This window comes from Coregonus lavaretus (assembly GCF_964263955.1).
Source record: "Coregonus lavaretus genome assembly, chromosome: 9".
NCBI lineage: Eukaryota > Metazoa > Chordata > Actinopteri > Salmoniformes > Salmonidae > Coregonus > Coregonus lavaretus.
The window spans coordinates 26,844,591-26,916,679 of record NC_139996.1 but is presented as its reverse complement, the minus strand read 5'-3'; the positions used below and the strand labels follow the sequence as shown (position 1 = coordinate 26,916,679).

The following is a 72,089-nucleotide window of genomic DNA, read 5'->3' as shown; positions in this document are numbered from 1 at the left end:
TTCAAGTAAATTAGACTAACTTTTATGCCTACAAATTAATATTTCACTCAGCTCTTCACGTGCGCACAGCCCCCAGCCAGGCAGTGTTGCAGTGCGAGGTGGAATAGGCTATAAAGTATTTGTAGTTCTTTGACTTTGTGCGATTTTAATTTACCAGCTATGAAACGAAATGGCAGCAACACTTAAACAGCTACTGCAGCAATTATTTTACTATAAATGTGATCATACTTGACTTTTTATTCACAAATGCGATTAAAATGCTTGCACTGTGGAGCCCTGACCACCCATGAGGAAAGGAATCTAGGAAAGAAAAGTTCACATGTATGTGGTAGGGATAAACCACGGCCATTAGATGGTGATAGTATTGGTTTTAGTGACAGGCTAGTTTTAGTCACAGGCTGCTGTGGGGCTGCAGCTGGATGCATCTTCTGCAGCTAACTATCACATGTCTAGTCATCCCTATTCATTGTGAAGATTTAGCAGTGATCTAGCAGTGTCTTAGTTTTGGCTGGAAGGTTCTGGCCTGGGTATAAGCATTTCGTGGTTTCTTGTTTGTCAGCAAACGTATCTCGTTACCTGGACGTTTTCTAGAATGCCAAGAACATATGCTATTTACTTAGCTAGCAGTAGTAAGCTAGCAAGCCTGCCATATTCGGGATACACACAGCTGCTTGGAGGGGTGTGTGTGGAGATTCTCCTTCTGGTTTTGGTGACCTGACCCTGCCCTGCTGAATATCCTATTTCTGCAGACAGTGTGGCTGGTCACTGCTGATACTGAGAAGGGTGTGTGTGTGAGAGACTGTCAGTCAGTCTGTCCCATGGTGTATTTCCTACAGGCAGACTTGCAACACATGGTGTCTCATCAGACAGTTCCCACATTTCCACATCATCACACAAATACATCACCTCTTGAACAGTTTTAGAGCCCACAGCCCAAGACCTAAACACAACAGCAGCCCAAAGTACTAGAATGCATAGAGTAAACATGCACCTGTTAAGAAACGGACTGTTAGAACTGTTAAGGCTCCTGTATGGTTGAAAGAGACGGGGCAAAAGGAGTGGCTAATAAGTCTGCCTGCACATCTGACTGGCTGACTTACTGCAAATTGAGACATTATGTGACTAAACTCAACAAAAAGAAGAAACTGTATTATGAAGCCAAGATCAATGATATAAAGAATGATGGGGGAAAAAAAACTTTGGAGGACTTTTTAAATGAAATTATGGGCAGAAAGACAAATTCAACTCAATCTTTCATCGAATCAGATGGCTTATTCATCACAACCATTTGATCTTGCCAATTATTTTAATGATTACTTCATTGGCAAAGTGGGCAAACTTAGGCAGAAAATGCCAACAACGAAGAGTGAGCCATCATATTCATGCTTAAAAAAAAAATAATGAAAGAAAAGCATTGCAAGTTTGAATTTTGTAAAGTTAGTGTGGAAGAAAATGATCAATGACAAACCTCCTGGCATTGACAACTTAGATGGAAATCTACTGAGGATGGTAGCTGACTATAGCCACTCATATCTGTCATATATTTAATCTGAGCCTAGAGGAAAGTATTTGTCCTCAGGCCTGGAGGGAAGCCAAAGTAATTCCGCTACCCAAGAGTGGTAAAGCGGCCTTTACTAGTTCTAACAGCAGACCTATAAACTTGCTGCCAGCTCTTAGCAAACTGTTGGAAAGAATTGTGTTTAACCAAATACAATGCTATTTCTCTGTAAACAAATTAACAACAGACTTTCAGCGTGCTTATAGAGTAGGGCACTCAACATGTACTGCACTGGCACAAATGACTGATAATTGGTTGAAAGAAATTGATAATAAGATTGTGGGAGCTGTACTGTTAGATTTCAGTGCAGCCTTTGATATTGACCATAACCTGTTGTTGAAAACGTATGTGTTATGGCTTTTCAACCTCTGCCATATCGTGGATTCAGAGCTATATATCTAATAGAACTGAGGGTTTTCTTTAATGGAAGCTTCACTAATGTCAAACATGTAAAGTGTGGTGTACCGCAGGGCAGCTCTCTAGGCCCTCTACTCTTTTCTATTTTTACCAATGCCACTGGCATTAAACAAAGTGTGTGTGTCCATGTATGCTGATGATTCAACCATATATGCATCAGCAACCACAGCTAAAGTCACTGAAACCCTTAACAAAGAGTTTAGTCTGTTTTGGAATGGGTGGCCAGTAATAAACTGGTCCTGAACATCTCTAAAACTAAGAGCATTGTATTTGGTACAAATCATTCCCTAAGCTCTAGACCTCAGCTGAATCTGGTAATGAATGGTGTGGCTGTTGAGACAAAATTACTTGGCGTTACCTTAAATTGTAAACTGGCATGGTCAAAACATATAGATTCAATGGTTGTAAAGATGGGGGAGAGGTCTGTCTGTAATAAAGAGATGCTCTGCATTTTTGACACCACATTCCAAAAAGCAAGTCCTGCAGGCTCTACCTTTGTCTTATCTTGATTATTGTCCAGTCGTGTGGTCCAGTGCTGCAAGGAAATACCTAGTTAAGCTGCAGCTGGCCCAGAACAGAGTGGCACATCTTGCTCTTCATTGTAATCAGAGGACTGATATAAATACTATGCATGCCAGTCGCTCTTGGCTAAGAGCTGAGGAGTGACTGACTGCATCACTTCTTCTTTTTATAAGAAACATTCCAAATTGTTTGCGTAGTCAACTTACACACAGCTTTGACACACACACACTTACCCCACCAGATATGCCACCAGAGGTCTTTTCACAGTCCCCAAATCCAGAACAAATTCAAGAAAGCGTACAGTATTATATAGCGCCATTATTCCATATTGCTCAAATAAACAGCAAACCTGGTTTCAAAAAACAGATAAAGCAACACCTAACGGCACAACGCCTCCCCCCTATTTGACCTAGATAGTTTGTGTGTATGTATTGGTATTGATATGTAGGCTACGTGTAATTTTTTATTGATGTTGTTCTGTCCTTGAGCTGTTCTTGTCTATTAATGTTCTGTATTATGTCATGTTTTGTGTGGACCCCAGGAAGAGTAGCTGCTGCTGTTGCAACAGCTAATGGGGATCCTAATAAAATACCGAACACTACCACAGACATACTGTGCCATACCCTGCTACAGCACAACTAACCTTCAGTGTCTCTCTTTCCCTCTCTCCCTCCCCTCCATCTCTAGTTGGTGAAGCAGGAAGGCACGGGGACAGAGCTGCCTATGACGGGGGACAAGGTGTTTGTTCACTATGTTGGCACGCTGCTGGATGGAACCCCATTTGACTCCAGTCGCGAACGAGGAGAGAAGTTCTCCTTTGAGCTGGGCAAAGGTGTGTGTGTGTATCAAATGTGTGTCTGTGTGTAAGTATAAGCCAGGTGATCAAGGCATTTGACCTGGGTGTAGCTACTATAAGTGTTTGTGTGTGTGTAGGTCAGGTCATCAAGGCGTGGGACCTGGGAGTGGCTACTATGAAAGTAGGAGAGATCAGCCAGCTGATCTGTAAACCAGAGTACGCTTACGGCACCGCCGGCAGCCCCCCGAAGATACCCCCCAATGCTACTCTTGTCTTCCAGGTAACCTTCTGTCTGTCTGTGTGAACATTGACGTTTGACTTTGTGAGTGCTTAAATTTATGTTTAGTGTGTGTGTGTGTGTGTGTGTGTTAGGTGGAGCTGTTTGAGTTTCGAGGGGAGGACATCACTGAGGGAGAGGATGGAGGAATCATCCGTCGCATCATCACTAAGGGAGAGGGATACTCCAAACCTAACGAAGGAGCTGCCGTAGAAGGTACACACACAAACATATCGTCATCAATAAGGAACAGGGATATTCCAAACCAAACGAAGACCTACTGTACAGGATACAAGCTCTCACACCTTTCTCTGTCTCTTTCCCCTGCAGTGTGTGTGGAGGGCAGCTGTGAGGGCAAGGTCTTTGACCAGAGGGAGCTGAAGTTTGAGTTGGGAGATGGAAAGAGCCTGGGTCTGCCAAATGGAGTGGAGAAAGCCCTGACTGCCATGGAAAAGGGAGAGGAGTCACTCTTTATCATCAAACCCAAGTAATACACACACACCCACAATTACAAACCTAGTCTACATACTATGTTGTTATTTTGAGAAATGTGTAGTGGTGTGTTCTCTGGGTATATTGGCCGAGTTGTGTGACTGTGTATGTATGGATATCTAATTGTAGTGTGTGTAGATATGGATTTCTAAGTGTGTGTGTGTGTGTGTGTAGGTATGGCTATGGAAACACAGGAAGCAGCAAGTACAGTATTCCTGGTGGAGCCACTCTGCAGTACAAACTCAAACTGACCGCCTTCGAGAAGGTATGACCCCTCACCCTTTAGCCATATCAACCAGAGGGTCCTGTCCAGAAACATGCCTTAGGCATTTTATTCATGACATTTCCAAACCATTTGCCTACTAAGTGTGCCCCAGATAAGTCTGGTGTTCTGAGAGGTGATTTGCTGACTGACTGAAGCATTTCCTGTTCCCCAGGCCAAGGAATCCTGGGAGATGAACTCAGCAGAGAAACTGGAGCAGAGTATCATCATCAAGGAGAAGGGAACACAGTACTTCAAGGTCTAGATTTAGATTTTAGTCATTTAGCAGACCCTCTTATCCAGAGCGACTTACAGGAGCAATTAGGATTAAGTACCTTGCTCAAGGGCACATCGACAGGTTCTTAACCGCTAGGCTACCTGTGGGTGGGTGGGTGGGTGGGTTGGAGGGAGGAGAGAAGTAGCTTCAAGCAGCAGTGCAGTATAACCAGCCAGGTCGCCCGTGATACAAGTCAGTATTAGACGTCCAGCCATGTCTGAGGATGTCGGGAAATGATGTGGAAACTGGCCACTAGGAGCAACAGTAAGCGCTGTTACCTTCAAATAGGTTTCGATTTTGCTAGGGCAGTGGGGTTGGCGGATGGGCATCTGCTTCTGGTGCAAAAGGTTGCATGTTTGAATCCAGCGATAGAAAGTTATTTTTGAGATTTTTGTTTTAAGCTTATCCCAAACCTTAACCCTTACCTTAACCATTTGGAGTTAATGCCTAACCTTAACATTTCAGAGATAATGCCTAAACTTAACCATAAACGTAACCTTAAACACTTTGAAATTTGACATTTGAGAAACCTGGATGAACATCTAATTCTGACGTGAGACTGTGCGAGCTTGTTTAGTATAACAGGATTGTGTGTGTGTGTGTGTAGGAGGGGAAGCATCGCCAAGCGGCTGTCCAGTATAACAGGATTGTGTGTGTGTGTGTGTAGGAGGGGAAGCATCGCCAAGCGGCTGTCCAGTATAACAGGATTGTGTGTGTGTGTGTGTAGGAGGGGAAGCATCGCCAAGCGGCTGTCCAGTATAACAGGATTGTGTGTGTGTGTGTGTGTAGGAGGGGAAGCATCGCCAAGCGGCTGTCCAGTATAAGAGGATTGTGTGTGTGTGTGTGTGTAGGAGGGGAAGCATCGCCAAGCGGCTGTCCAGTATAACAGGATTGTGTGTGTGTGTGTGTGTGTAGGAGGGGAAGCATCGCCAAGCGGCTGTCCAGTATAACAGGATTGTGTGTGTGTGTGTGTAGGAGGGGAAGCATCGCCAAGCGGCTGTCCAGTATAAGAGGATTGTGTCATGGCTGGAGAATGAATCAAGTTTGCCCGAGGGGGAGGAGCAGAAAGCTAGAGCCCTGCGATTGGCTGCTCACCTCAACCTGGCCATGTGCTTCATCAAGCTACAGGAACCAAGCTCTGCCTTCGACAACTGTGACAAGGTACACATGCACACTCACTCAGGAGACACACACCTGACCTGACTGTATCTGAACCTATCTGACATCCCAAATATTCCACATCACACCTATTCCCCGACCTACTTTTGGTTTCTGCTCTCTCTCTCACGTGTATGCGAAGGCCCTGGAGCTGGACGAGGCCAATGAAAAGGCTCTATTCCGGAGGGGGGAGGCGCTGTTTGCCATGAAGGAGTTTGATAGGGCGAGAGCAGACTTCCAACGCGTCACACAACTTTATCCTAGCAACAAGGCCGCCAAGAGCCAGGTACTGTACTAGAATGGTCTTTGTGTACCCCCGTCTAAACTTCCCTCTCATCTGGATGTCCATCTCTCTGATCCGGGGCTCTCTGTCTTCCCTCCCAGGTGGCTCTGTGCCAGAAGCAGATTAAGGAGCAGCATGAGAAGGACAAGAGGCTCTACGCCAACATGTTCCAGAAGTTTGCAGAGAGAGACGCCAAGGTGAGTCAAACAGCCCTTAGTCCCTACACATTTCCTGTAGCCTCAAGGTGAGTTGAGATGGAATACTGAGGAGACATCAGAACAGGGCTGAAGTTTTCTAAATTAACCACTAGAGGGCAGACTAACCCACACTTAGCATCATATCTTTTAATTTTAATTTTACAATGACGGCCTACCCCGGCCAAACCTGGACAACGCTGGGCCAATTGTGCGCCGCCCTATAGGACTCATAATCACGACCGGATTGTGATACAGCCTGGAATCTAACCAGGGTCTGTAGTCACGCCTCTAGCACTGAGATGCAGTGCCTTAGACCACTGCGCCACTCGGGAGCCCATATAAGAAAGTGTTCCATAGGGATGCTGGCCATGTTGACTCCAATGCTTCCCACAGTTGTCAAGTTGGCTGGATGTCCTTTGGGTGGTGGACCATTCTTGATACACACAGGAAACTGTTGAGTGTGAAAAACCCAGCAGCATTGCAGTTCTTGACATACTCACACCGGTGCGCCTGGCACCTACTACCATACCCCGTTCAAAGGCACTTAAATATTTTGTCTTGCCCATTCACACTCTGAATGGCACACATACACAATCCATGTCTCATTGTCTCGAGGCTTAATCCTTCTTTAACCTGTCTCCTCCCCTTCATCTACACTGAAGTGGATTTAACAAGTGACATCAATAAGGGATCATAGCTTTCACCTGGTCAACCTATGTCATGGAAAGAGCATGTTCTTAATGTTTTGTATACTCAGTGTAAATGTACTGTTTTTTAATGTCTCTCTCTTTCTCTCTGCTGTGATGAACAGAAGGAGGCTGACAAGGGGACGGAGAACGTAGGAGGGATGGAAGTGGAGGAGAGTGGAGGACAGGAGTAATGGCTGCTGGAGAAAGATGTGGCAGTCTGTCTGTCATGAATACTTTTAAAACTTCATACATTTATGTTTATAAAGAGAGAACGTGTTTGTGTTTGTGAGAAGTGTGTGTGTCCATGGCTCAACTGTATCTCGTGTGTGTGTGTGTGTGTGTGTGTGTGTGTGTGTGTGTGTGTGTGTGTGTGTGTGTGTGTGTGTCTGCGTTCTATTGTCATGGCAGCTAGCTGGCTGGGTGGGCCTTCTGTAGCTGACTGCACTCGGGAGGTGTGGCTAAAAGGAGTGTCCCCCATCCCTCTGGTTAGCATGTAGCAGGCTGCCCCTCCCTCCACCACTCCGCCTCCCTCCACCACTCCCCCGCTCATAGAGCTCTTTGCTTAATGGAGTTGGAAGCCCAGTACTGGGTGTGTGCGTATTTGTGTGTGTGTAAACCCCCCTTCTTTCACCAAGCAAGGGCTAATCCCCAAACCCCCTTCTCTTCTCACCCCCTCCCCCTTCCAAGGCCAACTGATCAACTCCTGGGGACTGCTCCCTGTGTATGTGTGACTGCGTGTCTGCAGACAGTAGCAGCACCCTCTCTAGCAGCAGTCATGCTAACTAAGCGGTTGCTCTCTGCTTCTCAAACACACTGTATGTTCTTACCCTGGGTTTATGATTTCTCTTAACTGTTCTTCATGGGATGATGATTTACTTCACACCTAGAAGGGTGTGTGCGTGTGTGTGTGCGCAAGTGTGTGTGAAGCAGCTAACGCAGCTTCTCCTGGTCAGACTCAACCAGTATAAAGCTCAGTCACATTACATATATAGTCTTACTGTAGTCTGTCTGCATCCCAAATGATACTCTATACCTTGTAGATCAGGGATTCCCAAACTCCAGCTTGGGGCCCCCAATGGGTGCACGTTTTGGTTTTTGCTCTAGCACTACACAGCTGATTCAAATAATCAAAGCTTGATGATCAGTTGGTTAATTGAATTATCTGTGTAGTGCTAGGGCAAAAAACAAAACATGCACCCAGAGGGTGGGGCCCCAGGACCGAGTTTGGGAAACCCTGTTGTAGATGACACAATATGCCCTACTTTTTGACCAGTGGTCAGAGGTGGCTACTAAAGTAGTGCACTATATAGGTAATGGGTGTCATTTGAGATGCAGACTTACTGTAATCTTACTCTTACAGACAGCATCTCCAGCTCCAGCAGACCTGGCTCTAGGTTCAGCTAAACAAGGTCCTGTGGAGCAGGGCAGAGCAGCTAGGGAATGCGATTGGTCAGTGGGTGGGGTTTAGGGTGTCAACTGTGTGCTGGTTGGTTGGTTGGAGGGGGGGGGGGGGGGGTCTGTCTGATTGGAGCATCACGATTGGTTCTCAGACTGAAGGCTCTAACTCAGGGTTCTTCAATTCCGGTCCTGGAGGGCCGAAACACTTCTGTTTTTTATTTCTACCTGGTAGTTAATTGCACTCACCTGGTGTCCCAGGTCTGAATTAGCCCCTGATTAGAAGGAGAGGATGAAAAACAGAGGTGTTTCGGCCCTCCAGGACCGGAATTGAAGAACCCTGCTCTAACTGCTAATAAACAGAAATTACGCAAACTCTGGTCTCTGTGTCCTCATTTTTTGTACAAGGGTCAGTGTACCTTTTTATGGAGGACTAAAAGTGCCACAATTAAATAAATAAATACACCATTAAATAATTACTTAAATGTGTCATTAATTAATTCAAATTAGAATTAAATACATAAATGTGTAATTAAATGTATCATTAATTAATTCAAATACCGATTCATTTTATGTAAAATACATATATAATTATTTCACTATTTACATTTACATTTCATGATCCTGCATTGCAGTGATTCATGAATTACTTAAAACTGTCAAACTGACCCATCAAAGTCAGTGGGCGGGGCTAACGCGAATCTAGTCTGATCCATTGCTTTGGTCTGAAGTAGAGTAGGCCAACCTGGATAGAGACAATGGAGGATCTCCGTGAACTTTCCAGGGAGTTGGTTAGAGACATTTTAAACTTAGCAGAGGATGTAGAAGCAGGACCTGCTGACATTATCCGGAATTGATTTGTCTTGGCTTGATGCAGAGGGTAACCAATCAGGCGTTAGGTTCCGCCTACCAACTTTTGATGGGTCAGTTTGACAGTTTTAAGTAATTCAGGAAGCACTCCAACGCAGGACCATGAAATGTAAATGTAAATAGTGAAATTATTATATATGTATTTTACATAAAATGAATCGGTATTTGAATTAATTAATGACACATTTAATAACACATTTATGTATTTAATTCTAATTTTAATTAATTAATGACACATTTAAGTAATTATTTAATGGTGTATTTATTTATTTAATTGTGGCACTTTTAGTCCTCCATACCTTTTGGCCAATCGATTTTGTAGTATACAGTGGAAACGATAAAAGTAGTTTTTTCAAGACTGACAAAATTAAAATGCAAACTAATTGGGTAAACCAAAAGCAATCCTCCCAGTTGAGATATAATTTATTTGTCATGCATAATCGTTAGATGCTAAGCCGGTTCCTTGGGATGACCCTAAACCAACCCTTAACCGTTTCAAATGTAAACTTCAGTGGGGTGACATCAGATGTGGGTCCTCCCAAGCAAAAACCATGCATTACCCTGGCCATAACTAAAACCATATCTCAATCCCATTTTCACTCAACAGTTTGGCCTGTCAATCAATGTAGGTGGGGTTTTCAAAGAAGGGGGTGGGATGTTTGTGAGAGACAGTTGATAGAGCTCCAGACCTGTCTATCAATCACTGGGGGTGGTGTACCAGGAGGGGGTAGGGTGCTACTAGTGGCTAGGTGCTACTAGTGGCTAGGCCAAGGGTATTCAACTCTTACCCTACGAGGTCTGGAGCCTGCTGGTTTTCTGTTCTACCTGATCATTAATTGCACACACCTGGTGTCCCAGATCTAAATCTGTCCCTGATTAGAGGGGAACAATGAAAAAGCAGTGGCAATGGCTTCGAGGTCCAGAGTTGATTTTGAGGGGGCTAGGCTGTTCTGACAGGCACAACAGTTGGGTTTACTAAATCTGGTATGCACCATGGCAGTTTTAGCATGTTTGAAGGATCTGGCCTTTGAAGGGTCTGTGTGATGTATTATTTTTTTAAATCCTAAAGATAGTAATGATCTGATTATCTGGCAAAATTTTCTCTTTAATCCAGAGCAGTGCTCTCCAACCCTGTTCCTGGAGAACTACCGTCCTGTAGGTTTTCGCTCCAACCCTAATCTAGCACACCTAATAATTACCTGGTTTATAAGATGAATCAGGTCAGTTACAACTAGGGTTGGAGCAAAAACCTACAGGGTAGCTCTCCAGGAACAAGGTTGGAGAGCCCTGATCCAGAGCCATATAATCAGTATACGTGGCCCATGCAGAGCTCAAACCTACCACCCTCTTCTATAAACCAGCTATCTGAACCAGATCTGGATCGACATGATCCAGAGTTGTTGAAGTTATTGTTCACTCCTGAGTGGCGCAGTGGTCTAAGGCACTGCATCGCAGTGCTAACTGTGCCACTAGAGATCCTGGTTCGAATCCAGGCTCTGTCGCAGCCGGCCGCGACCGGGAGACTCATGGGCGGCGCACAATTGGCCCAGCGTCGTCCAGGGTAGGGGAGGGAATGGCCGGCAGGGATGTAGCTCAGTTGATAGAGCATGGCGTTTGCAACGCCAGGGTTGTGGGTTCGATTCCCACGGGGGGCCAGTATAAAAAAATATATATGTATTCACTAACTGTAAGTCGCTCTGGATAAGAGCGTCTGCTAAATGACTAAAATGTAAATGTAAATGTAATGTAAATGTTCTGTTAGCTGTGGATATGATCCCACCACAAACAGGAACTAGGCTAACTCAGATCACTAGACATATTTGTGTTCAGTTGGTGGTGGGTCAGTAGGGGTGTGTGTGGGTCAGTGGTACTGACCAGCAGCTAAACCTGTCTCTCCTTTCACCTGCATGGCTGCTTAGGTGGCCATGACATTATCAGGTGGCTCTACTTCCTGTTTCCTTCACACACAACTGTGTCCTGGTTTCCATCTCAATGAAAAAGTAAACATATGAAGGTCACATGCTGTGACTGGAGAGAAAGGAGGGAAAACAGGACTGGTGACAGCAACATGATGGATGTGTAGCCTATATCAGCTTTTTGCTTTCACCTGTAGTTCTTTGCTATCAATGTAAAAGAGGAGAGGTTCCTACTGAATTAATTAAATATTGTAGCTTATTGAGTTAGGGTTTTTCTTTTCTATATGTTCTTACAACCTTGCATACAAGGACTTCTGTATGAAGAAAGAAGACTTAAAGACACCCTTTAGGTGGCCCCTCCAAGGCTTGAACGCCGGATCTCTCTCCCCATTGCAGAGTCACTGCTGGGTAACACACACACGCTGGGTTACTGGGCGCCAAGCAGGGCCATCCGCAGTGTCATCTTACAGACGCTCTCTCTTCTGATGAACACAGGCTGCCACACACAAACACACTCTGACATAAGCTACTCAATCCCTATCGATAGAGCTGCCAGCCTGCCACATAGTTAGTTTGACTATGACAACAAAACACTGTATTACAAAAACACTGAACAGGACCAGGTGTGATGCTTCCGGATACATTAACTTGACCATACAATAACTCATCAACTGGCAGTGGTGGAAAAAGTACCCAATTGTCATACTTGAGTAAAAGTAAAGATACCTTAATAGAAAATGACTCAAGAAAAGTGAAAGTCACCCAGTAAAATACTACTTGAGTAAAAGTCTAAAAGTATTTGGTTTTAAATATACTTAAGTATCGAAAGTAAATGTAATTGCAAAAATATACTTAAGTATCAAAAGTAAAAGTATAAATCATTTCAAAGTGCTTATATTAAGCAAACCAGACAGCACAATTTTCTTGTTTTTTTTATTTTTTATTTACGGATAGCCAAGGGCACACAACAACACTCAGACATAATTTACAAATGAAGCATTTGTGTTTAATGAGTCCGCCAGATCAGAGGCAGTAGGGATGCCCAGGGATGCAGACCACCATAGTCCCTGTGCCCAAGAAAGCGAAGGTAACCTGCCTAAATGACTACCGCTCTGTAGCACTCACATCGGTAGCCTTGAAGTGCTTTGAAAGGCTGGTCATGGCTCACATCAACACCGTCATCCCGGAAACCCTAGACCCACTCCAATTCGCATACCGCCCCAACAGATCCACAGATGACGCAATCTCAAGTCGCACTCCACACTGCCCTTTCCCACCTTGACAACAGGAACACCTATGTGAGAATGCTGTTAATTGACTACAGCTCAGCGTTCAACACCATAGTGCCCACAAAGCTCATCACTAAGCTAAGGACCCTGGGACTAAACACCTCCCTCTGCAACTGGATCCTGGACTTCCTGACGGGCCGCCCCCAGGTGGTAAGGGTAGGCAACAACACATCTGCCACGCTGATCCTCAACATGGGAGCCCCTCAGGGGTGCGTGCTCAGTCCCCTCCTGTACTCCCTGTTCACCCACGACTGCGTGGCCAAGGACGACTCCAACACCATCATTAAGTTTGCTGACGACAACGGTGGTAGGCCTGGTCACCGACAACGATGGGAGAGACCTGGCAGTGTGTTGCCAGGACAACAACCTCTCCCTCAACATGAGCAAGACAAAGGAGATGATCGTGGACTACAGGAAAAGGAGGGCCGAGCACGCCCCCATTCACATCAACGGGGCTGTAGTGGAGCGGGTTGAGAGTTTCAAGTTCCTTGGGTCCACATCACCAACAAACTATCATGGTCCAAACACACCAAGAAAGTCGTGAAGAGGGCACGACAACGCCTTTTCCCCTCAGGAGACTGAAAAGATTTGGCATGGGTCCCCAGATCCTCAAAAAGTTATACAGCTGCACCATTGAGAGCATCCTGACCGGTTGCATCACCGCCTGGTATGGCAACTGCTCGGCATCCGACTGTAGGACGCTACAGAGGGTAGTGCGTACGGCCCAGTACATCACTGGGGCCAAGCTTCCTGCCATCCAGGACCTATATACTAGGCGGTGTCAGAGGAAGGCCCAAAAAATTGTCAAAGTCTCCAGTCACCCAAGTCATAGACTGTTCTCTCTGCTGGTGCACGGTAAGCGGTACCGGAGTGCTAAGTCTAGGTCCAAAAGCCTCCTTAACAGCTTCTACCCCCAAGCCATAAGACTGCTGAACAATTAATCAAATAGTCCACCCGGACTATTTGCACTGACACCCCCCCCACCCCTTTGTTTTTATACGGCTGCTACTCACTGTTTATTATCCATGCATAGTCACTTTACCCCTACCTACATGTATAAATTACATTACATTTACATTTTAGTCATTTAGCAGACGCTCTTATCCAGAGCGACTTACAGTTAGTGAGTGCATATATATATATATATATTATTTTTTTTCATACTGGCCCCCCGTGGGAATCGAACCCACAACCCTGCTCTACCAACTGAGCTACATCCCTGCTGGCCATTCCCTCCCCTAACCTGGGCCAATTGTGCGCCGCCCCATGGGTCTCCCGGTCACGGCCAGCTACGACAGAGCCTGGATTCAAACCAGGATCTCTAGTGGCACAGCTAGCACTGTGATGCAGTGCCTTAGACCACTGCGCCACTCGGGAGATTACCTCGACTAACTTCACTACATTCCTAAAGAAAATAAGGTACTTTTTACTCCATACATTTTCCCTGACACCCAAAAGTACTCCTTACATTTTGAATGCTTAGCAGGACAGGAAAATGGCCCAATTCAAATAAAAATCAAATCAAATTGTATTTGTCACATGTGCAGAATACAACAGGTGTAGACCTTACTCTGAAATGCTTACTCACAAGCCCTTAACCAACAATGCAGTTTTAAGAAAATAGAGTTTACTAAATAAAATATTTAATATTGAGGCTATATACAGGGGGTACCGTACCCAGGGTGCACATTGACTCGGTACCGGTACCCCCTGTATATTTGATTTTGATTTGAATTGGGCCATTTTCCTCTCCTGCAAAATGTAAGGAGTACTTTTGGGTGTCAGGGAAAATGTATGGAGTAAAAAGTACCTTATTTTCTTTAGGAATGTAGTGAAGTAAACACAAAAGTTGTCAAAAAATATAAATAGTAAAGTAAAGTACAGATACTCAAAAAAACTACTTAAGTAGTACTTTAAAGTATTTGTACTTAAGTACTTTACACCACTGTCCACTGGTATGGCAAATATTCAGATGTAAAGGAGGGTAAGTATTTAGCCTACACTCTCACAAACATACAGCACACTCACTCTCTCTGCTAGACTGTAACAAATGGTTTGAAAATGAACAGATTAGAATCAAGATCATGTCGGATGTAATCTCGTTCCCAGACACTTTAGCCCAAATGCGCGAAGTGTCTGGTGGACCAACGCGTCAAACGTGGTTTTAGCCAATACAAAAAGCCCGGGAGAAGGTCCCAACGCGTGGGCATTGAGGGGATTCGATTAATCTGGAGGGCGCCCATTTGAGTGTAGTTTGCACCGGGTGAAAAGTGATTGCATTCGTTTTGGAACCGGGCTGGCAATTGGCGAAGTCGGCTCAAAACAGAAGTGACGTAGGTTAATTACGTGGAGTAATGAATAGGATTCTGTGTTTTCACATGTAAAGGTGTTTGCTCTCGTGATAAAAACGCATAGGCCTATGTCCTTAATCTGCCCTCCCAGGTAAAACTAGTTCAAAAATTCGAAAATATACTTTATGGAAAATATATGTTTCTGAATGATGCGCCATGCTTGCTGCCTTGTTGACAATATGACCGGGTGGCACAGATTACGGTTCGATTTGAGAAGTGTGCTCCTCCCTTAATGTCACAGGCCATAGTCCGGTGCAACTCAGGGCATCTTAATCGAATCCCCTCATTGGTTTAATCACTTAATCTACCAACCAATCATTTCCCACAACACATTCCCCATAACCCTCCCCAATCACTAGCACACCATCAGCACAGAGCCACGCCTCGCAGTCGTGTGATTGGCTAAAATTGACAAACATTACTCACTAAGGCCAATTTTTGAATAGCTGATGTACCAGGTTTATGCTGCGTTGCTAAAGGTGGGTAGGTGGTCATTACCAGTTGTGAAGTCGTAAATATCAGTTGTATGCATTTACATGCTTTGAACTCATTGAGAAACGCTAATGGCTAGTGGCCAACAAGCTGCATCCAACCATAAACTAAAAGTACAGCTATGATGCTTGTAAATAAATTATAGTGTTCAAAAACCATATTAGATTGCTTTTTATAAATAATGTTTTGTTGTTGCATTTAACTGCCGAAAATGCTTTTATCGAAGTTATTATCTTAGTAGGTGACGTCAGAGGTCAGCATGTGGGAGGAGTCGGAGCTCAGAGATGAGAGACGAGTTTCCCACTAGTAATTACCAGTTATAGGCGCGTTCTTATGTTTCTTTCCCAGGCGTATGGGTAAATACCACATTCTCACGTTGTTATGAACGCAGCATTAAATGCGCAATAGCCTGGGGACGAGGTTCTGGCGGATGTGACACTGTGATAGGCTAACCTATGATAGCAGGGGTAAAAGAAACGTGACCACGCTAGTGACAGGCCTACCTATGTCTCCCAGGTAGGCTATACACTCGTATGCCGCGTTTTTATGCTAGTCGGAACTAGTGCGGTGTTTATGTGCTAGTCGGAACTAGGAAACTCGGAAATGTCCGACTTACTATATGGTTGTAGTTATACACGTGCCGTGTTCAACCAGTTAGCAAATCAGACATGTTCGGACCAGTAGTACGTGAACGCGGCATAGGAAACTCTTAAATTTCCGACTTGCTGATTCGTTGAACGCGGTGCGTGTATAACTACAACCAGTTAGCAAGTCGGACAATTCCGAGTATGCATGTGAACGCGGCAATAGACATTAAAACCAGGGTATACTAGGGAGAGGCTGTTCGAACACGCCTGGTGGCCGAGTTAAATTACTCATTGCAGGACAGCAGTGCTCCGCAATCGAGAGCGAAGGACACATGTTGTGTTGCCGGCTTGCAGCGCAAATTCTCCCCATTGAGCAGACTGTATCAATGTGACATCCAGATGGTTCTATACTACCAATATTACAAATTATTTATCGTGTAGGCTGCTATCCTACTCGAAATATAATCAAGTGGGATCGAACAAATTGGCCACGTTCGCTACCGCCTGCGACATGTGATACAGCTGTCCTGTGAAGCAAGTACAACTGCTACCCAGTTGGAAGCAACAGTCGGAAGCACCTCGAAATAGCCAGCTTGCTTACAGCTGCACTAGGGTCAGATTAGCCCTTGATCATGAATCTCAGTTCCATTACATTACACATAAGAGTCATTGGACGAAGGCGTTTTCTATATTAAGACACCACAGAGCCGGTGCTAGATATGGCTTGGAAAAAGTACCTCAATCCTGGGATGAAATGCGTTATATCCCAACTGTTACACCGAGAAGATTGAAAGACTGCTCGTTTTTTAGCAGTCGTTCAATCTTCTCGGTGTAACAGTTGGGATAAAGATACAATTTGGATTACAATGCATCTCATCCCTGGATTGAGGTACATTTCCCAAGCTCCCCAGTGCCTTAATCTACAGTCATGCTGTCCGACCGTAGTGCCAGCATAAACTAGCTATCAGGAAGGGCTAAGGACAACTGACTGAACCTAATCCATTCGTCTCCACTCGAATCTCAGCTGCGCGACATACGTCATCAATTTGGGCACCATGCGTGTCCGTATAGCCTCTCCTGGTTTCTACCTGATTTGACTTTTCGTAGCAGGTTAGGAGAATTAGGTTAAGGTTACAAAAGCTGTATCCCATCTAGTCATGACCTACCACCTGGGCCACTGGCTGCGATACGATGCGGGCGTGGCCACGTAACCCCACCCCTAAATCTCTCTGAGCGGGTGCGTATGTGCTTGTTCTGTTTGTGTTCGCGCAGTGAAACGAGAAGGGGACAGAAAAGAGAGCGGGGTTGGTAGGACTTTTGTTTAGTTCGTTCTGTAGCTTAGTAGTAGTCAGCCAACCCAAGAGCCAGTTTCGACTCGATTAAAGAGGGGTAAATGCAAGATAGCGCTCGAGTCAGAGCAAACTCAAAGCCGGAGCCTGCCGGCTTATTTACGGGATGAAATAAAAGCCACCTCGCGACCAGCGGGAGGTGAGAGTGTTGGGGTCGCCGGCGGTGTATCGCGAACGGGGTTCGCGAGATTGACGGGCCGTCAGCCTGGTCCAACTTTGCCGAACGAACAAAGCCGCTATATTCACTGACTGGGTCCCTGGGAGCAAGCAGCAGGGAGATCAATCAACATGGTCAAGTCTTTCTTCCCGCTGAAGAAACTGAGACGGAGTGGGAAACATCTGCTGTTCTTAATTCTGCTGATGCTGGGAGCTTTCGCTGTCTACCACGAGTTTGTTGCTACTAATGCGTGGAGGAGCACCAATAGCCGTAAGTAGGCTATCATGGCTAGCTATCTGAACCATTGCTATGATGATCAACAAGTGTATACTGCTAGTTTTGTTCATTGTCAACTGTATTGCCAAATGAGCTAACTTGCTAGTTTTTCACCAAGTCTAGGGTATTTTATCAATGGTACATGCCATGGTGTCATTGAATGGTAGGCCTATCCTGCAAGGTGGAAAATAAAATTACTCTACACTGTAGCTGAGTCAACAACTTTTTCAATGCCTGGGTTATTGTAAGGACTTCTAACTTTCTAACTAACTTTAGAAAGATGTAAGTGTTGCTGATGGGCTGCTGACATACTAGGGATTTAGAGGAACGTCCCATACTCTACAGGTGATCACGCCTACACATCTGGGAGATCCCTTTGTTCTGAATGCTGATAATAGTGTAATAATAATGTAGAGCAGTCGGTGTCAATCATTCAACCATTCAGCATAACAACTACAACAAATTGCACAGACCATGATGAAGCCCGTTGAAGTGGTTGAAACATCAAACTGGAAATATGACATGCAAACACAACCATACAAGTGTCCAGACAAAGTATGTGGGTTGGGTCCTATGTGGGGCTTGTGTGTACATGTTGGTCTTTGTTGGGTGGCTTTTCTTTCCCATTGTCCCTTGTACCTGCTATCGCTAGTATACACACACAGACACACACACACTGGTTTGTAGCAGTGGTAGCCTCATACCTGGGGCTGGAGGGGGCAGAGCTTTGGAACCCTGCTGTAAATACACACACTCCTGTAAAGATGGCCCTCCTGACCTAACCCCATCCCCCTCTCACACACACCCTCAAACACACACTCCTTCCCATTCTTGTTCAAGAGGTGTGTGTATTTGTAAAGGAGAGAAAATGAATAATACACCTCCTTCTGAACAAACAGACCCACACACACACATCTTCGTCACTAAGGGACAGGGGTACGCCAAGCCTCATGAAGGAACTGCCTTAGAAGGTACACACACAGTGCATTCCTGAACCCCCTCACAATGGGGAGTGAGGACATCACCCTCTTATGTGTGTGTATAGTGTTGGGACACATTTTGTAGATCGGAAGTTGGTCTATGTGCCCATACACCTAGGAAGAGGAGTTGGGAGAGAAGAGAGATGCATAAAAACATGGGATGGGAGAAAGGAGGGGGATAATCTCTTATTCTTTCAGTTAAAAATATCATTCTTTTTCTGTCCTCAACTACCACTCTAAAATGACCCTGTGTGTGTCTCCTCTCCACCTACCCCATTCATAGACACTAACTGCTTTAGCGCCTATTGACGATAGGATTTTCTGACCGGGGGAGTTTTGTTAAGAGCCCTGACACTTGCTCTATATGTAAACACGCATCGCTTGCGGTACGTTTTTGGAAACATAAGTAACGTATCTTTCATATCAGCAATAAATAATTTGCAAAAAACTAAAGGTTAAATTACTACACACCTTTTTATAGGGTTAGGGTTCCCACACGGCCATGTCTCCATGTTACATCGCTTGTTTACGGAAAACATAGGCGATCTAACGTGCTCCGAACACCTGTGTGTAAGCCGTAACTGGGGAGGAAGTGTAGTTCATCAACTGGAGGCACACAGCTTGTGGATCTCTGCAAAACTGCTACAGTAAGTGTATCTTTTTTTATTTGATGGATTCTTTCTCGCTGATATGAAAGATAAGGGGCATATCTGCAAATGTTTCCAAAACCTGTTTGAATGAATATTGACTTTTCAAATGTTAAAACACAGCGTCTGAATTGTAGTTCACATGGAGCCAAATGTGTGCGAATGTAACCGCTGAAAACCCTACATACGGAGTAGGGTTTTCAAAAGCTACTCTCCACCCTGGTGATAATGACAGACTTCCAGACCAGCAGTACTTAAAGTTCTCTCTCTCTACCTCAACCTCCCCCTACACCCACACACTAACCCTATAGCATTGCCTATAAATACACACAGGGTAGCCTCATTGTGTGTGTGTGTGTGTGTGTGTGTTTTTGTGTGCGCGCCTGGTTAGTGTTTCTGAGTCCAGAAGGCTGGTGTTCATTCCCAGACCCGATTCCTAGGCTTTAGCTCACTTGTCTAAAATGGTCTTGAATCAAGCAGACAACCCTTATTGGAACATCAGCAGTAGAGGGTTGTATGGGAAACGAGGAGTGTGTGTTAACCCTTTACACTCGTACCCGTATAAGTGTTGAAAAAGGCAGATTTGGTCACTAATAAGCGCCTAAATTGGAACATAATGGCTGTACAGTAACATGCTATACATGACGTCAAAGCTCTTCACTTCACTTCACAGTGCTGTATGGGTTTTGACTGACAGCCGTTCTGAACTTGAGCATCTCGCGCAACAATAAGTTGCTCCAATTCATCCCAGTAATTGTGCAACTTTTACAAATTTGTTGTTGTCTGAGTGAGGGAAATCCTTTAAATTAAGATGACTCGATGTACACTGAACAAAAATATAAACGCAACATGTGAAGTGTTTGTCCCATGTTTCATGAGCCGAAATAAAGGATCCCAGAAATGTTCCATATGCACAAAAATCGTATTTCTCTCAAACTTGGTGCACAAATTTGTTTACATCCCTGTTAGTGAGCATTTCACCTTTGCCAAGATAATCCATCCACTTGACAGGTGTGGCATATCAAGAAGCTGATTAAACAGCATGATCATTATACATGTGCACCTTGTGCTGGGGACAACAAAAGGCCACTCTAAAATGTGCAGTTTTGTCAAACAACACAATGCCACAGATGTCTCAAGTTTTGAGGGAGTGTGCAATTGGCATGCTGACTCCAGGAATGTCCACCAGAGCTGTTGCCAGATAATTTAATGTTAATTTCTCAACCATAAGCTGCCTCAAACGTTGTTTTAGAGAATTTGGCAGTAAGTCCAACCGGCTTCACAACAGCAGACGATGTGTAACCACGACAGCCCAGGACCTCCACATCCGGCTTCTTCACCTGCGGGATCGTCTGAGACCAGCCACCCGGACAGCTGATGAAACTCTGGGTTTGCACAACCGAAGAATTTCTGCACAAACTGTCAGAAACATCTCAGGGAAGCTCATCTGCGTGCTCGCCGTCCTCACCAGGGTCTTGACCTGACTGCAGTTTGGCGTCATCACCGACTTCAGTGGGCAAATGCTCACCTTCGATGGCCACTGGCACGCTGGAGAAGTGTGCTCTTCACGGATAAATTCCAGTTTCAATTGTACCGGGCAGATGGCAGACATGGCGTCATGTGGGCGAGCGGTTTGCTGATGTCAACGTTGTGAACAGAGTACACCCTGGTGGGGTTATGGTATGGGCAGGCATAAGCTACAGACAACGATCACAATTGAATTTTATTGATGGCAATTTGAATGCACAGAGATACCGTAACGAGATCCTGAGGCCCATTGTCGTCCCATTCATCCGCCGCAATCATCATATGTTTCAGCATGATAATGCACAGCCCTTTGTCGCAAGGATCTGTACACTTCCTGGAAGCTGAAAATGTCCCAGTTTTTCCATGGCCTGCATACTCCCCAGACATGGCACCCATTTGAGCATGTTTGGGATGCTCTGGATCGACGTGTATGACAGCGTGTTAAAGTTCCCGCCAATATCCAGCAACTTCGCACAGCCATTGAAAAGGAGTAGGACAACATTCCACAGGCCACAATCAACAGCCTGATCAACTCTATGCAAAGGAGAGGCATGAGGCAAATGGTGGTCACACCACATACTGACTGGTTTTCTGATCCACACCCCTACTTTTTTTTTTTAAAGGTATCTATGACCAACAGATGCATATCTGTATTCCCAGTCATGTGAAATCCATAGATTAGGGCCTAATTAAAATGATTTCAATTGACTGATTTCCATATATGAACTGTAACTCAGTAAAATCTTAGAAATTGTTGCATGTTGTGTTTATTTTTGTACAGTGTATTTTGAAAGATGAGATGTTTAGGATTATAATAAATACCGCTTTGATGTCATACAAGCAAGCCAAACACCCGTGAGTCCAAATATGCACTTCACATTTCAAAATCATAAGACTCATGTCATATACAGTGTCAACGTTTATGTTAACAACAACAGTATTTGTGTGATGGCTGGGATGCAGGGTTGTGTTCCAAATGAAAAGGCTACAAGTGTGGTTGCACTAGTTCCTCAACGGCATAGCTAAGAGAGGTCAAAAAAGTACCTTATAGGTGACGACTCTACTTTGACTCATAAAAATTGCTTAGGAACTGTTCACACTTTTGAGAGGTGTGTGTGTGTGGCCTCTTGGAGACACCAGTTAGTCCTGTCACTCAAAACCTTGTAAATTGTTTGTCTTATTTGTATTTTTTTGTTGCACCTACCCCACATTTTCCAGGAATAGTCTTAACATGTTACTGAATGTATCCAGAGTATTTTCAGATTTCGTTGTCAACAAATGCGGCGAAAAGTACAGTAAATGTAAAATGCACATAAAATCAACAGTGTAATGTTTGTAGTCAGTCTTGTAAGGTGAGCTGTTGTGTCTTGTTTGTTTAGTTATTTTCCCATTATAGCCAAGCTGTTCCCTTTCAGTTGCGACCATGGTTTCATATTTATTTTGTAAGAATTTAAGGTCGTTCAAGGTCATTTTAGCAAGCCATGACACCCACTGTCTCAGATTGTTCTGAAATTGTTTTTATAGTTAGAAACACAAGAGAAGCATTCCTGCAACATTAATTTGTTGAAATATAATTTGATCTCTGAGAAATTAGGCTAATTGATTGCACCCAAATTGGCCATTTTGTGGCAGAAATCCAATGCAAGTCAATGGTACCTATATTAGCACTTTCACGCTTCATATCCAAATCATCTATAAGTAACATCATTGAGTTACACACTTTTTTTAAAAATACTTTAGGATGATTTGAACATGAAGCATGATAATGCTAATATTGGTACCATTGACTTGCATTGGATTGGTGCCACACATGCTAAAATGTTAGCATTTGAAACCAGGGGTTGGATCCAGTTCAGGGAACAGAACAGAGAACTGGAAAATAACTACGTCTTTCAAGGAACAGAATCCCAACCTGGAATGAAAGTGATCCATACTGTTCCAGAACAGAACCGTTATATTAAACGCATGGGAACTGCTTAATAACGTTGTTTTACGTTCAGGGTATTTTTTTTCCAATCCCACAAAAAAACGCAACAAAGAACTTATGCAAGGCCCTCACTCTGTCACTCAAACTTTTTCCAATGTCTGCCTGCCAGCTGAAAATCTTTGCCAGTCTTTGTGAGTGTGTAGGCTACCTGCCCCTTCCCCTCTGAGGCATAGGCAACTGTAGCCTACTGATGTGATTCAGAAATTAGGGAGAGAGATTTTTAATTAGAGAATAATGGATTTTCTGTGCTAATTAAGGATAATATAGTTATAATGTTTCACATTGGATTTATTACCTACACAAAGGTAAGATGTGTTTCTATTTTAATTCTGGTGCTGCTCTGCACACAAAAGCTTGTTTGTCAGCTGGTCCAACGCTAAGCCAACTATCAGAAGTTCAAAGACATTCAAAGTTCCTTCATAGAAGCCACTCCCCTGTAGGTATAATTCTGTCAGCCTAATTCAGATAATGCATGTCATAACAAGATGCCCAGAGCTTCAAGCCAAGCGTCCTCCTCCACCCTCTCTCGCTTTCTCCCCACCTGCAAAATTTGTTGCATCTCGTGCCCTACACTTGTCTGTCCAATGCATGTAAACAATAGCTTGCCCCCTCCATAGTAAGCTGCTCTATCTGCACTGATTGGTGAAGTAATTTTAAAGTCAAGCTAAATGTGAAAATACATAGATTTCAGAGGTTTAAAAAGGAACAGAAAGGAACAATATACACAGTGTACAAAACATTACATGCTCTTTCAATGACAGACTGACCAGGTGATTCCAGCTGAAAGCTATGATCCCTTATTGATGTCACTTGTTGAATCCACTTCAATCAGTGTAGATGAAGGGGAGGAGATGGGTTAAATAAGGATTTTTAAGCCTTGAGACAATTGAGACATGGATTGTGTATGTATGCCATTCAGAGGGTAAGAAAAGATTGTAGTGCCTTTGAACAGGGTATGGTAGTACGTGTCAGGCGCACCAGTTTGAGCGTGTCAAGAACTGCAATGCTGCTGGGTTTTCTACGCTCAACAGTTTCCCATGTGTATAAAGAGTGGTCCACCACCAAAGGACATCCAGCCAACTTGACACAACTGTGGGAGTCAACATGGGCCAGCATCCCTGTGGAATGCTTTCGACACCTAGAGTAGAGTCCATTTTCCGACGAATTGAGGCTGTTCTGAGGGCAAAAGGGGGTGTGCAACTCAATATTAGGAAGGTGTCCTTAATGTTTTGTTCACTCAATGTAAACAGTTACTTTTTTGGGGTTCAAACCGGTTCAGAACCCCTGTTTTGAAACAGTGGCCAACAAAACCAAAGCATGGGTTGCTGTCATACCTTGTGCATAGAGTGCTTACAGGCTAATGGAACCAATATGTAATTTTGTTGAACTATCCCTTTTAACATTGAGGTGGTGGGGGATATTCAAACTTGTTTAACCTAATAGCAGGAACAGCACAATCTAGTGGTCAGAACCCGGTAATAACAGGATGTAGGATGGGACTTATAACAATTTAAATTACTAATTTCTGAACAGGGGATGCAAAAACATCACAGAATTCACTGAAAATACATGACATGGAATGAAGAAACAATACTCTGAGCCGCAGCTCCATACTACTTATCAGACACGTAGAACTGATACTACGCTGAATAAAAATATACACGCAACATGTAAAGTGTTGGTCCCATGTTTCATGAGCAGAAATAAAAGATCCCAGAAATGTTCCATACGTACAAAAAGCTTTTCTCTCAAATATTGTGCACAAATTTGTTTACATCCCTTTTAGTGAGCATTTTTCCTTTGCCAAGGTAATCCATCCACCTGACACGTGTGGCATATCAAGATGTTTTGTCACACAACACAATTCCACAGATGTCTCAAGTTTTGAGGGAGCGTGCAATTGGCATGCTGACTGCGGGAATGTCCACCAGAGCTGTTGCCAGATAATTTAATGTTAATTTCTCTACCATAAGTCGCCTCCAACGTTGTTTTAGAGAATTTGGCAGTACGTCCAACCTGCCTTACAACCGCAGACCAAGTGTAACCACGTCAGCCCAGGATCTCCACATCCGGCTTCTTCACCTTCGGAATAGTCTGAGACCAGCCACCAGGACAGCTGATGAAACTGAGAAGGATTTCTGTCTGTAATAATGCCCTTTTGTGGGGAAAAACTCATTCTGATTGGCTCGACCTGGCTCCCAAGTGGGTGGGCCTATGCCCTCCCAGGTCCACCCATGGCTGCGCCCCTGCCCAGTCTTGTGAAATCCATAGATTAGGACTTAATGAATTAATTTCAATTGACTGATTTCCTTTATATTAACTGTAACTCAGTAAAGTTGTTGCATGTTGCGTTTTATATATTTGTTCAGTGTATATATACTCGTTGTTGGGGTGGGATTGGTGTGGGGGTCTGTGGGTGGCTTTTGACCATTGCTTTCGATTACTCATGTCTAACTCATTGTTCTAAAAAAGTTTGGTCCAAATCGGATGTTAGGTGCTATATTTATTTCATATTATATGAATCCTATGAATTAAAATGCGTAATTTAGATGCAATCAATTAGCTTAATTTTGCAGAAATCAAATTATATTTCAACAACATAATGTTGCAGGAATGCTAATCTTACCTGTTTCTAACAACAGAAACAATTTCAGAACAATCTGAGATGGAGGGTGTTCAAAATCCTCTTGGTTCCTTTTAAGGTGGAACGACCCTTTATCCCTATCCATATAGGCCAATTCCAATGACTACAAAGGGTTAAATAGGACTGGCACGGTAATTGTATAATTGTGTAACCGTCATAACCGTAAAAATATATATACTGTATGTATAAAGCTATATATTTGTTTTGTTTTATGAACTTCATTTTCAAGTCGACAAACTTAACCCAAAAACAGTAAAGGTAAGCCTGGTTCACATTTAACGGCCGATATAAAGAGCAATGAGAAGAGAAAAAAATTGCCAGTTTTTAGAACGTTGTTGAACAAACAGCTGACTGAAGGGCTGCAGCGGAGTTGACATGAATGAGACTGTTTCTGTGGTAACATTGACTCTTTACAAAGTGATGAAACTTTGCTGCTCCTTGTTTTAGCAAGGTTTTGTAGCAAACAAGTATCATGTAATACATGCACCAAAAACAGGGCACACTGGCCCTGTTTAGACTTGACAGTTCATGCAGCTTTAGTATTCTGATCAAAGAGTTCTGATCATGGAATTCTGAACGCGTCATGCATCTACACCTACATTTTAAAGTGTCTACCGTGTCCAGAGTGTGCGTTTTCCCCGCGCTATATTAAACTGACAGAATGCATTTTACAAACGGTGGAATATGCAAAAATATGATAACACAACAACTGATAGCAGTAGCTAACTACTAACTAGCCAGCTAACCTCTGTAGCTAGCAAGAAACACTAAAGGGATCGCAAACTGGTTAGCATAACTCTAGCCAAACAAATTAGTTTTTCTAAATATTAGCTAGCTGGCTAGCATTTGAGGCCAGCAAACATGTTCCCCACACGCTAGGAATGTATTTCCTCCAACTTTGTAATGAAAAGGGGCCTCTCAGTCTCAAAACACACATTTTCTGGAGACTTGTGGGAGGAGTGCTGATATCGCCCACTGTATGCACTTTCGGTAGCCTGATTGCGTCCAGACTGAGGAGAAATCGGCACACAATGCATCCCTGACCACCAACTGAAGTGGTCACCCAGATCGGACACCATTAGACCAGAAATCGACTTTTGTGCGCCTAGAGCAGTCTTTTCAATGCGGTCTTTGTATTCTGATAGCAGAAGTTGCATGTAAGTGTCAAGCGTAAACACGACCTGAGACAGTCCGGAGCGGAGGAGAGGAGAAAATGTGCAACCAAAAAATATGTTATTATTTTATTAATAACAGTGACCCTAAATTCCATGACCATCAAAGCAATAGTGTTAAAGTGAGTGTGTGTGTGTGTCTGTGTGTGGGTTCAGATTCATGTGCGTGTGTCATTTCCTTTTTAATAACCAGCTGATTGTGTGATAACAGATGATTTAACCATAGAGATCCTATTAAATTACTAGAGGCTATGTAGGGCTGTGACGGTCACGAAATTTAGTCAGCCGGTGATTGTCAAGCAAATAACTGTCCATTAATTAACAAACACATTTAGCGTCTCCTGGCTTCCACACACAGCCTACAAGCCATTTGAAAAAGTATTATGTCCATGTAATATAGCCTACACCTTCACAATATATCCATTATTTATTTTAGACAGGTCTAAAGAAGCATGATATGAAGAAAATGTAGTCTATTTCAGAAGAAAAGAATAGCATCCGAGTTGTCCTGATGTGGCTATGCCAAATGGCTGTGGGCTACACTCGTTTATTTAGCAGACAAGATTTGATTATAATTCCGTGGCATTAATTTATATTATTTTATAGTATGAAGAAAACAATTGAACAAATCTGAATAAAATAGAAAGGATATTTTCTCAAACGATTTGAGGGAGTGCGCACATGCGGCAATTCTGTGTTGAGCGGTTAACAAAGAAATGGGTAATCCTATATGCTTAATTTAGTTATTCATGTAACATTAGTTGTTCTACAAACGTTGGGCTATATGTTTTGATTTTTAATACATTGTAAGGCTGCATGATGAGACTAATGATGATTCGAAAAAAGTCGCTTGAAAGGCATGAGCAGGCTGTACACACTCCAATAGTCTCTCATTCACAATTTGACAAGCATTTGATAATGCCTCGAATTTCACGGTGGCATCCCCTTTGTGGCCATAATGCACCCTAAAAAGATACATGCCTTTTGCGGCCCGGAGTGCTGCGTTGTGCCCTTCTCCCGGAGTGTGCTGCGCAATCCGAAGTGTCTCTCGTCACTTGATTTGGTCTTTCTCACAGGCTACAAGTTAAGACCGAAACATCAGGGACGCAACTGTGCACGTCCTTATCCAATTCCGAGGTGCATATTGAAGATATTGGATGAACTGTCTACATTTTACTTTTCGTCAGCCAACAAGATGAGTAGGCCTACCGGACAGCAAAAGCACTAGCCTATGTCAATCTACTATCCCCCATAGTACAAAAGTCGAGCTATTCTATTCTGTGCGAGAAATAGATATTCCAAACATAGTCTGGGACAGTTGTGGGATGCGATAGATCCCAAATTAATACAACCACTAGCATCAAAAAAGCATTTTTTATGCAGTGTGGCTTATGCAACAGATCAGAACATTTAGCTTAAAATGTTGATAAACTATTAGGCTATTTCATCACATTATAAGCGCAGCAATGCGCACATGGTAGTAGGCTATAAGCGCAAATGTTCCATTAGCGGAAAACACCATTTATCAAAAGTGAACGCAAATGTAATTATGCATGTAATGCCTTTATTATGAGGGTGCATTTTGTATGGTGAAAATGATCTTCTCCAAACTTGAAACTCACGCGCTGTTTATATATGCCAGTTAGGCTCTACACCCCTTGTAAAGTGGATTAATGTGCTTAATTTTAAGAAGTTATTTGGCCACTTTAGTTGTGATACAAACCTTATTAAAACATATGGGCTAGGCTACATGAGTTGTGCGACTATGATTCAAACAAGTCGCAAAAAAAAGGCATTGTTCCATATGCTGGGCATCATTCACAAGTGATAATATATAATTCACAAGTGATAGGCTAATATTGTCACCCATCAGACTATTCTTGATTTAATCTTGCCTTTACATATACTAAATAATATATGTGTGACATTTGTTTTGATTTAGAATGGACCATTATGCACCTGTATCCAAACAGGGGCAGCGGAAAAAATACATGGCATCTATGCACTTAAATAGTGAATGGAGAATGCTTTTCCCTGTGGTTTATTTTCATGCCAACCAGGTAGGCTATACTCCTGTTGTAAATATAAGCAATGTGCTTAATATTAGGAAAGTAGAGAAATAAATATAGTAGGCCTAGCCTATATAAAGCTGATGGGTTCCTCCTCTTTTTAAAAGCGGCCATCACTCTGTTTTCTCCTGCAATTGCATAGCCTATAGAAATGTTGTGCAACATGAGCTCATGGGCTCTCATGAAGTGTTTGATTAGATTTTCGATTACATTTCCATTGATGTCAGAGTGATTAGAGGGACAATATAGTGCTGAGTACCAGGCAGTTAGCAAGTTTGGTACGCTACTAATGAGCAGCAGCATCAGAGCTTGGAGAAGCCTAATTACCGTGACTAAATGCTAATGTGGAATTTGACTGCCTTCATGACTCGTGACCACAGGTGTGGCGGTAATACGGTCTCCGCAACAGCCCTAGGGCTATGTCATAAACCCTAAAAGTTCCATAATGGGGCAGCAGGTAGCCTAGCGGTTAGAGCGTTGGGCCAGTAACTGAAAGGTTGCTGGTTCGATTACCCGAGCCGACAAGGTGAAAAATATGTCTGTGCACTTGAGCAAGGCACTTAACCCTAATTTGCTCCAGGGGCGCAGTACTAAATGGCAGCCATCTTGGTCAGGGAGAAATCCAAAACCAGTCTGGAATGAATGGCAGTAGAGGCATAGGTAATGCATTGCTTTTACTTATGCAGGACAATAAAAGTAAGGCATGTGATGTCAGAAATTGTGTAATGGAATTATAGTCAACCTAAAATATTGTCATATAATTATAAATGCAGTTTATACAGGTTTTATACCAATTTTCTGTATAAATAGCCTCAACTACAGTGAGGGGTAAAAGTATTTGATCCCCTGCTGATTTTGTACGTTTGCCCACTGACAAAGAAATGATCAATCTATAATTTTAATGGTAGGTTTTATTTGAACAGTGAGAGACAGAATAACAACAAAAAATCCAGAAAAACGCATGTAAAAAATGTTATAAATTGATTTTGCATTTTAATGAGGGAAATAAGTATTTGACCCCCCCTCTCAATCAAAAAGATTTCTGGCTCCCAGGTGTCTTTTATACAGGTAACGAGCTGAGATTAGGAGCACACTCTTAAAGGGAGTGCTCCTAATCTCAGTTTGTTACCTGTATAAAAGTCACCTGTCCACAGAAGCAATCAATCAATCAGATTCCAAACTCTCCACCATGGCCAAGACCAAAGAGCTCTCCAAGGATGTCAGGGACAAGATTGTAGACCTACACAAGGCTGGAATGGGCTACAAGACCATCGCCAAGGAGCTTGGTGAGAAGGTGACAAAAGTTGGTGCGATTATTCGCAAATGGAAGAAACACAAAATAACTGTCAATCTCCCTCGGCCTGGGGCTCCATGTAAGATCTCACCTCGTGGAGTTGCAATGATCATGAGAACGGTGAGGAATCAGCCCAGAACTACACAGAAGGATCTTGTCAATGATCTCAAGGCAGCTGGGACCATAGTCACAAAGAAAACAATTGGTAACACACTACGCCGTGAAGGACTGAAATCCTGCAACGCCCGCAAGGTCCCCCTGCTCAAGAAAGCACATATACAGTGGGGAGAACAAGTATTTGATACACTGCCGATTTTGCAGGTTTTCCTACTTACAAAGCATGTAGAGGTCTGTAATTTTTATCATAGGTACACTTCAACTGTGAGAGACGGAATCTAAAACAAAAATCCAGAAAATCACATTGTATGATTTTTAAGTAATTAATTTGCATTTTATTGCATGACATAAGTATTTGATCACCTACCAACCAGTAAGAATTCCGGCTCTCACAGACCTGTTAGTTTTTCTTTAAGAAGCCCTTCTGTTCTCCACTCATTACCTGTATTAACTGCACCTGTTTGAACTCGTTACCTGTATAAAAGACACCTGTCCACACACTCAATCAAACAGACTCCAACCTCTCCACAATGGCCAAGACCAGAAAGCTGTGTAAGGACATCAGGGATAAAATTGTAGACCTGCACAAGGCTGGGATGGGCTACAGGACAATAGGCAAGCAGCTTGGTGAGAAGGCAACAACTGTTGGCGCAATTATTAGAAAATGGAAGAAGTTCAAGATGACGGTCAATCACCCTCGTTCTGGGGCTCCATGTAAGATCTCACCTCGTGGGGCATCAATGATCATGAGGAAGGTGAGGGATCAGCCCAGAACTACACGGCAGGACCTGGTCAATGACCTGAAGAGAGCTGGGACCAGAGTCTCAAAGAAAACCATTAGTAACACACTACGCCATCATGGATTAAAATCCTGCAGCGCACGCAAGGCCAGCTCATGTCCCGTCTGAAGTTTGCCAATGACCATCTGGATGATCCAGAGGAGGAATGGGAGAAGGTCATGTGGTCTGATGAGACAATATAGCTTTTTGGTCTAAACTCCACTCGCCGTGTTTGGAGGAAGAAGAAGGATGAGTACAACCCCAAGAACACCATCCCAACCGTGAAGCATGGAGGTGGAAACATCATTTCTTTGGGGATGCTTTTCTGCAAAGGTGACAGGACGACTGCACCGTATTGAGGGAAGGATGGATGGGGCCATGTATCGCGAGATCTTGGCCAACAACCTCCTTTCCTCAGTAAGAGCATTGAAGATGGGTCGTGGCTGGGTCTTCCAGCATGACAACGACCCGAAACACACAGCCAGGGCAACTAAGGAGTGACTCCGTAAGAAGCATCTCAAGGTCCTGGAGTGGCCTAGCCAGTCTCCAGACCTGAACCCTATAGAATATCTTTGGAGGGAGCTGAAAGTCCGTATTGCCCAGCGACAGCCCCGAAACCTGAAGGATCTGGAGACGGTCTGTATGGAGGAGTGGGCCAAAACCCCTGCTGCAGTGTGTGCAAACCTCGTCAAGACCTACAGGAAACGTATGATCTCTGTAATTGCAAACAAAGTTTCTGTACCAAATATTAAGTTCTGCTTTTCTGATGTATCAAATACTTGTACATGGACATGTACATGCCCTTCTGAAGTTTGCCAATGAACATCTGAATGATTCAGAGGAGAACTGGGTGAAAGTGTTGTGGTCAGATGAGACCAAAATGGAGCTCTTTGGAATCAACTCAACTCGCCGTGTTTGGAAGAGGAATGCTGCCTATGACCCCAAGAACACCATCCCCACCGTCAAACATGGAGGTGGAAACATTATGCTTTGGAGGTGTTTTTCTGCTAAGGGGACAGGACATCTTCACCGCATCAAAGGGACGATGGACGGGGCCATGTACCGTCAAATCTTGGGTGAGAACCTCCTTCCCTCAGCCAGGGCATTGAAAATGGGTCGTGGATGGGTATTCCAGCATGACAATGACCCAAAACACACGGCCAAGGCAACAAAGGAGTGGCTCAAGAAGAAGCACATTAAGGTCCTGGAGTGGCCTAGCCAGTCTCCAGACCTTAATCCCATAGAAAATCTGTGGAGGGAGCTGAAGGTTCGAGTTGCCAAACGTCAGCCTCGAAACCTTAATGACTTGGTGAAGATCTGCAAAGAGGTGTGTGACAAAATCCCTCCTGAGATGTGTGCAAACCTGGTGGCCAACTACAAGAAACGTCTGACCTCTGTGATTGCCAACAAGGGTTTTGCCACCAAGTACTAAGTCAAGTTTTGCAGAGGGGTCAAATACTTATTTCCCTCATTAAAATGCAAATCAATTTATAACATTTTTGACATGTGTTTTTATGGATTTTTTTGTTATTCTGTCTCACTGTTCAAATAAACCTACCATTAAAATGATAGACTGATCATGTCTTTGTCAGTGGGCAAACGTACAAAATCAGCAGGGGATCAAATACTTTTTTCCCTCACTGTATATGTAAACTGACCATAAATGTCTCAGATTTTATTTTCTTGGGAAGCTGTGAGTGCTATTTACGATAAAATAGTTGCATTTACAACTTTACAAGTCCTATCATCAACTGATTTGAGCCAGTTTGAATGGAATGTTGGCATATTGGCCGTTAATTTGAAAAGATCTATGGAATCATTCCTCTAAAACTGGCTGGCTAGCGAGCTAACACACATACAGTGCATTCGGAAAGTATTCAGACCCCTTGACTACTTCCACATTTTGGTACATTACAGCATTATTCTAAAATGGATTAAAAAAAATAATTCCTCATCAATCTACACACAATAAACCATAATGTCAAAGCAAAAACAGGTTTTTAGATTTGTTTTCATATGTATTACAAATAAAAAACAGAAACCTTATTTACATAAGTATTCAGACCCTTTGCTATGAGACTCGAAATTGAGCTCAGGTGCATCCTGTTTCCATTGATCATCCTTGAGCTGTTTCTACAACTTGATTGGAGTCCACCTGTGGTAAATTCAATTGGTTGGACATGATTTGGAAAGGCACACCCCTGTCTATATAAGGTCCCACAGTTGACAGTGCATGTCAGAGCAAAAACCAAGCCATGAGGTCGAAGGGATTTTCCATAGAGCTCCAAGACACGATTGTGTCGAGGCACAGATCTTGGTAAGGGTACCAAAAAGTTTCTGCAGCATTGATGGAAGAAGTTTGGAACCACCAAGACTCTTCCTAGAGCTGGCCGCATCTGTGGAGATGGGAGAACCTTCCAGAAGGACAATAATCTCTGCAGCACTCCACCAATCAGGCTTTTATGGTAGAGTGGTCAGACGGAAGCCACTCCTCAGTAAAAGGCACATGACAGCCCACTTGGAGTTTGCCAAAAGGCACCTAAAGACTCTCAGACCATGAGAAACAAGGTTCTCTGGTCTGATGAAGCCAAGATTGAACTCTTTGGCCTGAATGCCAAGTGTCAAGTCTGGAGGAAACCTGGCACCATCCCTACGGTGAAGCATGGTGGGGGCAGAATCATGCTGTGTATTGTGTGTAGATTGATGAGGGGGGGAAAACAATTGAATCCATGGCTGTAACGTAACAAAATGTTGAAAGAGTCAAGGGGTCTGAATACTTTACGAATGCACTGTACAGTGTGGATCAATTCTTCACATTCATTGTTTTACACAATATCTTATCACAGCACTGGCAAACCATAGTTGACCAACTCCCTGACAAACATGACTGACCATTGGACCATCATAAGAAGGTTCATGTCCATTCTTGTATTCTAATTCCTAATTCTGTGGGTTTAACTTTTAACTAGAACCTAGGATAGTGTCTGTGTATTTGTTTCCCTTTCTAAAATCTCTCTCTCTCTCTTCTCTTCCCTCCCTCCCTCCTCTCGCTCGCTCTCTCTGCTGCAGGTTTCAGTCTTGCCAGTGAGGATAGCCTCGGGAGAAGACCTACCCAAGAGAGATTGGTAAGGGTGGGGGGAGAGAGAGGAGAAGGAGAGAGGGAGAGAGACAGTATGGAGAGGAGGGTAAGAGAGTGTGGGAGACAGAATTTGTCACATACCAGTTTTCCCATACACACCTATCACAAAATAAAAGTAGTTGCCTGATCTGGTTGTGTGTGTTCCAGTTTGGAGGTGATGCGAAGGAGGATTCAGAAGCCTGGCGTTCCAGCTACACCCCACAGCCCTGGAGGCCAGAGGTACACTCTCTTATTCACCTCACAGGAATAATCCACCACCTGCCCAGGCTTGCTCAACCCCCCCCCCCCCCCCCCCCTCCCTCCCTCCCCCTCCCCCCTTGTGTAAGTGTGTGTATTTATGCCCTAGTGTATAGTAGGAATCAGTGTTTGAGCAGAATCTAAGTAGGAGTCATCACAGTGTGCTGCTGTGCATAGTTGGTAGAATCATATTTAAAAGGATTCACAGCTTTAATGGCTGCCAAAGGGGCTTCCACCAAGTATTAACTGTGGGGTGTGAAGATGTAAGCATTCAAGACATCTTAGTTAAAAAAATGTTTTTATACATTTGGACAATTTGCTAGAATTTTCTTTCACTTTGAAGATGTGGAGTATGTTGTGAAGATCTGTATGAAAAAAATCGAATGTAATCCCATTTTAGATTTCATTTTAAGGCAGCAAAATGTGAAGACAGTGCAGGGGGTGCGTGTGTATTCTTTCCCAAACCACCTCTGTACGAGTTCACAAAATTGTTTCTCAGAACATTTCTTACCATTCTCTCCTCTTCAGCAGAGCATTGTTATGGCTACCAAGCCTTCAGCAATGCTGTGCTCGAAAGCCAGAGAATTTACGCGTGTGAAAACAAAATTCGGACATTTAGATACTCATAAAATTCATGTCAGCCTACTGTTTGTCCCTAGCACAATATTCTGTGAGGCCTCTATTAGCCTATTCAACAAACATCACAGACAAATATACATAAGTATAGACAGGTAGGTTGTGACCAACAAAACCGATGTGTGCGCAACTTTGGGGCAAGACGGACAGGATTGGCTTTAAATCAAAGGATTATTGACATGTAAACTACATTTAGTCTCCAAGTGTTTACTGAAAACATACATTAATTTGCCCAATAAGCACTTGTTGAGCCTACTCGAATACATAACACACAGCCTTTAGCTTTTGTGATGTTGTCAACTAACCCTGTCTTTATATCCATCTACCAGTATTCAAGGAGTATTCAACATTCTATTCAGGAGGAAAATCATCAAACTATCCAGGTTCACCTGGTTTCTGTAAGACTGCAAAGCTGGGGTCCCAGTACACCCCATTTCCCACTTTAACAAAAAATAAGGATTATGTCCCTACAAAAGCTTTACATTCGCTATGTGTAGGCCTAGTCTAAACAGCATTATTTTAGATTATTTAGTTTAACACCACACTTTAGTTTTCCTGTAAATACAAACTTTTCTAAATAGTTTGTCATTCATTCAAAACCTTAGTTAAAATGCGTTACAAATGCTGAAGATTTATGATACCGTATATGTTTCATAGTATCCCCCCATCCAAAAATGTGTTTGCATGTCCCTTGAATACTTTAAACAAAACTTTTACAACAGAATGCAAATGCAGTCAACTCTCACACTCATTGTGACTGTATATTTTAAACATTAGTTTCAAATGACTAAGGAATGCCTTGTTAAGACCATTGATTTGTCCCACACAATCATAGAGTCGAAAGCTCTATATATTTCAATTGATTTATGAGCATTGGCTTTGCTCCAGAATTGTTTACCTTCTAACAGCGGTATTCCAAAATTTCACAAAAGCAGCGACTCGCTGAGAGAAGTCATTTTCTTTGGTATGTAGCCTACTCTATCTGTACGTTTAAAGTAGAGTCCTTCCACAACATTATCAAACTGTTTATTTTGTAATTTTTACCATAAAACCCATTTAAAGATATACCATATTTGTATTAAGCCCAAATCACACTTTAGTCTACTTAGCATATGGGTCTACCCCGTGTGATTTGGGCTTATGGAACCATACATATCGTCAACAATTGAACCAGAAGGTTTTTGTGTTAACACTTGCTAACTAAACTTCCAAAGTGTATTTTCGAAACATCATCTGATAGACCTGAGTACCGTGAAATTACGACTCTCTAAATGATTTTGTAACCAGTTATTTTCCGGGCTGTACACCATTTCACTGCTGCTGTATCTTATCTCTACATTTGATATTATTGATTTGTGTTTTCCCTGGTTTCGAACCAGGTTAAACCACCTTTTCATTAGATACAGTGGGGGGAAAAAGTATTTAGTCAGCCACCAATTGTGCAAGTTCTCCCACTTAAAAAGATGAGAGAGGCCTGTAATTTTCATCATAGGTACACGTCAACTATGACAGACAAATTGAGAAAAAATAATCCAGAAAATCACATTGTAGGATTTTTTATGAATTTATTTGCAAATTATGGTGGAAAATAAGTATTTGGTCACCTACAAACAAGCAAGATTTCTGGCTCTCACAGACCTGTAACTTATTCTTTAAGAGGCTCCTCTGTCCTCCACTCGTTACCTGTATTAATGGCACCTGTTTGAACTTGTTATCAGTATAAAAGACACCTGTCCACAACCTCAAACAGTCACACTCCAAACTCCACTATGGCCAAGACCAAAGAGCTGTCAAAGGACACCAGAAACAAAATTGTAGACCTGCACCAGGCTGGGAAGACTGAATCTGCAATAGGTAAGCAGCTTGGTTTGAAGAAATCAACTGTGGGAGCAATTATTAGGAAATGGAAGACATACAAGACCACTGATAATCTCCCTCGATCTGGGGCTCCACGCAAGATCTCACCCCGTGGGGTCAAAATGATCACAAGAACGGTGAGCAAAAATCCCAGAACCACACGGGGGGACCTAGTGAATGACCTGCAGAGAGCTGGGACCAAAGTAACAAAGCCTACCATCAGTAACACACTACGCCACCAGGGACTCAAATCCTGCAGTGCCAGACGTGTCCCCCTGCTTAAGCCAGTACATGTCCAGGCCTGTCTGAAGTTTGCTAGACTGCATTTGGATGATCCAGAAGAGGATTGGGAGAATGTCATATGGTCAGATGAAACCAAAATATAACTTTTTGGTAAATGTTTATGTTGGGTCATTGTCCTGTTGATAGTCCCACTAAGCCCAAACCAGATGGGATGGCATATCGCTGCAGAATGCTGTGGTAGCCATGCTGGTTAAGTGTGCCTTGAATTCTAAATAAATCACAGACAGTGTCACCAGCAAAGCACCCCCACACCAAAACACCTCCTCCTCCATGCTTCACGGTGGGAAATACACATGCGGAGATCATCTGTTCACCCACACCGCGTCTCACAAAGACACGGCGGTTGGAACCAAAAATCTCAAATTTGGACAAATTTCCACCGGTCTAATGTCCATTGCTCGTGTTTCTTGGCCCAAGCAAGTCTCTTCTTCTTATTGGTGTCCTTTAGTAGTGGTTTCTTTGCAGCAATTTGACCATGAAGGCCTGATTCACACAGTCTCCTCTGAACAGTTGATGTTGAGATGTGCCTGTTACTAGAACTCTGTGAAGCATTTATTTGGGCTACAATTTCTGAGGCTGGTAACTAATGAACTTATCCTCTGTAGCAGAGGAGACTGTGTGAATCCGTCCTTCATGGTCAATTTGCTGCAAAGAAACCACTACTAAGGGACATTCCTGTGACAGTCCTCATGAGAGCCAGTTTCATCATAGTGCTTGATGATTTTTGCAACTGCACTTGAAGAAACTTTCAAAGTTCTTGAAATGTTCCGTATTGACTGACCTTCATGTCTTAAAGTAATGATGGACTGTCGTTTCTCTTTGCTTATTTGAGCTGTTCTTGCCATAATATGGACTTGGCCTTTTACCAAATAGGGCTATCTTCTGTATACCCCCCCCCCCCCCCCCCTACCTTGTCACAACACAACTGATTGGCTCAAACGCATTAAGAAGGAAAAATATATACAATATTTTGATTTGTTTAACACCTTTTTGGTTAATACATGATTCCATATGTGTTATTTCATAGTTGTATGTCTTCACTATTATTCTACAATGTAGAAAATAGTTTAAAAAAAAGAAAAATCCTTGAATGAGTAGGTGTTCTAAAACTTTTCACTGGTAGTGTGTATCTACTTCGGGATTAACAAATAACAATATAATCTTTTCAAGCAGTGTTACCAACTAATTTTCAGGGGAACTTGCTAGAGGCGGGTTGATTTGTTGCTAAATGACGTTGTGATGTCATTGTGTGATGACGTCATTACATAATAACGTAAAACTGCATCATTACGTAGAATACACAATAACGTTATTCAAATTGACTGGCCATTTCGGCGACAAATATGATTTGACATTTGTTAGTTTAGATTTGTTTATTATCACATATTTTTATTTTTAAAAGTAATATAAACACAACACATTTTATACGATCAGATATTTATATTTTTAAGCGCAACACATTGAATTATTGAATGTATTTTCTTATTAATAAGTAAACTTACACATTCTGAACAATTATAGTTTTTTAAGCAGTGTATTGGTAGTTAACATGCTACCTAACTGATCAACAATTATAGGTACAAGCTAATAACAAGGTATATATGCTATCTTATTGAGATAGCAACTCACAATGCACTTTTGCAGCCAGGCACATGTGTTGTGACTGAGTATGTGACAGAGAAAATCGTTTTTGTGTAATTTAGAGGGAAAGTGCGTGCATTTTCGCGTTTGAGTCACTTTTCAAAAGTTGCTAAAAGTTCCAAATACTTTTTTTTAAAGTAGCTAAATTTGTTGCTAGGTGCTGTTTGAAAAAAAAGTTGCCTGGGTAGTCTGAAAAGTTGCTAAATCTAGCAACAAAATTGCTAAGTTGGCATCACTGCTTTCAAGTACGCAGCGCTGAGCTGTCATTTGTATTTTTACCATACAAAAAGTCCAATTTACAGTGGCTTGCGAAAGTATTCACCCCCCTTGGCATTTTTTTCTATTTTGTTGCCTTACAAACTGGAAATAAAATGGATTTTTTGGGGGGTTTGTATTTGATTTACACAACATGCCTACCACTTTGAAGATGCAAAATATATTTTTTTGTGAAACAAACAAGAAATAAGACAAAAAAACAGAACTTGAGCGTGCATAACTATTAATTAATCAATATTTGTAGAGCCACCTTTTGCAGCAATTACAGCTGCAAGTCTCTTGGGTATGTCTCTATAAGCTTGGCACATCTAGCCCCTGGGATTTTTGCCCATTCTTCAAGACAAAACTGCTCCAGCTCCTTGAAGTTGGATGGGTTCTGCTGGTGTACAGCAATCTTTAAGTCATACCACAGATTCTCAATTGGATTGAGGTCTGGGCTTTGACTAGGCCATTCCAAGACATTTAAATGTTTCCCCTTAAACCACTCAAGTGTTGCTTTAGCAGTATGCTTAGGGTCATTGTCCTGCTGGAAGGTGAACCTCCGTCCCGGTCTCAAATCTCTGGAAGACTGAAACAGGTTTCCCTCAAGAATTTCCCTGTATTTAGCGCCATCCATCATTCCTTCAATTCTGACCAGTTTCCCAGGAAAAACATCCCCACAGCATGATGCTGCCACCACCATGCTTCACTGTGGCGATGGTGTTCTAGGGGTGATGAGAGGTGTTGGGTTTGCGCCAGACATAGCATTTTCCTTGATGGCCAAAAAGCTCAATTTTAGTCTCATCTGACCAGAGTACCTTCTTCCATATGTTTGGTGAGTCTCCCACATGCCTTTTGGCGAACACTGAACGTGTTTGCTTATTTTTTTCTTGAAGCAATCTGGCCACTCTTCCGTAAAGCCCAGCTCTGTGGAGTGTACGGCTTAAAGTGGTCCTATGGACAGATCCTCCAATCTCTCGCTGTGGAGCTTTGCAGCTCCTTCAGGGTTATCTTTGGTCTCTTTGTTGCCTCTGTGATTAATGCCCTCCTTGCCTGGTCTGTGAGTTTTGGTGGGCGGCCCTCTCTTGGCAGGTTTGTTGTGGTGCCATTTTCTTTCCATTTTTTAATAATGGATTTAATGGTGCTCCATGGGATGTTCAAAGATTCTGATATTTTTTTAGAACCCAACCCTGATCTGTACTTCTCCACAAATTTGTCCCTGACCTGTTTGGAGAGCTCCTTGGTCTTCATGGTGCCGCTTGCTTGGTGGTGCCCCTTGCCTAGTGGTGTTGCAGACTCTGGGGCCTTTCAGAACAGGTGTGTGTGTGTGTGTGTGTGTGTATATGTATATATATACAGTGGGGAGAACAAGTATTTGATACACTGCCGATTTTGCAGGTTTTCCTACTTACAAAGCATGTAGAGGTCTGTAACTTTTTATCATAGGTACACTTCAACTGTGAGAGACGGAATCTAAAACAAAAACCAGAAAATCACATTGTATGATTTTAAGTAATTAATTTGCATTTTATTGCATGACATAAGTATTTGATACATCAGAAAAGCAGAACTTAATATTTGGTACAGAAACCTTTGTTTGCAATTACAGAGATCATATGTTTCCTGTAGGTCTTGACCAGGTTTGCACACACTGCAGCAGGGATTTTGGCCCACTCCTCCATACAGACCTTCTCCAGATCCTTCAGGTTTTGGGGCTGTCGCTGGGCAATACGGACTTTCAGCTCCCTCCAAAGATATTCTATTGGGTTCAGGTCTGGAGACTGGCTAGGCCACTCCAGGACCTTGAGATGCTTCTTACGGAGTCACTCCTTAGTTGCCCTGGTTGTGTGTTTCGGGTCGTTGTCATGCTGGAAGACCCAGCCACGACCCATCTTCAATGCTCTTACTGAGGGAAGGAGGTTGTTGGCCAAGATCTCGCGATACATGGCCCCATCCATCCTCCCCTCAATACGCTGCAGTCGTCCTGTCACCTTTGCAGAAAAGCATCCCCAAAGAATGCTGTTTCCACCTCCATGCTTCACGGTTGGGATGGTGTTCTTGGGGTTGTACTCATCCTTCTTCTTCCTCCAAACACGGCGAGTGGATTTTAGACCAAAAAGCTCTATTTTTGTCTCATCAGACCACATGACCTTCTCCCATTCCTCCTCTGGATCATCCAGATGGTCATTGGCAAACTTCAGACGGGTCTGGACATGCGCTGGCTTGAGCAGGGGCACCTTGCGTGCGCTGCAGGATTTTAATCCATGACGGCATAGTGTGTTACTAATGGTTTTCTTTGAGACTGTGGTCCCAGCTCTCTTCAGGTCATTGACCAGGTCCTGCCGTGTAGTTCTGGGCTGATCCCTCACCTTCCTCATGATCATTGATACCCCACGAGGTGAGATCTTGCATGGAGCCCCAGACCAAGGGTGATTGACCGTCATCTTGAACTTCTTCCATTTTCTAATAATTGCGCCAACAGTTGTTGCCTTCTCACCAAGCTGCTTGCCTATTGTCCTGTAGCCCATCCCAGCCTTGTGCAGGTCTACAATTTTATCCCTGATGTCCTTACACAGCTCTCTGGTCTTGGCCATTGTGGAGAGGTTGGAGTCTGTTTGACTGAGTGTGTGGACAGGTGTCTTTTATACAGGTAACGAGTTCAAACAGGTGCAGTTAATACAGGTAATGAGTGGAGAACAGGATGGCTTCTTAAAGAAAAACTAACAGGTCTGTGAGAGCCGGAATTCTTACTGGTTGGTAGGTGATCAAATACTTAAGTCATGCAATAAAATGCAAATTAATTACTTAAAAATCATACAATGTGATTTTCTGGATTTTTGTTTTAGATTCCGTCTCTCACAGTTGAAGTGTACCTATGATAAAAAAATTACAGACCTCTACATGCTTTGTAAGTAGGAAAACCTGCAAAATCGGCAGTGTATCAAATACTTGTTCTCCCCACTGTATGTATGTATGTGTATATATATATATATATATATATATATATATATATATATATATATATATATATACTGAGATCATGTGACAGTTAGATTGCACACAGGTGGACTTTATTTAACTAATTATGTGACTTCTGAAGGTAATTGGTTGCACCAGATCTTATTTAGGGGCTTCATAGCAAAGGGGGTGAATACATATCCACACACCACTTTTCCGTTCTATATTTTGTTAGAATTTTTTGAAGCAAGTAATTTTTTTCATTTCACTTAACCAATTTGGATTATTTTGTGTATGTCCATTACATGAAATCCAAATAAAAATCAATTTAAATTACAGGTTGTAATGCAACAAAATAGGAAAAACGCCAAGGGGGATGAATACTTTTGCATGGCACTGTACAATCCTTGCTTTGCTTTGTTTTCAAGCTTGATCTGTCCTGTAGGCCAGTGGTTCCCAAACTGTGGGGCGTGCACCCTAGGGAGGGAGCGAGGGGTTGTTGTCATTTTTTAGTCACTCAAATATCACATGAATACACATTAGACATGGCAAAATGTATAGGATTGCAAGAAAATTAGCTTTAAAACTGCAAAATGTTCTTTGCACCATATGACATAATGTGTAGAATTGCAGGAAATAAGCTTTAAACCTGCAAAATTCTCTCCACTGACAAGAGGGGGTGTGAACAGTTTGTGCCGTGAACAGTGCTTGTGCCCATAGGGGCGTGCAGGATGTTCCCCAATGCTGGAAGGGGGGCCCTGAGTGAAACATTTTGGGAACCCCTGCTATAGGCTACATTCATTAAATTATAGGTAGTTATAATTTCTATCTAAAAATAAAACATTCTGTACCCCCAGGATTATCCAATAAGTGTTTTAGATTACACATGCTACTATTTTTATTTACTCTATATCCCAGAGTCCCAAGTGTGGCTCCCCAAAATAAGGTTTTAATGACACATTTTTTAAATTATAACTAGTTCACATGTGGAGGCTTCACCCTCCCCTTTACTTTCTCCTTATTGGAAGGCATTGTTATGTATTTTAGTCTTACTCCAAAGTTTTACAGTATTTATTACCTATCTCCATTGGATATTCTTCATTTGCTTTACACTCATTAGACCTATTATTTTGAGATGAATATGTAATGCGCCCAAATTATTAAATACATCAGCCATACACTGAGTCTACAAAACATTAGGAACACTTTCCTAATATTGAGTTGAACCCCCTTTTGCCCTCAAAACAGCCTTAATTCATCGGGGCATGGACTACAAGGTGTCAAGCATTCCACAGGGATGCTGGCACATATTAACTCTAATGCTTCTCACAGTTGTGTCAAGTTGTCTGGGTGTCCTTTGGGTGGTGGATCATTCTTGATACACACGGGAAACTGTTGAGCGTAAAAAACCCAGCACCTTTGCAGTTCTTGACACACTCAAACCGGTGCGCCTGGCACCTACTACCATACCCCGTTCAAAGGCGCTTAAATCTTTTGTCTTGCCCATTCACCCTCTGAATGGCACACATACACAATCCATGTCTCAATTGTCTCAAGGCTTAAAAATCCTTCTTTAACCTGTCTTCTCCCCTTTATCTACACTGATCTGAAGTGGATTTAACATCAATAAGGGATCATAGCTTTTACCTGGATTCACCTGGTAAGTCTGTCATAGAAAGAGCAGGAAATAGAGGAACTAACAATACAGATAGCAATAAAAAACGGTACCATAGAGGCACAGAATAAGTTAGCGGAAAAATTAAAAGAACTGGAGGAACTTATTCAAGAAAGATCAAGTGTAATATATTACTAAAAATAAAGCAAACTGGCTGGAATATGGGGAAAAATGCACCATATAATCTGTTTATCTTCAAATTAGAAATGTTACCAAAAATAATTAACAGAAACTTGTTACAAATGACTGTCATCCATGATTCACTAAACAATATTTTGAAAGGGGAAGCAAAGTACTTTAAGCATATGTTTTAGTTTCAGTCTCCACTAACTGAAGTTAATTGTGAGGATTTTTTTTCTATTAATAGTGTAAAATGAACAGCTGTACAGAAAGACTCATGTGAAGGCCAAATTACAGAAGAGGAACTTCTAGATGCAATTAAATCCTTTAAGTCAGGAAAAACTCCAGGGCCGGATGGCATACCAGTTGAGGTATATCAAACCTTTTTCGATGTAATCAGAGGTCCGTTATTAGCATGTTTTAACCACTCCTATAAAAATGATTAACTATCAGATACTGAACAAGAAGGTCTGATTTCACTATTACTGAAACAGAACCAAGGTGGTAAATATAAAGATCCAGTCCACCTAAAAAACTGGAGGCCCCTTACACTTCAGTGTTGTGATGCAAAAATTCTAGCCAAATGCATAGAATTAAAAAGGTGTTGTCGGATATTATTCATCCTAATCAGACAGGTTTTTTACATGGACCATGCATTGGAGATAATATAAGACAAGTACTGGAAACAATAAAACAGTATGAAAAATGTGGTAACCCAGGCCTTTTACTCATAGCTGATTTTGAAAAGGCCTTATATATAAACTAGAGTTTGTATATATAAATGCCTGGACTATTTTAATTTTGGAGAATCTCTTATACAATGGGTTAAAGTTATTATACTAACCCCAGATGTAAAATAGCAAATAATGGCTACTTCTCAGAAAGTATTAAACTGTCAGCCTCATACAGGATCTAGATAATTTCTCAAACCTCTCTGGAGTACAACCAAATTATGATAAGTGTACTATATTACGTATTGGATCACTAAAAAATAAAACTTTTACATTACCGTGTAGTTTACCAATAAAATGGTCTGACGGTGAAGTGGACGGACTCGGTATTCATATCCCGAAAGAAAGAAATGATCTCACTACAATACATTTTAATGGAAAGTTAGCAAAAATAGATACGCTCTTGCTACCATGGAAGGGTAAATACGTGTCTATTTGTGGAAAGATCACCCTGATTTAATTATTTAGTTATATCCCAGTTTACCTAATTACTTATGGCCCTGCCTACACCCAACGACTTGTTTTAGAAATATTCCACTTTATTTGGAGAACGACAAGCCAGACAAAAATGTAAAAATGTAAAAATAACCGGGCCTAATATTATGGTTAAATTCAAATATACTAATTGATGAAAAACCATTATAAAAAATAAAGGTATAATCTTTAATGATATCATAAATAGGTCACAAATGCAGCTAACAAATATACTGAACAAATACATAAACGCAACATCCAACAATTTCAAAGATTTGACTGAGTTACAGTTCATATAAGGAAATCAGTCGATTGAAATACATTCATTAGGCCCTAATCTATGGATTTCACATGACTGGGAATACAGATATACATCAGTTGGTCATAGATACCTTAAAAAAAACAAAAAGTAGGGGTGTGGATAAGAATGGGCCAAAATACGAGCAACAGTGTGTGAAAACCTTGTGAAGACTTACAGAAAACGTTTGACCTGTGTCATTGCCAACAAAGGGTATATAACAAAGTATTGAGAAACTTTTGTTATTGACCAAATACTTATTTTCCACCATAATTTGCAAATAAATTCATTAAAAATCCTACAATGTGATTTTCTGGATTTTTTCCCCCTCAATTTGTCTGTCATAGTTGATGTGTACCTATGATGAAAATTACAGGCCTCTCTCATCTTTTTAAGTGGGAGAACTTGCACAATTGGTGGCTGACTAAATACTTTTTTTCCCCCACTGTATGTCACACCTGTCAGGTGGATGGATTATCTTGGCAAAGGATAAATGCTCACTAACAGGGATGTAAACAAATGTGTGCACACAATTTGAGAGAAATTTGCTTTTTGTGCGTATGGAACATGTTTGGGAATCTGTTATTTTAGCTCATGAAACATGGGACCAACACTTTACATTTTGCGTTTATATTTTTGTTCGGTGTATATGGAAATGTCTGCTCTATCCAAAATTATATCCAACTGATTGCAGCATTACCGCAAAAAATGGAGGAGGCAAGTGGAAGTGGAAGTGTGATAATGTAAGGAACTTGTCTGTCGGCCCTCCATTAAAGACCAAAATTGGTTAAAGAAAATTGTGAAAAAAAATAAAATAAGTATATCAGTTTCATTTAAGGACCTAAAAATTGACGTACAAAATTGACAGCTGCACCATACAGGTTGCAAAATAGTTGGGAAGAAATGTTCGATGTGCCGCTTCCATGGCACATAGTTTATGAACTAATACACAAAACAACAACGGATTGAAAACTTCGTTTTTCAATTTAAATTATTATACAAAATTCTTGCAACCAATAGAATGTTATGCATATGGGGGATACAACCATCCCAGCTCTGCAGATTTAGCTGCGCAGAGACCGAATCATTAGATTACTTGTTTTGGTACTGCCCATATGTAGGTTGTTTCTGGTCGCAGGTTCAGGAATGGCAAAGAATTGCAACGTTTACCTGGAGCTAACTTATAAAATAGCATTGCTGGGTGACTTATAAAGCCATAGTCAATCTATCAATACTATAATAATACTCTTAGTAAAAATGTTCATATTTAATTTAGGATCTGTAGAAACTATGAGAATGGAAAGGTTCAGACCTTTTGTGAAACAGCACAGTTAAAAAATAAATTTAATTTAGAATCAAAACTGGATGGTTTTCAGAGATAGATGGGAAGAGTTGAGGATAGCTGAAGGATGGGACTAAAAATCTAAAAGCGATAACTCGTAAAATATACAGTGTCTGTAAAATTTATATAGTATGTAAGCTGGAAGTAGAAGCCTAAGTATTGTTGTCCATTAGTTTACTCCAATTAGGGGAGGGGTGGTAGGGTTAGGGGAAAATTAATAAAGGAAAATATATTTCATTAGTTTACTCCAATTAGAGGAGGGGTGGTAGGGTTAGGGGAAATTAAGAAAGAAAGAAAATATACTTATATATTTTCTAATGTTTTGTACACTCAGTTCACCAAATGTAAAACTAGTAACTGTATTGTTTGAACTACTCCTTACAGATTTTTCAAACCAATCACAATCGTGCAATTTGTCAGACAACTCAAAGAGCTTCACATTAAAAATAGATGAGTATGTCAGAAATTTCACATATCAATACGGCTTCCTTCTCAGCCTTACCTTTCTTATTTTTCTACCAAACGCTCCAGCCATTCGCCCGGCTGGCCATTCACATCCCACCGTCCTTTCTCCATTTTGTCACGTGTTTTAGCAACTTTGTTCTACTCCACTGACAATTGGTAGAGTAAGTTCAAATATAATTTTATCCTACATTCATGACAGACTAGGGATGTTTAGTTTCCGTCGATGTAATAATGCGTGGCCCTGCTGTCCAGGGAGTGAATATCATGGCCACATTGGGACTAGTTGCCACCAAGCTAACTGACTGTAGCCACCAAGCTAACATTCTAAGCCACCAAGCTAATGACTAATCATTAGCATCTCTGCTGTTAACTGAGGACAGCTCCTCTCTTCGAGAGGCTTTGGATCTGACCTGCTTAATTCACACACACACAAACGCACTCACTCACACAGCTCAGATATCTGTCTGTCTTGTGCGTGTGATGGAGAGAGGGAGTGTTTTATGGTGTCACACTGTCATGTGTTCTCCCCCCCCAGTATAAGGGTCAGGCTAATCTCCATATCTTTGAGGACTGGTGTGGCAGCTCTACAGCTCAGCTCCGCAAAAACCTGCATTACCCGCTTTACCCACACGTGAGTCACACACAGTTCCCCAGCCAACATATACACATGACATGCCATAGTTCAACTGAAGCCTACACCCATTACTTTCTCACTCTCTCCTCTAGTCTAGAACCACAGTAAAGAAGCTGGCTGTTTCTCCCAGATGGACGAACTACGGCCTCAGGATCTTTGGCTATCTCCACCCCTATACCGACGGTATTGTTTTATTTTGGAAATCTGTTCCAAAGTTTTCCCAGATATATGTGATCGTATACACATGTAAGCAAGGTTTGAAATGATTGTTTTAGTCAAATATTATATCTGTTTGGGCTTCTTGCAGTCAATTTGCAGTCTACAAATAAATTATTTGTAATTATGTTCCATGCCCCAAGGCTTTTAACAACTGTGTTTGGTGCAGTAAGACAGCCATTCAGATATACGATCAGGTCTGACAACTTTACATGACACAGGGCGACTGAACCACAGGGAACACCTAATTCAAATAATTATCTGTCAAGATTTGTCATCTCTGTGTGTCTGTTTGTTCCAGGTGAGTTTGTGTTTGCGGTGAGCTCTGATGATAACTCTGAGTTCTGGCTGAGCCGGGATAACTCTCCACTCAACCTGCAGCTACTGGCCTGGATCGGCAAGGTGGGCTCTGAGTGTGTGTGTCTGTTTGGACCTGCATACCTGAGATGGCTACAGTGACTGTAATGAGTGTGTTTATTTGGGGTTCTGGCAGCTCTCTGACTATGTGTGGTGTTTTTCAGACTGGTATGGCGTGGACGGCTCCTGGTGAGTTTGGGAAGTACGCCAGTCAGACATCCAGACCAGTTAGGTGAGTCGGCTAAACACTGTGTGGGTGTGTGTATTAGTGAAGGATATGATTGCAGAAGTTTGGGGGGTAACAAAATTCTGTATGAATCTATTTGTCTCAAATGAATAACTGAAAATGCACCCAAACACAGGGCTGAGAGTTATTTTTAGCAGAGGTTGTTATTTCTTCTTTTGGTGCCTTGGAGCTATGGCACTGAGCCAGGATGAACACACACATTCACAAATGCACAAACAAACACACCTCTGAGGTGTGTGTGTGTGTGTGTGTATGAACAATGATGGATGGTGCAGGGAGACATGGGTTTGATCCTGACAAAGGAATCTGTCACAACAACCATAATCAAGCATGGACCACATGCTAGAGAGGGGTAGTGTAGAAAGAGGGAGGGAGGGGGACAGGGAGCGAGAGAGGTTAAAGGAGGTGATAGTCAGGTATAGGCAGGAGAGTGGAAGGAGGGAGAGGTAGCTTTGGAAGGGGGAGGGAGAAAGGCATTGACGGTTAAGGGGCATAACATGACAGGCATCTACAACCACCTATCAGAAACTAGCATTGTGTGTGTTCTGCAGGCTGTCAGTTCAGAGGAGGTACTTCTTTGAGATCATCCATAAACAGAACGACAGAGGAACAGACCACATAGAGGTGGCGGTGAGTTTCCCCTCTTCTCTACTCTTTCCTCTCTGTGTGTGTGTGTGCGCATCTGGGCAGTAGTATTAAGTGTGTGTGTGTATTTGTTTTGACACAGTGGCAGCTGAACCAGGAGGGTCTAAGGTTTACAGTCATCAGCTCCAAGTACATATCCCTCTACAGCAGTGAGTACACACACACACACACACACACACACACACACACACACTAGCTATCCAATATTTCTAACTAATTTTAACTACCTAACCGTTATTTCAGACATGTATTTCAGATGTGTGTGTGTGTGTACAGATGAGTCTGCTCTGAGGATGAGTGACATCACTCATGTACCCCAAACGGCTGCTAGTCACACCCGCTCGTCTAGTAAACAGCCCGACAACCAGCTGAGCAACCAGCCCGCAGCCGACATGCTGAGAGTCGACCCACGCGACACCCTCTACCAGAGTAAGACCTTACACTCTCACACACAACACTACAGTCGTTAGCTTGAACAAATAACAACTCTGTGTGTGTGTGTGTAGTCCCTGCCTTAGACAGTAGGTTCCTACAAGGTGTGTTACCTGACTGCTCCTATAAACCCAGCTACATCATCAAAGGTTTCCCTCTGCTGCGATACCAGGGCCTGCAGTTTGTAAGTACCGTAAATATTACACCTTGAATCCCTATAACTAACAGAAATGAGCGTGTTATTACCATGTTGTTTGTGTGTTTCCAGGTCCACATGTCCTACATCTATCCCAACGACTACACACGGCTCACACACATGGAGACAGACAACACCTGCTTCTACCACGACAGTCCTCTATACCTGGACAGGTGAGGAGGGGAGGGAGAGGGGCTGGGAGAGGGAAAGGGAGAGTGTTTGTATTGTTATTAAGTAGAACTGACAGTGAAATGTGTAACCTCTCTATGGCTCTGGTCTGAGCAGTGGCTTATCCTGTATGAGGTCATTACCATTACCAACCAGCAGAGGGCAACGTGCTATCACTGAAGTTATGGATAATGGTGTTAGAGAGAGATGATGAGAACATTCCCTCTCTACCCCCCTCCTTATCTCCACTCTCTAGGTATGGGTTTTCCAGGTACATGAGGCTGGATGAGCCAGAGGGGCAGGAGGGAGAGAGCCGAGCCAGAGGTAGGAGACACACACATTGTTCTTCGGTTAAAAAGTATATGAACTGTCGTGGGTCGGCCTTCGTTTTATTTTAACACTCTTCTCTGTCTGTGTGTTTGGTAGTTGTTGGCATCTTGAGGAGGAGAAAGGCGGTCCCAGAGGAGGGGTTAGATGGCGAGGCTCCTCCAAATGTGGGAGGGGCTAGGAAGAAAGACCACGCCCCTCCTGACTATGGAGACGACTATGACGATTACGCTCAGAGACGACGACGCAAACTCTTCTCATTGCCACAGGCCGACAGGGCACCTACACACAGACACATGTCTGATACTCTCACATACAAGAAGAGGAGGAGGAGGAAGAGGAGAGAAACGAATGCAGCAGCTGTAGTAGAGCAGCAAGCAGTAGTCCAGACCAGAGCAACAGAACAGGATGGGTTAGAGATCCCCCCTGGTCCTGGGTCACATACATCTCTACAGACTACACCAGCAGAACAGCTGAGACTAGCAGAAAGACCAGCAGAACAGCTCAGACCAGTGAAGTCCAGAGCAGGGGAACAGAAACCAGGAGGGAAGCCAGCAGACAGAGAAGATATGGGACCAGCAGACCGAAAACAACCCAGACCAAGAGAGAGACCAGCAGAACAGAACTCAGCCGGGTTAAAGATTTTACCTGCACCACCAAAACTAGACCAGAACCTGACAATAGACCGAGACGGACCAGTAGAGGGAGACGGACTAGCAGACGGATATAGACCAGAAGTTTGGCTTCCCCAGTTGCAAGGGAGGCACCAGCATGTTCAACAGCCTGGTCCGAGGGGTCGGGCTAACGCAGCACCCAATCCCCTGCAGGACCGCCCATCTCCCACTGTCACTAATTGGTCCATCAGGGTCGGTCGAGGGTGGAGACTTGTTAACCGTACACTAGAGCTGTGGTCAGCGGTTACCAAACAGTTGACCACTCGACTGCCTGAGGTTAAACCACCCCTAATTAAGTTGGACCACGAAGAAACTGTGACCAGGAAGAGAGTCCAGGTCCTAGAGACAGATATCATCCTCCGAGCACAGCCACAGATAAAGTCACGACCGAAATCTGACTATGACAACACACTCTACGGGGATCTGCCCCCTGGCGTGGTCAGAGGGATGAACCGTCTGGTTGAAGGGGTTGACAGAGGGGGAGGTGGTGAGAGAGTGGGGGAGAGAGAGGGTGAGGAGGTGGGTGTGAGTGAGTCTTTATGGGGTCTTGAGGGAGACTCTGAAGAGGGGGACGGCCTGTCTTATGACTCCACCCCTCCACCAGTGTTTGACCCTGAGGTGAACTGGGCTCAGACATTCCAGGTAACCCCTGTCGACCTCCAAGCGATGCGGTCTGATTGGATAGACCTCCGCTGTAACGTGTCTGGTAACCTGCTGCTCCGCCCTAGAGACGCTCTGCCTGTCGTAAAGGCCTTCATGGACAAACTCAACCACAGACACCATGGGTCAGTGTGTGTGTGTGTGTACAGTATATGTGTTTGTGGAAGTGTGTGTGTGTGTTAACCCTGTCCCTCCCTCCCTAGGCGTTTCACCCTGGTGCGTGTGCTGAACGTTGAGAGGAGAGTGGACGGGGCTCAGGGCAGCAGGTACTTCCTGGAGCTGGAGCTGAGGGATGTGAATGGCCAATACCTTCGCCTGTCACACTACATCTATGCTCTGATTCGCCACAGACTATCTCGCCCCAGGGGACTCCCGCCCCTTCACCCTGCCCCTGAAATGTTTCTATGCAACCCTGTAGGTTTTCACTGGAACCCGACTGCCACTGTCCACTTCATAGTACCAGGTACACACAAACACACACCCTATTGCTACTCTCCTACTGTTGTATGGTGATATATTGGTTTATTCCTGTGTGTGTGTGTGTGTGTGTGTGTGTCAGTAAAGAACCAGGCCCGCTGGGTGCAGCAGCTGATAGTTGACATGGAGGGTCTGTACCAGACCACTGGCGACCCCAACTTCAACCTAATCATCACTGACTACAATAGCACTGACATGGACATAGAGACAACACTAAAGGCATCCACCCTGCACAGGTACGCAGAGTGTGTGGCATTTCATTGCACAATAAATTATAAAAATATTATGTCAACAAATCACCTAAAAGGCTCCCGTAGGCTACCTGTGCACATTCTTCCACTCTCTATAATAATTCCAGCATCCAAACAGTAATGGAAAGAGACAACTGTTACAAAACACCAAAAAGTATAATGACATTCGAGAATTAAGTCAATTCTAGGCTGGATTGAGTTAAGGTTGATGCGTCGTCCACTGTTGTCTCAGTCTCGGACATTCATCTATGCCTTGATAACATTTCAAATTTTTATTGTCGCAGAGATGAAACCCCACTGCATTTTAGAGCATATATCACCCATTTTCAAGTCCATTCGCTAATTTTTCATTTGGCTGAGATGCGGCAATAATAAATTATGGTGTAATATCCTACAGTGTTGTTGGCATCTTTGTTTTAATTATTGTGATAGGCTAATGTTTGAACCGTACGGCTTACTTTCACCTCTGATAACTTGCCTCTGTGTACCAGGTACCAGTACTTGAAGCTGAGTGGGAACTTTGAGCGTTCCGCAGGTCTACAGGCCGGCATCGACCTCATCACTGTGAGTGTGACATGATCAGTGACATCATCACTATGTGACAAACAGTGGGTGTGTCTTGTTTTGTGTTCCATACATCAACTGAGTTTCATGAAATGGGCATGAATATTCTCACTTCCTCCCCAGAATGAGCACAGTATAGTGTTTCTGTGTGACCTTCACATCCACTTCCCCCCCTCCATCATCGACTCAGTCAGGAAACACTGTGTGGAGGGACACATGGCCTTCGCTCCTATCGTCATGAGACTGGACTGTGGGGCTACGCCCAGGGAGCCCAGAGGTACACACACACACACACAAGCATGTGCACATACACACAAACCCACACACGCTTTCACACGTCTCTCTCTCGCTCTTTCTCTCTCTCTCTCTGTGTGTTCCAGGTTACTGGGAGGTGAATGGGTTTGGTCTGCTGGGGATCTATAAGTCTGACTTGGATGCAGCAGGAGGCATGAACACACATGACTTCACTGACCGCTGGGGCGGAGAGGACTGGGAGCTGCTGGACAGGTTTGTCTGTCTATGGTTGTTTGGTGCATGTTTGTGTGTGTTCTGTTGCTCATGCCTGCTCTGTCAATCTGATCATTAATAGGAATTATGTTGCTCTCCTGTGCTCTGTGTCTCAGGGTTCTGCAGTCAGGTCTGGAGGTGGAGCGTATCTACATGAGGAACTTCCTGCATCACTACCACTCTAAGCGTGGCATGTGGAACAGACGCACCCAACGCAGCGGCACGTAACCCACAACACAGCCAAAACGTACAATGATGTAGCCGTAACCTACGACGACGCATCCGGGGGTGCAAGGAAACTGCCACACTTTAATGTCCCCATTCCTCGCATCAACCATTTACAGCTGTCGACCGGTTAACTAGAGGGCAGGACAGAGGAGATTCCTGACACCATTGGGTGATATCTCCTGTCACTCAAAAGGTTTGAGGGTGTCGTGATGATGGAACACAACATTATACAGATTGTCCTGGAAAAAGACACTAGTGCAGAGGTACTCAAATCTGAACATGGAGGTCCGCAGTACTGCTGGTTGGCCAGCGAGTCACTCACCTAGTGTCCCAGGTCTGATTCACAGGTTGATGTTTATTGTCATGAATCTTGCCCTGGAGGCAGAACTGAGCTGTTTCCGCAAGATGGGCCAGCTGCAAATTGTCTGTATCTTAAAAATGCATGGTTAAAAAAAAGTTACGGTTAGGCATTAGGGTTAGCAGTGTGGTTAAGGTTAGGGTTAAGGTTGGGGTTGGGTTTAAAAACAGATTTTATGTCTTGTGCCACTCTGTAGAGCTGCCTCCAGGGCAAGACTCATGACAATAAATAACAACCTGCATCTGAATCAGATCCTAGTTGGAGAGGAAATACAGTATGAAAACCAGCAGTGCTACAGATCTCAAGAACCGGATTTGAGAAAAGGTGGGACAAACACTACTGGGTACTCTATTTAAACATGATACTACTGATTTACTGTATTCTAACAACACACTACTGATGATCCTGTTCTAGGGAGATACTGTTGTAGTAAAAATGTAAACCTTTTCCAAACAGTGTGGATATTATCCTTTGGCTAGACAATGACAGATGTGTCTTTGGTAGCGTGAGGAGACTAAGAAGAAAACTGGGAGCAGTGATGATCTGCTCTGGTCACTGATACTGATGAACTAGGCTGAACCCTCCTGGGCTGCCTAACCAAAGACAGAGACAATACACACACACACACATCATGTTAAACATCATGGATCATACAGCATTTGTATGTAATCAGGGTCTAGCTTATTTATTGACAATGAAAAATGCACCAAAGTTACGGTACTAGTGTGATAGTAAATTTTTGGTGTAAAACATTGTTTTATTAATATAATTAGTTAAGACATGAAAAGGGGGATCATTTCTGATAGTGACTATTATTCAGGCAAGGTTACTGTACTGGATGGGGATATATCCCTTAATATGCGATGTGCATTATGAAGCCCGCTGTATTCACCTGAGTGCCTGCTCCATAGCTCTACTACTGTAGAGCTCTACTACATACAGTGGGGAAAAAGGATTTAGTCAGCCACCAATTGTGCAAGTTCTCCCACTTAAAAAGATGAGAGAGGCCTGTAATTTTCATCATAGGTACATGTCAACAATGACAGACATTTGGTCACCTACAAACAAGCAAGATTTCTGGCTCTCACAGACCTGTAACTTCTTCTTTAAGAGGCTCCTCTGTCCTCCACTTGTTACCTGTATTAATGGCACCTGTTTGAACTTGTTATCAGTATAAAAGACACCTGTCCACAACCTCAAACAGTCACACTCCAAACTCCACTATGGCCAAGACCAAAGAGCTGTCAAAGGACATCAGAAACAAAATTGTAGACCTGCACCAGGCTGGGAAGACTGAATCTGCAATAGGTAAGCAGCTTGGTTTGAAGAAATCAACTGTGGGAGCAATTATTAGGAAATGGAAGACATACAAGACCACTGATAATCTCCCTCGATCTGGGGCTCCACGCAAGATCTCACCCCGTGGGGTCAAAATGATCACAAGAACGGTGAGCAAAAATCCCAGAACCACACGGGGGACCTAGTGAATGACCTGCAGAGAGCTGGGACCAAAGTAACAAAGCCTACCATCAGTAACACACTACGCCGCCAGGGACTCAAATCCTGCAGTGCCAGACGGGTCCCCCTGCTTAAGCCAGTACATGTCCAGGCCCGTCTGAAGTTTGCTAGAGTGCATTTGGATGATCCAGAAGAGGATTGGGAGAATGTCATATGGTCAGATGAAACCAAAATATAACTTTTTGGTAAAAACTAAACTCGTCGTGTTTGGAGGACAAAGAATGCTGAGTTGCATCCAAAGAACACCATACCTACTGTGAAGCATGGGGGTGGAAACATCATGCTTTGGGGCTGTTTTTCTGCAAAGGGACCAGGACGACTGATCCGTGTAAAGGAAAGAATGAATGGGGCCATGTATCGTGAGATTTTGAGTGAAAACCTCCTTCCATCAGCAAGGGCATTGAAGATTAAACGTGGCTGGGTCTTTCAGCATGACAATGATCCCAAACACACCGCCCGGGCAACGAAGGAGTGGCTTCGTAAGAAGCATTTCAAGGTCCTGGAGTGGCCTAGCCAGTCTCCAGATCTCAACCCCATAGAACATCTTTGGAGGGAGTTGAAAGTCCGTGTTGCCCAGCGACAGCCCCAAAACATCACTGCTCTAGAGGAGATCTGCATGGAGGAATGGGCCAAAATACCAGCAACAGTGTGTGAAAACCTTGTGAAGACTTACAGAAAACGTTTGACCTGTGTCATTGCTAACAAAGGGTATATAACAAAGTATTGAGAAACTTTTATTGACCAAATACTTATTTTCCACCATAATTTGCAATTAAATTCATAAAAAATCCTACAATGTGATTTTCTGGATTTTTTCTCTCTCATTTTGTCTGTCATAGTTAACGTGTACCAACGATGAAAATTACAGGCCTCTCTCATCTTTTTAAGTGGGAGAACTTGCACAATTGGTGGCTGACTAAATACTTTTTTTCCCCCACTGTATTACTGACGCTTGGATGTCACATTGTGCCTATTGCATGTATCCTTCGGAGCGCTGTCTATTTAATTTTCTATGGATTATACTTAAGAGGATCCCACACCCAACCCCTTGAGCAAGTGAACTATTTTTTTATGTTACACCGTGCCTTCTTTACAGCTCCGCCGAAAGCTGGGTGTTGTTCAGTTGATACAAAACTGGAACACTTTTGAAATGGGGAAATACTACCTGAACATGTCAGTTAAAGCCCCCATGTAGTCTTTTACATTTGATTTTTAAATAATCACTGTATGTCTAATAAATCACTGTTTATTTCATGAAAATAACTCCAAATATATTTGTATCATTTATTTCCCTGAGTGTGTTGATACAAATGTAAATATACAGTGCCTTGCAAAAGTTTTCATCCACCTTGGCATTTTTCCTATTTTGTTGCATTACAATCTGTAATTTAAATTGATTTTTATTTGGATTTCATGTAATGGACATACACAAAATAGTCCAAATTGGTGAGGTGAAATGAAAAAAATAACGTGTCTCAAAAAATTCTAAAAAATAAATAACGGAAAAGTGGTGCTTGCATATGTATTCACCCCCTTTGCTATGAAGCCCCTAAATAAGATCTGGTGCAACCAATTACCTTCGGAAGTCACATAATTAGTTAAATAAAGTTCACCTGTGTGCAATCTAAGGATCACATGATCTGTTACATGATCTCAGTATATATACACCTGTTCTGAAAGGCCCCAGAGTCTGCAACACCACTAAGCAAGGGGCACCACCAAGCAAGCGGCACCATGAAGACCAAGGAGCTCTCCAAACAGGTCAGGGACAAAGTTGTGGAGAAGTACAGATCAGGGTTGGGTTATAAAAAAATATCAGAAACTTTGATGATCGCACGGAGCACCATTTTAAATCCATTATAAAAAAATTGAAAGAATATGGCACCACAACAAACCTGCCAAGAGAGGGCCGCCCACCAAAACTCACGGACCAGGCAAGGAGGGCATTAATCAGAGAGACAACAAAGCTCCACAGCGGAGATTGGAGTATCTGTCCATAGGACCACTTTAAGCCGTACACTCCACAGAGCTGGGCTTTACGATAGAGTGGCCAGAAAAAAGCCATTGCTTAAAGAACAAAATAAGCAAACACGTTTGGTGTTCGCCAAAAGGCAATTGTGGGAGACTCCCCAAACATATGAAAGAAGGTACTCTGGTCAGATGAGTCTAAAATTGAGGTTTTTGGCCATCAAGGAAAACGCTATGTCTGGCGCAAACCCAACACCTCTCATCACCCCGAGAACACCATCCCCACAGTGAAGCATGGTGGTGGCAGCATCATGCTGTGTTTTTCATCGGTAGGGACTGGGAAACTGGTCAGAATTTAAGGAATGATGGATGGCGCTAAATACAGGGAAATTCTAGAGGGCAACCTGTTTGTCTTCCAGAGATTTGAGATGGGACGGCGGTTGACCTTCCAGCAGGACAATGACCCTAAGCATACTGCTAAAACAACACTTGAGTGGTTTAAGGGGAAACATTTAAATGTAATGGAATGGCCTAGTCAAAGCCCAGACCTCAATCCAATTGAGAATCTGTGGTATGACTTAAAGATTGCTGTACACCAGCAGAACCCATCCAACTTGAAGGAGCTGGAGCAGTTTTGCCTTGAAGAATGGGCAAAAATCCCAGTGGCTAGATGTGCCAAGCTTATAGAGACATACCCCAAGAGACTTGCAGCTGTAATTGCTGCAAAAGGTGGCTCTACAAATTATTGACTTTGGGGGGTGAATAGTTATGCATGCTCAAATTTTCAAAAAGTTTTTTTGTCTTATTTCTTGTATGTTTAACACCAAAAAATATTTTGCATCTTCAAAGTGGTAGGCATGTTGTCTAAATCAAATGATACAAACCCCCAAAAAACTCAATTTTAATTCCAGGTTGTAAGGCAACAAAATAGGAAAAATGCCAAGGGTGGATGAATACTTTTGCAAGCCGCTGTATTTACATAAACAACCCTAATTGGCGAATTGGATCATCTAGACTCTAGAGCCTACCCCGCTTACCTCTTAAAAGTAGGAGGATACATATGCAAATAAAATATGACTGGTCATTGGTCAGAATAATCTGATCAGATTGTGATGTCAGGATCTGGGCCAAAAGCGCCATTCCCACCTGAACAGGCTGGAATTCCAGGCATTTTCTTTCAAACTGCTCTTACACAAAAAGTATCATAATTTTCACAATTTCAGAGTGTTATTTTGACCTTTGTGTGAAAATAAAACTGGAAAATCATGTTTTTGACTGCGCTGCCCCTTTAAAAATGCTACATTTTGTGTTCCATTTCACAATGTGATTGGGAGTATCACAAGACATTGTGTATATATATATCTGACCTTTTTGTTACTGAAGTCAGACTCATGGCAGCTGTTTCTACCTTCTGTCTAGTGTCTACTCTCTCCCTTTCTGTTGTGTTGTACATTCCAGTCTTGGGAGCTCTGTAATGGTTTTCTAACAAAAGAGTAGAGAAGCAGGCAAATGAGCATCATACATTTCTTACAATAATTAAGATATCACTTGTCATAATCCCCTAAAACAAAAATAAACATGTCTTGAGCCAATAGGTATTCAACCCTCTTTGTTATGTGAAGCCTAAATAAGTTCAGGAGTAAAAATTCACATGATAAGTCGGATGGACTCTGTGTGCAATAATAGTGTTTAACATTATTTTTTAATGACTACCTCATCTCTGTACCCCACACATACAATTATCTGTAAGGTCCCTCAGTCGAGCAGTGAATTTCAAACACAGATTTAACCACAAAGACCAGGAAGGTTTTCCAATGCCTCTCAAAGAAGGGTACCTACTGGTAGATGGGTGTAAAAAAAAAAAAAAAAGCTGACATTGAATATCCCTTTGAGCATGGTGAAGTTATTAATGACACTTTGGATGGTGTATCAATACACCTAGTGACTACATATATACAGGCAACCTTCCTAACTGAGTTGCCGGAGAGGAAGGAAACCGCTCAGGGATTTCACCTTGAGGCCAATGGTGACTTTAAAACAGTTTCAGAGTTTAATGGCTGTGATAAGAGAACTGAGGATGGATCAACAACATTGTAGTTACTCTACAATACTAACCTAAATGACAGAGTGAAAAGAAGGAAGCCTGTACAGAATAAAAATGCATCCTGTTTGCAATAAGGCACTAAAGTAAAACTGCAAGAAATGTGGCAAAGAAATGAACTTTATGTCCTGAATACAAAGCATTATATTTGGGGCAAATACAACACATCACTGAGTACCACTCTTCATATTTTCAAGCATGGTGGTGGCTGCATCATGTTATGGGTATGCTTGTCATCGGCAAGGACTAGGGAGTTTTTTACGATAAAAAGAAACGGAGTAGAGCTAAGCATAGGCAAAATCCTAGAGGAAAACCTGGTTCAGTCTGCTTTCCAACAGACACTGGGAGACAAATTAAATAATAAAACAGACAATAACCTAAAACACAAGGCCAAATAAACACTGGAGTTGCTTACCAAGTCGACATTGAATATTCCTGAGTGGCCTAGTTACACTTTTGACTTAAATCGGCTTAAATCTATGGAAAGGCTTAAATGGCTGTCTAGCAATTATCAACAACTAATTTGACAGAGCTTGAAGAATTTTGAATAGAATAAGGGAAAATATTGTACAATTTGTGTTGCGTTCACATTCCCTTACTTTAGCTACAGTAGTATTATGTCCATGCAGATAATACTCTGTGATGTGTCAGAACTTTGTGCGGAGCGTGTGGTGTAACTACGAGTTGTTCTTCGCGCAGCACCAAGCCCTGTGTGCACAGCAGGACTCGCTGGTGTTTGTTTTACTGGAGCCCATCCCCACCGATTCCCTGCCCAAGAAGTTCTTGCGGACGCTCCTGCAGCAGCAGACCTACCTGGAGTGGCCGGCAGAAGTGCAGGGTGTTCTGACAGGAACATGGAGCTGCAGAGGATAGCTGGAGAGGTCGCTAAACTTTACCTCAAACACGCAAGCTCAGGGACACTGACTGACTGATTTAAGCAAGTACACCACACTGTTTCTTTCAGACTGATTTGTCCGATGACCAATTATTCTTGATAATTTCTCTATAGGGCGGATCACTTATGGTCCTCAATTATGTTAAGGAATATTCATTAACTAAAAAGTATCCTTGAGTCTTAATCTTTACATATGTGGCTTGCTCCATCTTAAATCAGTCATATGAATATCTGCATGGAGATAATACTACTGTAGCTACATCAGTGGAATGTGAACGGCACACAAACAACTTTATCATGGACATTTTATTCTTCAGATTAATTAAGGCAGTGGAGTAGTACAACTATCCCTGAGAAAGAAGGACTGGCACCAAAACCGTAAAAAGTTCAAAACCATGAAACAGAGAGAGATGGGATAGTATGGTAAAGCAGCACTAGTAGCACTCATAATCTAGCACGGAGTTTCTCTCTTATCAGTTAAAACCCACAAAGCATCCTGTCCCACTAAGATATCCATCTGAGTCAGCCATGATATTTAAATCTCTTAGTTAGTCAGTCAGAGAAACAACAAAAGTTGGTCTGAATGAAAAGATTGCATAATTCCCAAACACTTTGGTACATAAAGGCCTTGATATACAGTGCCTTCAGAAAGTATTAATACCCCTTGATTTATTCCACATTTTATTGTTACAACCTGAATTAAAAATGGATAAAATAAAAACACACACAACACCCCATAATGACAAAGTGAAAACATGTTTTTAGACATTTTTGCAAATGTATTTAAAATGAAATACTGAAATATATTCATTTACATAAGTATTCACACCCCTGAATCAATACATGTTAGAATCATCTTTGGCAGCAATTACAGCTGTGAGTTTTTCTGGGTAAGTCTCTCCAAGAGCTTTGCACACCCAAATCTATGAATTATTTTAAATGAATGGCTATAAATCGATATCTAGAAACCACTAGGAGGGACATCCCAGCTTCAAGTGGTTTCAGATTAAAAAAAATATATACTACTGTGTTCGTGGGAATCAGGGCTATCGCTCAATGCAAGCCATTTCGATATACAATGTCGTCCACAAATCTATAAGTGGAAATGTCGGTCTGAACCGGTACCAGAACCACGCAGGGCCCCTAAACAGGGGACTAAGAGGTTTTAACCTGTCCAGATGGTGAGGTGTGGTGGCATGACAGTATAAAGCCAGGAGAGACACGTGAGTGGGCTCAGACTCAGAGAGGTGCGTGGTCAGGATGGAAGGCTGCTCCTCCACTCCTCTCCTGGCTCTACTGCTGTTGCTGGCTGTGGATGAATGGTCATGTGGAGCTCCCAGGGAGCCTGTGGTGCAGTGTTGCATCACCAGAGACAGCACGGATCTCTCCCACCACAACCTCTCCCAGGTACCCTCTTCCCTGCCAGCAGACACACACTCTCTGGATCTCTCCTTCAACAGCATTTCCTCCATATAGAGTGGAGACCTGCTCAGCCTGCCTGCACTCTGTATCATCAGCCTCTGCCACAGCCGCTTGGCCTCCATCCCAGCTCACACCTTCCACCGCAACCCCAGGATGCAGATGTTAGACCTGTCCTCCAATGGCCTGGTCACTGTCCCTGATCTGGGGTCCCTGCCTGCCCTCAGGATCCTGGACCTGTTAGAGAACCTCTACCAGTCGTACAGCCTGGGCCTCAGCTATGGAAGCCTTCAGAGCCTCTCCTCCCTATATCTAGGAAGTCGAGGGGCCACGTCTCTAACTAAGCTGATTTCTCTTCTCTACAATCAGTCCCCCTAAAGACACTGCAGCTGAGCTCTGGGGCCGAGATGGACCAATACCAGCCTGGTTCTTTATCTCAACTGTCATCACTGCAAGAGCTGACTCTCAACATGTCCTTCTGTAAAACACCCAGAGCACTGCAGGACATCCTGCAAGATATTCACACACCCACCATTGTGAACATGACCATAGTGAACCCAAACCTCTGCAACCTCTCTGTGGATCCATTAGAGGAACTGAGAAACATCAGCAACCTGAGAGAACTCACCTTCAGAGACTTCAAAATATCAAGCTCTTTTGCAACAATGGCGCTCATCAGCGGCATCCAATCTTCAGTTGAGACTTAAACTACTCACAAGACACTCCAGAGGGGATCCAGATCAACAGCATCCAAGGGTTCAACAGAACTAGTACTGTAAGATACCTCACATTGGACAACCTATACAACGGTTATGGTGTATACCAAATATACAGTACCAGTCAAAAGTTTGGACACACCTACTCATGCAATGGTTTTACTTTATTTTTACTATTTTCTACATTGTAGAATAATAGTGAAGACATCAAAACTATGAAATAACACATATGGAATCATGTAGTGCCCAAAAAAGTGTTAAACAAATCAAGATATATTTTAGATTTTAGGTTCTTCATAGCCACCGGTCTAATGTCCATTGCTCGTGTTTCTTGGCCCAAGCAAATCTCTTCTTCTTATTGGTGTCCTTTAGTAGTGGTTTCTTTGCAGCAACTCAACCATTAAGGCCTGATTTCACGCAGTCTCCTCTGAACAGTTGATGTTGAGATGTGTCTGTTACTTGAACTCTGTGAAGCATTTATTTGGGCTGCAATTTCTGAGGCTGGTAACTCTAATGAACTTATCCTCTGCAGCAGAGGTAACTCTGGGCCTTCCTTTCCTGTGGTGGTCCTCATGAGAGCCAGTTTCATCATAGCGCTTGATGGTTTTTGCGACTGCACTTGAAGACATTTTCAAAGTTCTCGACATTTTCCGGATTGACTGACCTTCATGTCTTAAGGTAATGATGGACTGCCATTTCTCTTTGCTTATTTGAGCCATAATATGGTTTTGGTCTTTTAGCAAATAGGGCTATCTTCTGTATACCACCCCTAACTTGTCACAACACAACTGATTGGCTCAAAAGCATTAAGAAGGAAAGAAATTCCACAAATTAACTTTTAACAAGGCACACCTGTTAATTGAAATGCATTCCAGGTGACTACCTCATGAAGCTGGTTGAGAGAATGCTAAGAGTATACAAATCTGTCATCAAGGCAAAGGGTGGCTACTTTGAAGAATCTCATATAAAATATATTTTGATTTGTTTAACACTTTTTTGGTTACTACATGATTCCATATGTGTTATTTCATAGTTTTGATGTCTTCACTATTATCCTACAATGTAGAAAATAGTAAAAAATAAAGAAAAACCCTTGAATGAGTAGGTGTGTCCAAACCATTGACTGGTACTGTATATATCTACATATATCAATCGTAGTCTGATCTCAGGTCTGGTAAAGCTGAGGATCTCAGGGACGGCTATGAACTTCATGCTCTGCGGTCTGATTTCAGGCCTGCCAAACCTGCAGGTGTTGGACCTCTAAACAGGTCCTACAGACCGAAGGGTTGTGGAATTTTGAGTGTGAACACAACCCTATATTCCCAGGGCTCAGAGAACTCATCCTGAGAAAAAACTGGTTTAGGAAACTCTATGCTATCACCAACCAAACCCATCAGATGAAGTGTCTAGAGTTACTGGACTTAAGCCCAGACAGAATTGAGTTAAAGGAGAAGCCTTCTTGACCCTCTCACCTCAAACACTATTTAGGTAAAGAAGTCTTAACTTATCACAGACAGGGATAGAGTCTCATTCACAATGTATTCCTGCCTCTGATGAACCTGAGCGGTCTCTGAGTTCAAACAAAATTACCAGAATGCCTCAAAACCTTTACTTACCATCCTTGGAAGAGCTACACCTGGACCACAACAACATCAACTCCTTCCACCAAGAGTCATTCATAGGACTGCCCAATCTGAGGAAACGCAAAGCAGGAAACAACCCTTTTACCTGGGACTGTGATTTGTACTAGTTTGTGACCAGTTTCGACAAAACGTTACTAGAGGACTGGCCCTCCCTCTGCAGGTGTTTTTCATCTGCCAAACTAGATGGAACAGCACTGCATGACTCCTGCAGCAGCAGCAGAACTACCAGGAGTGGCCGGTGGAGGAGCAGAAGTGCAGGGGGTTCTGGGCCAGCCTGAGGGCCATGCTGCGTCCTGCAGACAGGAACATGGAGCTGCAGAGTGTGGCTGGAGAGGTTGCTCACCTGTGCCTCCAACACAGGCTCAGAGAGACACTGACTGACCTAACTGATGAATATTTTCTACAATGTTAGCTAGCTACTCATTTTTATGTTTAATTAATATGCTTGTGTATTTCATATGAATTATTTCCTGCTAAAAGAGTATTGAGTAGCCACTAAAAGTAATGGAATTCACAAGTAAAGAAAATGCTAATGTTAACTTGTATGGAACTGTCCTGTACACTTCAGATACAGTGGGGAGAACAAGTATTTGATACACTGCCGATTTTGCAGGTTTTCCTACTTACAAAGCATGTAGAGGTCTGTAATTTTTGATCCAGAAAATCACATTGTATGATTTTTAAGTAATTAATCTGCATTTTATTGCATGACATAAGTATTTGATACATCAGAAAAGCAGAACTTAATATTTGGTACAGAAACCTTTGTTTGCAATTACAGAGATCATACATTTCCTGTAGGTCTTGACCAGGTTTGCACACACTGCAGCAGGGATTTTGGCCCACTCCTCCATACAGACCTTCTCCAGATCCTTCAGGTTTCGGGGCTGTCGCTGGGCAATACGGACTTTCAGCTCCCTCCAAAGATTTTCTATTGGGTTCAGGTCTGGAGACTGGCTAGGCCACTCCAGGACCTTGAGATGCTTCTTACGGAGCCACTCCTTAGTTGCCCTGGCTGTGTGTTTCCGGTCGTTGTCATGCTGGAAGACCCAGCCACGACCCATCTTCAATGCTCTTACTGAGGAAAGGAGGTTGTTGGCCAAGATCTCGCGATACATGGTCCCATCCATCCTCCCCTCAATACGGTGCAGTCGTCCTGTCCCCTTTGCAGAAAAGCATCCCCAAAGAATGATGTTTCCACCTCCATGCTTCACAGTAGGGATGGTGTTCTTGGGGTTGTACTCAGCCTTCTTCTTCCTCCAAACACGGCGAGTGGAGTTTAGACTAAAAAACTCTATTTTTGTCTCATCAGACCACATGACCTTCTCCCATTCCTCCTCTGGATCATCCAGATGGTCATTGGCAAACTTCAGATGGGCCTGGACATGCGCTGGCTTGAGCAGGGGGACCTTGCGTGCCCTGCAGGATTTTAATCGATGACGGCGTAGTGTGTTACTAATGGTTTTCTTTGAGACTGTGGTCCCAGCTCTCTTCAGGTCATTGACCAGGTCCTGCCGTGTAGTTCTGGGCTGATCCCTCACCTTCCTCATGATCATTGATGCCCCACGAGGTGAGATCTTGCATGGAGCCCCAGACCGAGGGTGATTGACCGTCATCTTGAACTTCTTCCATTTTCTAATAATTGCGCCAACAGTAGTTGCCTTCTCACCAAGCTGCTTGCCTATTGTCCTGTAGCCCATCCCAGCCGTGTGCAGGTCTACAATTTTATCCCTGATGTCCTTACACAGCTCTCTGGTCTTGGCCATTGTGGAGAGGTTGGAGTCTGTTTGATTGAGTGTGTGGACAGGGGTCTTTTATACAGGTAATGAGTTCAAACAGGTGCAGTTATTACAGGTAATGAGTGGAGAACAGGAGGGCTTCTTAAAGAAAAACTAACAGGTCTGTGAGAGCCGGAATTCTTACTGGTTGGTAGGTGATCAAATACTTATGTCATGCAATAAAATACAAATTAATTACTTAAAAATCATACATTGTGATTTTCTGGATTTTTAGATTTCATCTCTCACAGTTGAAGTGTACCTATGATAAAAATGACAGACCTCTACATGCTTTGTAAGTAGGAAAACCTGCAAAATCGGCAGTGTATCAAATGCTTGTTCTCCCCACAGTATGTGTAAAACTACACTGAATCAAATAAAACATATACCTGGCCACTGCTTCTGTACATAATGAGTTTAGCACTTTAGATCAGTAGATTGTGGTGAATTAGTTGTTATTGAACAAGGCTTTTCTTGTTTTTGTGCAAAGATTTGTATTGTTGTGCCAATGCATAAACTCTTTATTGTGAAATATTGCTGATATCGAACTAGTAAATAGTCTAAATAGTCTAAAACTACACTGAATGCGACAATATACACTCAGTCAGAGCAGCTGAATGCGACAATTCACACTCAGTCAGAGCAGCTGAATGCGACAATATACACTCAGTCAGAGCAGCTGAATGCGACAATATACACTCAGTCAGAGCAGCTGAATGCGACAATATACACTCAGTCAGAGCAGCTGAATGGGTCTACTTTCATCTTAGCAATAAATAAAGAGAGAGTTTACAGTTTGATGTTCCTACTTTTTAATCCAACATGATGTTATAATACGTTTGTTTGAAGTTTGGTTGCACAAATGTGCAAAAAAAGTATTCTGAGTGAGCAAGTATTTTTTTAAATCTGTACATATACACACAAAAAGAGCGAGCGAGCCAACACGCACAGACACATACACACACACACACACACACACCTGTGTTCCACCTCTGGTGGCCTCAGTTTAATGCATGCCTGAGGTGTTTCTGATTCCATCCCTCAATCTCAACTTTCACCTGTCACTCCGAGGTCGTTCAGTGATGTCATACTTTAGGTCGCCTGTGATGTGTCTGTGAGGCGTTTATTGTTTATTGTCAGAGTGGAATGAATTCTTGGAAGGAACAGATGCTAAGTATATCCTGGGTCAGAGGTTAACACGCTGCCTCTGCCTTTTTACTGTCAGGATGTCTGGGGACAAGGTCATCCCATTCCACACACTGATATATGCTGTCAGCTGTCTGCGTGGTGGTATATGCAGAGTACCTTCATCACTGTGTCAAAGTTATATTGAAATAGTCAATTCATAAAATAGAACATTAAGCATCTAATTGTTTTGTTGACTCATGAGATACCACAGGTGTAAATCTACTATGTTGATAATATAGTAAAACACCTCATTATGTACAGTAGTCTATAATAGTGGTGCTATAGCATGTTGTGCAACTGGCTGTCAAACATTCATACATACAATCTTCGGTTTTTGAATTACAGTGATATTTAATCTGTTTTTGGGTTATGTAATTTCATTTGGCTATGATACTACAGACAAGTCAGTATGTGTAGGCTAAGTCAAATAGAACACAATTACTATTTACAAGTTTATGACTTTTTACAAATAACAATAACATTGGGCAGTTTAGTATATTCACATTCCTTAAACTTAACTTGATTTAAAAAAATTATACTACTTGAGAAAACATTGGTTAGACTAAATACAGTAGTGATTTGATGCTCTAATCTGCAGCAGGCAACATGAACTCTACAGCAGCAATACCGTTGACATAGAGACTCAGAAGTGTGACGTGTGGTGTCTAAAAGCCCTGGTTTAGGACCTGAGTTGTGCACCTTTAGTTTAGTTCAGTCAGAGACACAGGGGTTTTCCCAGTCCCTCCCACTATCTCCACTCTCTTTCCTCTCTTCTCTCTCCTACATTTTTTTACTTCTCAGTGTCATGGAAGTCAGTGTCCCCGCCCCCATGTCCTGAGGAACCTTCTTATTGGCCACCGCCAGCATCGAACATCTTCTTCCTGCCCTCCATGCCAGACATGGCCTCCACGTTCTTCCTCCAGTCTCCCACTTCCAGGTTTCCCTCCTGCCGGGGGCAAACAAGACCACATCAGACCAGAAATAACCGCATCAAACCAGTCCTAGCTGGCCAGAATCAATTAATCAGCTAGCTTATTGTTAGATCCCAGTTTTGCTTGTCTGTGTCTGTATTCTATGTCTGCCTATATGTCTGTCTGTCTGTTTGTAGGTTAATTTGCTCACCTTTTCCTGTTTGATGTCCTCTTTCTTGACAGACTTGAGGTTGGATCGGAGGTCCATGTGTTCTTTGTGTTTGGTGCCCAGCAGTGCTCTCATCATCTCTTCTGCTGACACTCTGACCTTCCTCAGAGCTGGCTTCTTAAACTTACCCCCCATGTCCATCACCTTCAGCTTCAACTCATGGATCTGCAGTGGGGAGAGGGATCAGATGATTTCAGATCTGGTACAATATTTGTTGTACATGGTCCCTGACATTAAACTAATAAAATGATGATGATCAATTACATGATGGATGATTGATGTTTGTTTAAATAAGTGTGAATGTGTGTAGTACTGTAGGTGTCTTAAAATGTTAAGTGGTTTCATACGTCTTTGCCGTTCTTGTAGACTTTGGCCTCACAGTCGTAGCGCTCCTCATCCACTTGGTCAATCCTGGCATGGAGCTGCTTACACAGTTTCTACAACACACACACACACACAGTATACATTTAGCCCTTATTTTATGTTTAATTTTTTTGTGGTACTTCTACACCTTTTTTCTCCCCAATTTCGTGATATCCAATTGGTAGTTACAGTCTTGTCCCATCGCTGCCACTCCCCTACAGACTAGGGAGAGGCGAAGGTCGAGAGCCATGCGTCCTCCGAAACACGACCCTGCCAAGCCGCACTGCTTCTTGACACACTGCTCGCTTAACCCGGAAGTCAGCCGCACCAGCTGGCGACCGAAGTCAGCTTGCAGGTATCCGGCCCGCCACAAGGAGTCGTTAGGTCGCGATGGGACAAGGAAGTCCCGGCCGGCCAAACCCTCCCCTAACCCGGACGACGCTAGGCCAATTGTGCGCCACCTCATGGGTCTCCCGGTCACGGCCGGCTATGAGACAGCCTGGAATCAAACCCGGGTCTGTAGCGACGCCTCAAGCACTGCAATGCAGTGCCTTAGACCGCTGAGCCACTCGGAAGGTAGCCCTTATTTCTAATGGTAAAGTACCTCTGTAGTCTGTAGTTCTTCATGCTCCTCCCAGATGTGTTGTAGTGTCTGTCACTCACCTGCAGCTCCTCCAAGGACAGGCCAGACACCTGCAGGGGCGGGAGCTGCTCCCCCAGGTAGCGAACCTTCTCCTCCTCTCTGGCTTGTTTCTCTGCCTCCAGCTCCTCCAATGCACGTGACAACAGGAGGGTCTGGTGGGGGTAGACGAACGGAGGTCGGAGAGAGGTGGTGTGTGTGTCTGTTACTCTGTGTCAGCTGTTATGGGCAGCTTGACGGTGTGGAGGAGATGGTGCTTTTGTGTGTGTGTGTGTGCGTGCGTGTGCGTGTGTGTGCGTCCATGCTTGCATGTGTTACCTTCAGTGACACCTTGCGGGAGGATGAGATCTTGGACTTGGGCTGAAAATAAAACAAATCAATTCAATTTAAACAATAGTGTTTAATAGTTGTGGGTGTGACATTCTGTTCCAAGGTCCTAGATTTGGCCCACATCTATATGAAGCCAGTGTAGAAGTTTGCTTGTTTTCAAAACAGTTGGAATATGTGGTATTGCTCCTTAAATAGACCTGCCTTTTTGGTTCCAGGTCAAACTTTTTTCGGTTCAAGGTAGAACTCTTTTGGGTTCCATGTAGAACCCGGCGTGGAAAGGGTTCTACATGGAACCCAAAGGGGTTCTACCTGGAACCAAAAGGGGTTCTTTAAAGGGTTCTCCTATGGGGACAGCCGAATAACCATTTTCCGTTCGAAATAGCACCTTTTTTTCTAAGAGTGTAATACTGTATATACAACCCTAACCCACATAACTCTATCCCACACAACCCTACCCCACACAACCCTACCCCAATAATCCTTACCCACACGGACTTAACCCACAAAACCCTACCCCATGCATTTTTACCCCACTCAACCCTACCCCTCAAAACCCTACCCCACACAACCCTACCCCACACATTCCTTCAGTCCTACCCAGTGCTTGAGGTGGACTGAAATAGGTGCCAGTACTCATTTTGGGTGCCGGTACTCTATATGTAGGTTCCGGTACGCATTATATTTGAGAGCAATGGCCTTACCCCACACATTCCTACTGCCCTACCCCACACAGGTCTATCCCAGAGCCATAAACATAGAGAGATTGGCCATAGCGGTTTCAACCAAAAAGCATAATTCAACAGCAGCCATTTTGCTTCCTCCTGGGCAATAGTGGCCTAGCAGTTCACATATTATTTTATTATGTTAACTACACAAAGCTAGCTAACTGAACTGCAAAAATTATAATGCAAATACTTGTTAAGACTGGATTAATAGAATGTTCAGAGGCAGCAAGATGGCATCCAGCTCTAAAATTAGCCAAACTCTCTATGACTGGCATACCCCACTCAGTCCTACCCACACCTGTCATACCTTTCCCTGAAAATAAAACAAGAGAGGTAAAACAAGAGAGGAGAGTTAACATTGATATTGATAACACCTGTAGATGTGTTGGGAGCGCTTTGTGTGTTGTGTTGGGAGCAGAGTTCCAGACACATTTCCATTGTAACAGATGGACAATTATTACATTAGATCTACCTTGGTGTGTTCGACCTTCGGAGCCATGGGCATGGGGGCATTCTGAGAACACACACACACACACACACACACACACACACACACAGTCAGTACACACACATATCAAAACATTTAATTTTGATTTACTTCAAAAGAGTTAACGAAAAACTTACATCACTGCAATGGCCATTTAGAGTTTAAGGAGGGAGAGACAGAAAGCCACCAACCCACACAGACAGACAGACAGATACACAGACAGACAGACAGACATATGAATGCATGGACATCACTCACTTCTGAACAAAACATTCATTTCAATATGACAAATGAGCTATTTAGGACTGAATAAACACTGCCTATGTGACAACATTCTAAAAAGCAATACTTACTCATCAGCCATTGTTGAACCTTTGAGAGAGAGAGAGAGCAGTCTGTTTAGTATCAGAGACATATAGTCAGAAAGAGACATCCCTGAAAAACTACAGTTGAGGCATAAACCCCTCATGGTATGAGTATGATAAATTAACGTTAACTAGCCACCAATCAGTACAATTCATTTTCCAACTCAATAATAAGACTGCTTGATTGATAATAATTACTAAATCCTCTACTGATGTTCTCCTACCTGTTTTGCACTGTTAGGTGCTCTCTTTTGGACTGAAGGCTTTTATGCAAGCATGTAGGCATCGGTTGGTATATATAGTACACACACACACCAAACAATGGCATTGGCTGCCTGTGTGAAGCATGCCATCCCTCCTGTGACCCGGTGACACTGCTGTAAATCAATCAGTCCATCACGCGGGATCAACTGGAAATCTCAGCCTGTTAACTCATGTTACAGATTCCCATAGCACACAATACACAGCTCTATAATTGTATTCAGTGAAGTTACTGTAATGATCTGGTGTGATCGAGACGTGCTGTTTGGGTGAGTGAGTGAGTGTATGTGTGTGAGAGATAGAGATGGAGAGAGGTACACTCTTAGAAAAAAGGTTCCAAAAGGGTTATTTGCCTGTCCCCATAGGAGAACCCTTTTTGGTTTCAGGGAGAACCCTTTTTGGTTCCACGTAGAACTCTTTTGGGTTCCATGTAGAACCCTCTGTGGAAAGGGTGCTACATGGAACCCAAAAGGGTTCTACCTGGAACCAAAAAGGGTTATCTTATGGGGACAGCCGAAGAACCCTTTTATGTTCTAGATAGCACCTTTTTTTTCGTAAATATAGGGAGAATCTCAATTGCATACTCCTCGCGTCCTCTCTCTTCTCTACTCGCCTCCTTCTCAAAACCCATTGGATGAGAAAGCCTTTGAGAAG

General features: G+C 42.9%; 3 protein-coding genes across 3 annotated transcripts in view; 2 read left to right on the top strand and 1 right to left on the bottom strand.

The window, feature by feature from the left end:
* LOC311134691 (peptidyl-prolyl cis-trans isomerase FKBP4-like) overlaps positions 1-8,695 on the top strand; it is a 15,427-nt gene extending 6,732 nt beyond the window's left edge. The window contains exons 2-12 of the mRNA XM_084168448.1: positions 3,185-3,329; positions 3,431-3,573; positions 3,666-3,786; positions 3,901-4,057; positions 4,237-4,327; positions 4,500-4,583; positions 5,577-5,762; positions 5,902-6,045; positions 6,144-6,239; positions 7,051-8,485; positions 8,660-8,695. Coding sequence (XP_084024574.1) covers positions 3,185-3,329; positions 3,431-3,573; positions 3,666-3,786; positions 3,901-4,057; positions 4,237-4,327; positions 4,500-4,583; positions 5,577-5,762; positions 5,902-6,045; positions 6,144-6,239; positions 7,051-7,119 — 1,236 coding nt within the window. The 3' untranslated portion in view covers positions 7,120-8,485; positions 8,660-8,695. The remainder of the gene's footprint in view (positions 1-3,184; positions 3,330-3,430; positions 3,574-3,665; positions 3,787-3,900; positions 4,058-4,236; positions 4,328-4,499; positions 4,584-5,576; positions 5,763-5,901; positions 6,046-6,143; positions 6,240-7,050; positions 8,486-8,659) is intronic.
* Positions 8,696-17,088: 8,393 nt separating this feature from the next.
* On the top strand, positions 17,089-54,348 carry b4galnt3b (beta-1,4-N-acetyl-galactosaminyl transferase 3b). The gene is made up of 20 exons (XM_084168794.1): positions 17,089-17,604; positions 33,896-33,951; positions 34,113-34,184; positions 47,493-47,588; positions 47,684-47,774; positions 48,109-48,209; positions 48,329-48,396; positions 48,963-49,041; positions 49,139-49,205; positions 49,333-49,485; positions 49,563-49,672; positions 49,757-49,857; positions 50,109-50,176; positions 50,279-51,638; positions 51,717-51,976; positions 52,073-52,226; positions 52,733-52,805; positions 52,929-53,082; positions 53,186-53,312; positions 53,429-54,348. The coding sequence occupies exons 1-20, from the start codon at positions 17,466-17,468 to the stop codon at positions 53,538-53,540; spliced, it is 3,441 nt and encodes a 1,146-aa protein (XP_084024920.1). The 5' UTR covers positions 17,089-17,465; the 3' UTR covers positions 53,541-54,348.
* A 13,623-nt stretch (positions 54,349-67,971) lies between these two features.
* On the bottom strand, positions 67,972-71,460 carry tnni1c (troponin I, skeletal, slow c; the record flags this gene model as incomplete). Its single annotated transcript, XM_084168670.1, is given in 8 exon segments — positions 67,972-68,070; positions 68,247-68,429; positions 68,612-68,701; positions 69,291-69,422; positions 69,586-69,627; positions 70,795-70,836; positions 71,162-71,204; positions 71,399-71,460. Coding segments are annotated over 8 exon segments (693 nt in total).
* Between the last annotated feature and the right edge of the window lie 629 nt (positions 71,461-72,089).

Excerpts from the sequence above, each read along its gene's own strand:
- b4galnt3b (XM_084168794.1), top strand. The coding sequence starts at position 17,466 with ATGGTCAAGTCTTTCTTCCCGCTGAAGAAACTGAGACGGAGTGGGAAA. Across the intron at positions 49,673-49,756 it reads GATACCAGGGCCTGCAGTTT|GTCCACATGTCCTACATCTA; the intron begins GTAAGTACCGTA and ends GTGTGTTTCCAG. Across the intron at positions 49,858-50,108 it reads AGTCCTCTATACCTGGACAG|GTATGGGTTTTCCAGGTACA; the intron begins GTGAGGAGGGGA and ends TCCACTCTCTAG.